This window comes from Peromyscus eremicus, chromosome 2 (assembly GCF_949786415.1).
Source record: "Peromyscus eremicus chromosome 2, PerEre_H2_v1, whole genome shotgun sequence".
Classification (NCBI taxonomy): Eukaryota; Metazoa; Chordata; class Mammalia; order Rodentia; family Cricetidae; genus Peromyscus; species Peromyscus eremicus.
The window spans coordinates 32,798,674-32,870,762 of record NC_081417.1 but is presented as its reverse complement, the minus strand read 5'-3'; positions in this window follow the sequence as shown (position 1 = coordinate 32,870,762).

Genomic DNA, 72,089 nt, shown 5'->3' with positions numbered 1-72,089 from the left:
GAGTCTTTGCCATGGAGGATATGGGAATGGGGGGTGGGGTGGGGGGAAGGCGGGAAGGGGGGACCGGGAGGGGGGAAAACAAGGGAATTCTTGGCTGATATGTAAAATTAAATTAAATTATAAAATAAAATAAAAAGAATCCAGAAAAAAAAATTATTAGTCTGTTCCAAAATTTGTTTCCTGAGATCATTAACAAGTGAACTTCCTCTGCCATTTTTTCCTTTAAAAACATAGCCCATGTTTCCTTAGACCTGTCAAAAATAAATTTTAACAAACCAGTCTATTTTCAGAAAAAAAAAAGATTTCATATAAACAATTTGATTCTTCCAAATCAGAAAGGAAATGTTAGTCCCTGGCTGCAGAGCCCTTGAACCAGTGTGATGGATGTTTTGTAAAATCATTGCTTCTTTTTCTAGTTAACAGCGTTTCAATCTCTTGTAGATGCAGCTACACTTTTCAAGAAATAAACTATGTCTGGAAACTATTTTGACTTTTTTTAACCTTTCTGATATTTTCAGCAGGTCATTCCAAAAGGAAATTGGGACAGATGCAGTAGGGACCGGTTGAGTCTAGCACACTCACAACTTACAAATGGGGCACAGGGCCCAGACCAGGAACCTGCATGGTAGACAAAAGTAAGATAAAATTAACAAATAGATGGAGGAGAGAACGTGTTAATACTCTTTCAATACTGTTCTTACAGTCAGGATACATTTTTAAACATTTTAGTTTGACAATAGTCAACACTGTGTACTCCTTATAGCTACTCACAGAGCATGGCCAGTGTGATATATTTAATTGAAATGAACTGTTCAATGATGCTTGCACGCAGCTATCCAGACCTGGAAAGGCAGAGTGCAAGTTGACTCATGTGCTGCTTTTCTAAAATAAGTCTGGGCTTGGCAAAACTAACTGACTTCAGAGAACTTTTGTGTGGAGGTTAAAGTTGGTGGGAGCTTGACATAGCTCATAAATCCCCAATGTTGAAATCTCAAAGACGTTAAAGAATTAGGTGATGTCAATTGTTATATCCAACAAGTTCATAATTTGACCAAGGAATAAAGGAAATATAATAGAAACCTTATTATAGAGAAGTGGCACTGGAGTTGATTTTAATAAGGATCTTCTTGAGACCCTAAAAAAAGCTGCATCTCACCATATTCTATAAATGCAGCAATATGAAGAGATGTGTGTGTGTGTGTGTGTGTGTGTGTGTGTGTGTGTATTAAATGTTCCACAAACATCAGCAGCCTCTTAGACCATTTGAACATCTGAGCTCTCCTAAAGTCCTTGGTTTTCTAGATTCGAGGACGGTTAACTTTAGGAGGATATTTGAACTTTGCAGTTAACAAAAAATACAATTGAATGTACATTTATGCATGCATGTGTACATGTGTGCAAGATACATACATATGCAGTAGCATGTATTCTACTGAATATCATGCTACTAAATAATAGGGGTCTAAGCTGATATCACAAAAAAATTTCATGTACCTCATCAGTGAATCACTGATCATAATAAGCTAAGCATCATTTAACATATGTGAATTACATATGCATATACTTTATAAGCTACATCGATATAAGCGATATTAATATATTAACAGAAAATTCACATAAACTGTGAGGTGCATAAAAGTACAAGAAGAACAGTTTTTTCTGTTTATCAGTACTGCATGCTTGTGTAGGCTCAAATAAATCATAAATTTTCTTATCTTCATACCCTTATTTATGTAACTCTTGAATAATGTAATTTATTTCCGTTCTTTTAAAAAAATCTTTCAATGGCTTCTAAAATGTGGGATAATATCTACTAGGTTTTAATATACTCATCTGATTTATGAATACAGAGGATTTAACTGCACATCTTGTTTCTACAGTATAAAATATCTAACTGAAGAAAGTTTTATATTCTAATCCCAACTCTGAAATGAAAGAATAAATGCATGTTCTGTGCCCCGTGTTGCTCAAAGCAGCACAGGCTATGATGATGCCCTTACAGAGACATGCCTGCTTGTCTTTCATGCTAAACTTGGTAAAAGCATCAGATGAGCCAAAGACTAAAATAGAGCGACTTGATGTGCAGAGGTGTCGAATTGTCTGGTGAGTGACCTCAAAGACAGTGATTAGCTGGAAAGATATTAATAACTGGTGACCATGATGGAGTTAGCTCAGGACATGGCAACAGTACGCAAAGCTACGGAATGCATGATTTAGTGCATGATTTAGGAGTAGATTTAGAAACATGGTTTATTTTATTATCATAGCAGACAGTATTTGAGAGTGAAATGCTAGGTCACCAATCCAAGGCGAGGGTTCTGGACAGAGGAGCAGTAGGATATTTGATAACAGGGTAGGGCGTTTAAGTAGAAGGCAACATTGGTGGCTTTATAATTTGCTGTTTCCTTTCTGCACTTGGCTTTTACAGCAACCGGCTGGCACAGAGGGGTCCCGCCTGATGTTCTGCACCAAGAGGAGAATAAAACTCACACAAGCTTCACGACAGAGAATATGGACGTTTTGAACTTGGTTCATGGCAAAAGAAATGTGTGCTTTGGATTTCTTTTTGTAAGAGTGGTGATATGTTGGCTGAATTTGTCCCTTCAATGACTTGGGAATTTATTTCTGAAAGGGTTGCCTAGGTTTAAGAAAGGCAACTATGTATTTCTCTGCAAAAAAAAAAAAAATGGTTCCTCGTCTTGCCTAAAATCACTAGACTTATGAAATAATGTCTCCGATGAAAATACCCATTTTCTTGTCAAATAAATCGAAGAGACATCACTGGATTTTGATAGTGGGATTAAGTAGTGCCTTCCCTCCCAGCTTCATTGTGATCTCCTAAAATACTGGTTATTAACCTTAAAGTCCCTCCATGTAGTCACAAAGAAGAGAAATGGTAGACACCCTTTATTAGAGGTGAACCTCACCTTCAATTGTTCTATTGATGTGTAACATCTAATAAATCAACACACATGTAGAATTTTAATACCTATTAGTTATATATATTGTGTTCTTCTCATTATGTTCCTCTTCTTCCTTCTATTATTTTATCCCAGAAATCTGATACTCTATACATGTTAGTCTATCTTGAGATATCTAAGTGTATATCACTTTAGTATATAGTTTCTTTCACTCACTACCATGTCTGTGAGATTTAGTCATGTTGTTTCCTTTAGAAACACATTACTTGTTTTCATTACTAAGTAATAATCTATCATATTAATATCATAAAAACTTGGGAATTTATTTATGTTGCAACATTATGTTGCCATGAATAGGAACTACTTGAGTTGTTTCCAGTTTCCATTACTTCAAATACTGATGTTGTCAACTGTTTGGTGGATGTCTTCAGCGTTTCTATGCACAGCTTTTCAATATCCTGCATAATTACTGCGTTGTGGTATTGGTATACTTTGCCCCTTGGCTGTCTAGCTGAGGAGCACTTTGACAGGTAGTTCTTGCTCTCAGATTTTCTGAAGCATGTATTATGGTGTTCTAGTGTGATTTTGGCTTAATGCCAAATAATGTTGAACACTTTTACTTATGGTTGTTATCTGTTTAAATGTGCCTCCTCCCTCTGGGTCTCTCACTATGCCTTCCCCCTCCTTCTCTCTCTTCTTGTCTCCTTCTTTCCCACTCTTCTTATCGCTCTCACTATTTTTTCTATTATTTATATATTTTACTTCTTTACTACATATAAAAGCTCCCAGCCAATGTTTACTCTCACTATGGTTTTAAACTATTTTAAACTATCTTTGCAGAGCTAGACACTTTAGTGCATGACTATAATATGAAGTCTTCATTGTTCCGATAAAAAAAAAAAAAGTAAGTCTTGCTTCCTGGCAATTTATGTACTCTTATTTTGCCTTGCTTTATGTTGGCTCTTTAAATTTCTATATGAATTTGTATATGAACTTACTAATTTGTATAAAAGTACTGTAATGATTTTAACTGGGATTATATTCAATCTATAATTTTTATAATAATCAGCAAATTTATAGTATGGATCAATTCTGCTATTTTTGACTCATCTCTTAGTATTATTTTTTAAGTTTTAAGTGTACAATTTCTACTGGATTCAAATCTAGGAATTTGAGTGTTTGGGTGTTAAATTTCATGTTTTCTTTTAAAATTTTTTCCAGCCACTGTGTCTAACACCCACATTGAATTTAATTATGCATTCTGAAGTTTCATCCAGAGAAGTATTGATGTTTTGTTTTCTCAATCGTATGTTACAAAAAAGATATATTACTTATCTCTTCCCAAATCCTATCCTTTTGATTTCTTGAAAGACAATTCATCAGCCAGGGTATTCAGAAGACAGCTGGATAGAAACAGTAATGGGAACACCTTGTCCTCATTTCCAAATAGGTGAGATGTTTCTGATATTATTAAATAAGATAACTGATAGATACTTTTTATAGATATATTTTCATCGTGTTTAGTTACACTGATTGCTTTTGAATGGTACACTCCTGTTAGCACTCTAAATGAAACACAACTTAGTGTAATTTATTATGTATCTTACAATTTTATTTGTTAATATTTGTTGAAGAATTTTCAATCCAATAGCAGATAAATGAATAAGGAAAATATTGTGCATATGAAAAATGGAATATGATTCTTCTCTTAAAAAATAAAATCATGAAACTCGCAGAAAACTGCTAGACTTAGAATGTATATTACATGAGTGATCGTAATTCAGAACACAAAGGCATCATGTTCTCCCTCAGACACTGATCTTAGCCTGTAATGTATACATATAAATGGGCATGTGGGGGAGGGGATATTAAACTTCAGAAGTAGACCAGGAGAGGTTACTCTTTGGTGATTAGGAAGAACGGAATTTTGGCAAAATGACACATGAGTCATGAAAGAGAATGCAAAGCTAATTTTCTTCTAAGTTCCAACTCCATCATAGTGTTTGTTTTTTTTTTTTTCACTTTGTGGATAAGTATATTCAATTTTCCGGGTATTAAACTATCAAGAACCATAAAAATAAATAAAACACGTCAGGGATGGTAAAAAGTAAAAAAGAATTTCAAGGATGTTTCTGGGGAAAAACACAATTTTTTATTTCTTTTTATATTATTTTAAATTTTCAGAATGAGAAATACATCCGATCCATGAAGAATATGGAGAATCATTTCTTTTCCTGTTTGCTAGAAGTGGCTTCATGGGATCACATTTCCTCCTCAATGCTTGAATGAGTTAAATAGTAAAGTCAAACGGAACAAAGGATTTTATCGTGAGGTTTTTATTTATTTATACTTAAATATATATTCAATTGCTTGTAGACAGCAAGTTAATCTGAATTTATATTTATTTTTCTGCAAGCTTTGGTATATTTTATTATTATTCTTTACCCTGGGGGATGCTTTTTCATTTCATCTAAATTAAAGAAAATCTGACTTGGACTAAATTTGATTATATGAAGCAAAAAACATTCTATAGCTTTTATCAGCTCCCATAAGTTCATTACATAATACATAATGTAGACAGGTTATTTCAGAAATAGGTCAACTTTCATATGCTACTTTAATTAAGAGCCTTTGTTTCCCAGAGTGATACTAGGTTCATTAAAGTAAAAACAAATTCTAATAACTGTTGCTGCTAACTTATGTCTTCAGCATTTGAGAAACAGTGAAAGCTACATAACGAAGCCCAGTTTTATCATTTGCTCTCACATTTTCACAAGCATTCTCTTCATCACTCCCTGTACTATTTTCATTCTCTCGATCTCACTTCATTTTAAGATTTAAATGCTGTCTACAGTGAAATCCTTGTAGATGACAACAGTCCAGAAACCCCATGATGCCGCCATTGTCTATTGATGTGTCAAGAAAGACACTATATTCAATCTGATTCCCATGACTCAGCTGACACCTGGGATTTCAGCTCAACTGTGACACATACGTTCACTTCTACTCAGACACTTAGACGAGAAAAATCCAAAGATTATGAACTGGGTCTAGTTTTTTTTTTTTTTTTCAAGAGAATGAACACAGATTTCAGCCCCTCCAGAAATATAACCTCAGGTTGTAAAGTCCTCTCTGTACTATTTACCTTTCTTTCCTCAGAAATGGGCTCAGAGTAGAGCAAACCACAGGTAAACTCTCAGGGTTTCTTTAGTGATGGTGACCTGAGGTGAGGAACAGTAAGGGCAACGTCCAGGATCGCAGTCAAGAATATTAGTGAGGCTCCACCAATTCAAATTTAGGGTAACTTGTGTGCAGTGCAGAGCCAGGACTACACAGGCTGCCTTTATGAGAACTTCAGTTATACAAGCTCTGGGCCAGCTCCCACTCTTTGTGGGTATCTAGGCAGGCCATCTCACCTATTTAACGTGGCCGTGTGGACCAAGGAAAGCATGGACAACTGGGTGCTTTTCATTGCTAATCCTGGCCCTGACTCACTCTGTGACCTCTCTTGGTGTGTTTCCTCAGCTGGAAAGAGAAGATAATAATAATGACCTATTTAACAAGGGGTGTTGTACGGATTAGTAGTTAATAACATGTTTCGTGAGACAAGGCAGCACTGAGCTGGTAAACACTAAAGTCCTCTACGCTGCAAAGAATTCCTACTTCTCTTGAAGAAAACCCAGCACACCAGAAAATGAACATACAAAGCAGTTAAAATAAGGCTAGTTTTTGGTGGACCCACGAAACTTCAGTTTCTAAAAGGAGACTGAGTAACTCCTGTAGATCTCACCTTGAGCAGTTTAGGTTTTGGTTTTTGTAAAAGCCCCTCCACACCTGTAGTATTATTTTAGCATTTAATGTTTACAGTGAGGTGACATTTTTGTATATACTTGGCTCTAGTCTTCCATATAAAAATCAACTAAGAATAAAGATCATACTTATTACCAGCTTGAGATCATAAGACTCCTGTCAAGCCAACGTGACAGACAAGCCTTCTCATTACTGTGGTTGCTTCATCATGAGGGATGTTTGTTCTCTTCGAGGAGAGTATGTTAAGTTAATAGATTTGAACTCATGCACAGCTTTCCATGATCGTATAACATGTAACATTATGTAAAATGCATCCAATGACTTGGCCCTGCGTAGGTGCTTGAAGCTGCCAGATAAATTCCATTAGCTAATGCTTTCCCTTTCCTTTTGTATGGACTTGTATTTCTCCACAAAGGTAAAGAAAAGACACAGATATTAATAAACAGAGAACTGTGAGTTACTTTACAAGAGAAAGTCAAAAGGGGATCATCTCTAGACACCAGAATTTGTTCTTACATCAAGGAGCTACTGTTGTTTTTATTAAAGCAGGTTCAAACTCAGGGCAATAAAAGCATGCTGCTAAAGAAATCTGGGCATAGAAAATCAATACTATGTTTAGTAAGGTCTAGTAAGATACTTTATAAAAACATGAAACTATAATCTTATTAGAAATTTGACTCAGACTATTATTTGAGGTATTTTTAGCGACATTTACAATTATTTTCTTTTTAAAAATTATGTACATTTTAATGAGAGGTTAAGAAGACTTATATAATACACATTTTTTGACGTTTACAAATAAGTCAACTCAAAGCTCATCATCATACGTATTTCTACTGAATGTCTTGAGTTATAACAACGCTATTTATAAACAATTCTTTTATTTCTATTGGAAAAACATGGAGCTGAGAAGAATGTTTGTAAGTTTAAAAATATATATACTTGTAAACCTTTGCCCACATTAACATAGCTAGGTAATATTTATACTGAAATTGTCTTTAAAGTTTCAATAGTATCTACTATTGCTCTTCTTATCTTTTAATTTCTTTTTTCACTTCTCAAATGCTTGTTATATCCTCATACTCTCTCTGCCACCTGTCAGAAAAGAGAGGAGGGATAGAGAGAAGAAAAAGTTTTATATTGGTGATATAAAGGGGCTGCTTACCTTTCCTTGTTAGTTCACTAACACATTCCACCTAGAGTCACATATGAATTCCCCAACACCAATGTAAGTTAACATAGAACTGGGCGACTTCTACATTACCACAGACGGAAGTGTCTCACAGGAAAGGTTCTGGTAAACATAAATGATGGAAGCTTGAAATTGGTTCCTCTCGTGAAGTAATTTTCAAACTGAAAGTATATTTCACTCTCAGTAGAATTTGTATACAAGAGCAAAAGGATTTAGTTTTATTCATAAATTTTCAGTCCTAATGTCTTCAACAGATTTGTTGTGATGAGTTTTAAGACATTGACAGAGGCATTTGTGAGGACCAGAATGCTTCTCCTGCTATCCTCTCCCTGGTTCTATGATTTGTTATCTTTCTAAGTACAGCTTCTCATAAAAAGCATTATATGACCCCCAGTGGAGAAACTAGTAAAGAGCATAAGAGACAGCAATTCATTTTTAATTACTAGATAGAGTATTTCAAAATAAAAGGCTTTTCATAAGCATAACACACTTCTTTTTTTGAGAAAAAATATTTTATTAGTGGAAAACCTGTAACTAGTACAAGCAATTTTTGATTTTGAATACAGACAGAAATATGCCAAAGTTACTTTTAACTCTTATATGTGAATTTTATACATATCAGCATAAGACTATTCTTCATACATTTCCACTTAATTTGCCATATTGAATTCAAGGTATCACCCATTTCCATATATAACTGCTACTCTGCATTTTGATAACTATGATAAATATGTCATATTTCACATGGAAAGGAATGAAGTCATATTTCCCAGACTGACACTCAGGTATAGTCAGGTGACTACCTTTATGACAGTAGAAAACAGAGAACATGGTGTGTGATGTGTCCCAATATTTTAAGAAAAAAATCAGGGCTCTTTCTTCTTCTCCATAAGTAAGCATTAAAGTGAAAAATAAAAGACCTTGACAGTCTTCTGTGGACGTGGCAGAGCTGACTTGCTGGAGAGATGGCTCAGCTGTTAAAGGCTAGGCTCACAACCAAAAATATAAGATATTTAGGGCCAGCAAGCACAGCCTATTTCTAAATAATGTTAAAGCTGTATTTGTGGAAATTTCAGTTACATGTTTAATCACGTCTTGAAAACTTCAACTTGAAGTCTTCATTGCAAGACCATTGGCAGAGACTTATGACATTTATTATCTCTAACTGGTGGGCATTTTACACTTTAGTTTGACAGTTGACATTGATGATGTAGGATAAAATTGTGTCACATGTAATATGCTCACTCTTATCTACTATAATGCCTTCCAGATTCACCAGCAAAGTTATAAACATCATTTTTTAATTTTAAATTACATCTGTAAATAGCGATTACAGTTTTTATGTAATTCTCTGAATAATGAGATTAAAGTTACTTGGTTTTGGATACTGAAGCCTTGGTCCCCAGTTAGTGATACTGTTTGGGGATATTCTAGAAACTTTCAGAGGGGGATGGGCCTTGAGGAAGTAGGCTCTTTGTCCATTCCCCAGAAGGTCTGTGCTTCCCCCGAACACTCCTTTCTCTCTATCACAAAAGGATCAGCTCTCCTAGTCCTCGTGGGTCCACTGACATGGTGGGGTTTTTTTTCCAAACACATAGGGCCAGAAGAGTAAGAAGTAAACCCTCTACAACTGTGAGCCAAAATAAATCTATTCCCCTTCAGTTGTTTATGCCAAGCATTATGTCTCTGTAATGAGAAAAATAAACAGGTATTGGTAGTTTTTATTGTGATTCAGAATTCAATGTATCAGGAAAAACCTACAGAAACATCAGGATGAGATAATGTAGCTGAAATAAAAGAATCCCCAGTTATGTTATATAAATAATCCTCTGGGTATATGCTTCTAAAAAGTCATGTAAAATTATACAATAGTCATACTTTTATTGATTTTAATACTTCATCAGTGCACGATCACCATAAAATGTGATGACTGTTGCAACTCCTAGTATTTTGTGTACTATTATCACTGTGCCCCATCATTCCATTCATCCCTCACTGGACACTCTATTCATTCCTCACTAGACTGCAAGAGCTAGCTACTTTCATGTCACTGAATTTGAGCACTAGATGGCATCAGTACACACACACACACACACACACACACACACACACACACACTTCATTGAATAGAATTGTGATTTTCCTTGATTTCAAGCAATTTATGGTGGATTGTCCAGCTAGGCATCACAGGAATAACAGAAAATCTCTATCAGGTTCCATGACAGAACAAACTCAGAGATGGAGTGTTCATGTCAACTACTCAACGCACACACAGACTTTGTAACTAATCTGAAATTTACCAATAAAATCTCCTTTTCTTTCATTTGGAAAGATTAGCACTTATCACTTTTAATTTGACTGTACATCTAAGTCTTGATGTTGTACCCTAAGACAACACACACACACAAGTGCACACAGGCATGCACACTGAAAAGAATGACAAGGAATAAAGTCAATGCACTTATTACTGTCTCCAAAGAGCAAATAAACTGTATAGTCATTAGACGATCAAAACAACTCACCTTTTGCTGATGGAGAAGTAATTAAAGAGAGGCTGATAGGTTTGCTCACTATCACACAGCATGTGTGTCTGAGCCCCATCTGCCTGAAGAGCTGGGACAGTGAACCTCAATATCAAATGGCCTCACACTGTGTTTATCTTGGACTGCATTACATGGTGTGGCACCACATTTCTATTTAGCCAGAAACAGCTACCATTTAAATAGTGATTTAGGCATGCACTGTGGTTATTTGAATAGACACGATTATGCCAATCATGAAGTGGAGACTTGGGACAGCTGGAGATATTAAAGAACTAATGTTAATTTTCAGAGGTGCCGTGTTATTGTTTTGGGTGCTTGTAAAGTGGGAGGAATTGATCAGAAGTAAGATGCTGAGCTGTCAGCGATATGTGATAGGATAAAGTTATAGATGAAGCTAATTTAACAACAAATTAATACTAGTACCTAATATATATATATATATATATATATATATATATATATATATATATATATATATAATGACTGCATTTGGGCCCTTATCTTACATACTTGGTGTTCAAATTTTTATGATGAATTTTGAAATAATCACATAAATTTAAAGTAAAGAGAAAATACAATGAGACTTTAAAGAGTTATGTCATGCAATCATACTTTCTGCAATAAACTCATCCCATAGGAACATGACACTCAATTTGCTAGACTAAAGTGTCACCTTAGGCATTAGTGATTGCAGTTGAGGGAAATTTTGGTGGGGGACCTGTAAAGAGGAAATATTCAGCTGCACAATGGAAAGATGTGTGGTTATGGGCCTAGGGTGTGTGTGGCGAAGGAACAAGTGGCAAAAAAGGAAATGTTGATGCTACTAAATGACGTTCATGTCCCCTGTTTGGTGATATCTGCAAACATTGAAACAAAGTATCTTTTACACTATTCATTAGCGAAATGTGTCTATAAAAATTGGTCCAACTTCAACTAATCTGATTGTAAGAAAGACAGACAGTGTCACTCAAGGGCAATTTGTACAGATTCAAACTTGTGGGAGTTCAATAAATGTGCTGAGTAAATGAACAGGCATATGAATTACATTAGAAATGGCATACACATATACTGCTGTGAATGCTAGGTCATCCTTCTAGAGTATGAAGGAAACTGGGTGTTATGTTTAGTAAGCTATTATTAATATCCAGTGAGTCATGGGAGAAGTGAGTTTGCTTCGGGGATTTTAATGTCAGCTCTGCAAAGACAAGTAGAAACTGTCACTTTCCTTAGAAATGTGGTTCCTTGGGGTAAACCCAGTTTACTCCCTCTTCAGTATATGTCAAGTCAAACCTTAGATATCCTCTTCTAGTTTAAAGAAAAAACCCGAGAGGCCAGAAGTTGGGTTTTTCTTCATTTCAAGATCTTAGATCTTACAAGCAGAACAAACAAGGAACATGTTTGTATTCTGGATCTGACACTAATACTTAGTCATGACATCTTTGGAATCATTCAATTTTGGACCATCTATTACTCATAAAAGCACATATATATATATATATATATATATGGTATATATATATATATATATACCATATATATATATGGTAAAAAGGGGGAATTACAAAAGTATTATTGTGTCATTTAACTTTGTAATTTAAATTTTTTTATTCTTTAAGAATTTCGTACATGTATACAATTGATTTTTATACCTACACCCCCTGTTCCCCAACTCTCCCTGGGTCTCCCTTCAATATATTCCCCTCTGGATTACATTCTCTCTCTCTCTCTCTCTCTCTCTCTCTCTCTCTCTCTCTCTCTCTCTCTCTCTCTCTCTCTCTCCCTCTCTCTCTCTCTCTCATAAGCTATGGAGTTCAGTTGGTGGGACCTGTATGTCCATGAGTGTGAAGTCATCCATCAGGGCATGGGTAACTTACAGTGGCCAGGAGCCCAAGGACAAATGACTCTCCTTCTTGCAGCAGCCATCGACTTACAGCAGAGTCTCAGTAAAGGCCCAAGGCCCCCATGGTCTCCTCTAACCATGATAACACTATGATTAGCTTGATCTTGAATGAGACCATAGCTGCTGCTAGTTCCTGAGTGCAAAGTCATATCACATTCAGACAGCACTCCTCCTATCCTTTGTCTCTTATAGTCTTCCTTCACCTTCTTTCAAAAGGTTCCCTAAGCCTCAGAGGAAGGGAGTGAAATAAATGTTCTGTTTAGGGGTGATCACTCACTGTCACTTAAGCTCAGCATTCTGACCAATTAGGAGCCTCTACTAACTGCCACCCACTGTAAAAAGAAGCTTCTCTGACCAAGTTGAGAGCTGCACAAATTTATGGAGTGGACTCTTGGCATATCTGTACTTTGTTGAAAGGTGAGGTACTCTGGTTCTTTTGGATCTGGAGGTCCCTGTGGTGCTGTACTGGGCAGAAAGTGGGAAAATTGTTGTGAGTCCTTTCCAGGTAGACCCTTGAATTCTACAGTGGCTTCTTCAGGTCCTGTAACTTAGTTTCCTAGTCAACAAATATTATTTTCCAAAATTTTTTGGGTGCACTATAATGATTTGGTACATGTATACCATGTGCAATGACAAATTGAGTAATTGGCATTTGTCTCTTGTTGTGCTAGTGATATATCTAGGACTTTGCACATTCCAGGCAAGTAACACAGAACCATATGCCCAGCCAAGTGTTTTTAGAAAGAAAGAGAAAGCACCACTTTGTGGAACCTATTTAGGTCCTAAATAAGTATTTTTCCCCATAGTGATTATGAAAATGATCACAACAGATAAAACATTCATCACATTAAAATTTTTAAATATAGGATATTATTTTAATCATGTGAGAAAGGTATTTGGGAGTTTTCAGTGTGATGTGTGTCCATTTTGTATCACAACTTTGTTAATTAATTTTACAACTCTTCTTCCTTTTATGCTAGGTGGTAATTCATGAAGCTGCTTCTTGTTCTTGTTCTTGTTCTTGTTCTTGTTCTCGTTCTCGTTCTCGTTCTCGTTCTCGTTCTCCCTCTCCCTCTCCCTCTCCCTCTCCCTCTCCCGCTTCTGCTTCTGCTTCTGCTTCTTCTGCTTCTGCTTCTTCTTGAAAAAGGGTTTATAGTTTAGAGTTACATAAAGACTCATAGTTCAAGGATGCATTCCATCATGGTGTGAGGTTGAGGTGGCAGGAGTTAAAGCAGCTGATCATGTTTCATCCACAGTGATAAAGATGAACACATGCGGCTGCTTAGGCATAGACTCTGCTTTAATTTCTATTGGATATAAAAATAGAGTAGGATTTGATGACACCATTTATGTGATTTCTTTTTTTTCTTTCTTTTTTTTAGTTTTGAGATTCTATTTCAATTACAACATTTCTCCCTTCTGTTTCCTCCTTTCAAAACCTCTCATGTACCTCTTTCAGCTCTCCTTCAAATTCATGGCCTCTTTTTTATATCAGTTGTTATTTCATGTATATATGTATTTGTATATACATATATTCCCAAATATAACCTGTTGAGTCTATATAATGTTATTTGTATGTATATTTTCAGGGCTTTCACTTTTCTTTCCCATGCAGATTGGCATGTACAGTGGTGTCATCCATGTTCAGCTCCTATTTGGTCAGGATCCTAGCTTTTTTATTGCTGTGAAGAGATACCATGGCCATGGCAACTATTATAAAGGAAAACATTTCATTGAGGCTGCCTTACAGTTCCAAGCTTTTACCATTATCATCATGATGGGAAGCATGATGGAGTACAGGGAGACATGGTGCTGGAGAAGTAGCTGAGAGTTCTACATCCAGATCCTCAAGCAGCAACAGCAGAGAGAGAGAGAAAGACAGAGAGACACACAGAGAGAGACAGAGACAGACACACACAAAGAGAGAGAGAGAGAGAAAGAGAGAGAGAGAGAGAGAGAGAGAGAGAGAGAGAGAGAGAGAGAGAGAGACTGGGCTTGGCTTGAACATTTGAAACCTCAAAGCCCACCCACCTGACACTTTTCCTCCAACAAGGACACACCTCCTAATGTCTTCCCCTAAGCATTCAAATATATGAGTCTACAGGGCCATTCTTATTCAAACCACAGTCAGTCATGTTGGTGAAATTTTACTGGTATAGCTGCATGAAGTCCTTCTTAAAAGTTACTCCATATTTTATATGATTTTTTTTTTTTGGTTTTTTGAGACAGGGTTTCTCTGTGTAGCTTTGCGCCTTTTTCCTGGAACTCACTTGGTAGCCCAGGCTGGCCTCGAACTCACAGAGATCCGCCTGGCTCTGCCTCCCGAGTGCTGGGATTAAAGGCGTGCGCCACCACTGCCCGGCTTGACTTTCTTAAGTATGAGAAATCAACATGAAGTAATAAATGTCCTTAAACACTCAAGGAACAAAATCATGAAATTCCAAGATTCATAATTTAACAAATTTTACAGAAGACAATAGAAAGCAAATTAACTATTCACATCCAACTTATTCTAAATACTTTTATTAATCATTGTTCTTTTATTTGTAACTGAGTACAGAATGTAGAAGGTTAAAAAATTAATCTCTACTTTGTGGTCCATCATAGAGTCCCCTAGGTGCACAAAAAATATGGATTTACAATCCACACACAAATATGTTAAAAATATTCTATAAGGGAAGGAAAACAGACCCAGTGAGTATTTACTGTCAATGGTTAGTACTCTGCTCTGGAGGAAAAAGCTCTGCTGATTTGCCCTTCCTCCTGAGAGCCAATGCTCCCTCTCCAGATGGAAAGGTAAGTACATGACCCAGTTTCCAGAGATGTAAGATAAATACAAAATAAATAAAATAAATAAGTAAATATAAAGGCACCCATTAAAAATGATGTATGCTCAGATTTTCCTTCTAGAAAGCATAGCTAGGCTCAAATTTTCCTCTGAACTGTTTAGATAATTGATGTGAATCTCAGTTTGCCAACTGCTTATAGATGACATGGAGCCTTAGTGTTCTCCTACAGATGAGGGTCTGTTTCCCTCCACCTCTTCTGCTTTCACCATGGACACTTGATTTAATATTGTGGATTTTTTTCTAGAATTTTGAAATAATACTTCGTCCCAGAAATAGTTCCCTGCTTCTTATTTCTTGTTTATGATTCAAACTGGGGGACAGGAAAGCTTCTCCTTAAAAAGAAATATTTGTAATGTGTTGCGTCCCCCAAATGTTTAATACTACTGTTTAGATAATGACCCATTTCACTGTTTAAGTGAAGCGTCTCACTTAAATGTGTGTACTTTTTGTGCATGAACATATGCCCATTCATTTATGTGGTTCTTTTTTTTTTTCACCTCTAAATAGTTTAAATCATCAAATTCAGTCTCTGGCAGTTTTTCTTACAGGTGTTTTGAAAGCTAATGGAGGGCTGAGTGCAGCAGTGCACACCGGTAATCCAAGAATGGGAAGGCAGAGACAGGGGATTATGAATTCGAGACCAGTCTGGGCTATGCAGTGAGAACTTCTCAAAGTAAACAAACAGGCAAGCAAGCCAACAAACAAAAATCAGAAGGAAGAAAGGAAGTTATTTTAGACTGGTTATTGTGGTGTCAGGTTGCAACTGCAAATTGGGAGATATTCCTTTGTGGTTGCCAGATGAAACTGAAGTTATGGTATTGTCTTGGTGTTTTTAGTCCCATTAATGAAAGAACTTAGGAATGACTGCAACAGAAATCAAGGACAATTTATTAAAGGTTAAAAGAAATTTCTCAGAGCAGGCAAGCTGTAACTCACCACACCTATCCAGGAGAACAGAGAAAAGAAGGAAAATAAGACATGTTGTTTGTGTTAAACTGGCATGGAGGTCAACCATGCTGCTGGGAGAGACAAGACAGAGTAAGGAAGACCAAAGAACCATTTACAAAACATTATGTGGATTCTGGCCACTGACCAGCATCTGAAACAAAGAGGAAACAAAAAAGATGAGAAAGAGGAGGGGAAAGGAAGGGAGGGAGGGAGGGAAGGAGGGAGGAAGGGAGGGAGGGAGGCGGGAAGAAAGGAAGGGAGGGAGGAAGGGAGCAGGAAGGGAGGAAAGAAGGGAGGGAGGGAGGGAGGGAGGAAGGAAGGGAGGGAGGGAGGGAGGGAGGGAAGGAGAAAGGGAGGAAGGAAGGGAGGGAGGGAGAAAGGAAGGGAGGGAGGGAGGGAGGAAGGAAAGGAGGGAGGGAGGGAGGAAGGGAGAGAGGAAGGGAGGAAGGAAGGGAAGGAGGGAGAAAGGAAGGGAGGGAGGGAGGAAGGAAGGGAAGGAGGGAGAAAGGAAGGGAGGGAGGGAGGGAGGAAGGAAAGAGAGAGTTATACCTGAATAAGGATTCAGAAAGGGAGTCAGACCAAGCTGAAGCTCACAGCAGCTAGTAAGGACTGTATGGAGGGAATATGGGAAGGAAAAGTGCTGTATCTCATTAAGGGGATAATTATTCCACCTATCTCTTTAGTGTGTCTTAAGGTGAACCTGCCTTCCCAGGAGTGGTCCTGCCTTCCTTCTTTGGCCGGATGATGACCTCACCAATTGGACTAGCTCCCGTATTTTGGATGGACTAGAATGTTATGTTTCTACCTAGGCCAGAGAAATAGCTTTATATAATGGCCCCCGATGAGCCCTGGTAAGGGCTACTGTGTTACTCTTCAGCCATTTCAAGTTACTTCGAATCAGGACAAATGTTATAAAGGAAAGAATAAAAATGTTTTTCCATTCTGTTCTGTAAGTGTAAGTATTCCTGGATCAGCTAAAGAATAGGCCACAAAAGATGTAGGCAGAACTTTCTGTCTTGTCAGCAGCTCCCAAATAAACACACTGAGGCTTATTATTAATTAAAATGTCCAGCTGATAGCTCAGGCTTGTTACTAGCTAACTCTTACATTTAAATTAACCCATATTTCTTACCTATGTTTTGCCACTGGCTCAGTACATTTTCTCAGTACAGCATGTCCATCTTACCTCTCCCTGAATCTGCTGGCAACTCCAGACTCCACCCCTCTCTCCTCCCAGTCCTTAGTTTGATTGTCCTGCCTATACTTACTGCCTGGCTACCAGCCAATCAGATTTTGATTAACAGTGAGAGCAACACATTTTCACAGCATACAGGATTGTTCCATAGCAATTGACACCTTGGAGCAAATGGCTGAAAACCATATACATTCATTTAAATGAGAAATTTCAATATTTGTGAGCATTTGGCAGTTCACATAAATATTTTCCAGACTATCATAAATGTCAGAAGTGAGGCCTTATAAATGTGAAGAAAATAGTAATATTCACATGCGAACTGAAATGAAAATTTAGGAGTCTATAGTGAAATTAATCCATGGACTCTCAAAAGGCCCATGAAATTATGGTTCTGGTTTTTTATGCCTTAGGTCTCTGTTTCACACATTCTAACAGTGTTTAATTTACATAAATAAATATAAATTGTTCAAGTTAATATTATATTCTCCAAACTATTTTGTTTTCTTGTCACAGTTGTTGCAGGACTAAATAAGACTTGAATTCAGAAAGAGCAGGTATAGTTTCAGAAGCTGTTCGGTTCCATTTAGGGCAGTTGTAATGAAACAGAGTGTCCGACTGTCCATTCAAAGAGATGTCTGTGAGTAAAACAAAAGGGGGAATTTACTATATCTAATATTCAAATTTGTCTAAATACAGGAAACATGCTGTTCTCCCAAAAGATCCCTTCTTTATTCAGTGGGATAGTGCTGGCAGTAGGGGCCTTTGGGGACTTAGGTCACTGTGGCTCCAACTTTCTAAAAGATCTTGATGGACAAAGTTGGAATCTTCCAGCCTTTCCTCCTTCTGCCATGCAGAGACAGGCCTTCTTTTCTTCCAGAGGGACAGGGTTTAAGGTACTCGCTGAAATGTAGAGAATGACTGTGTTCTTCTGTTTCTGCTCCTTTAGCAGATAAAAAAATCAGCTTATAAGGAGGAGAGGTTTATTTTGCCTCACGATTTCATCCCATACATCTCTGAAGAACCTTTAAGACATCGGATGCTTTAGGCCCCATGTAGCACATTATGGTGGGGTGAGGGTGGTAGAAAAAGCTGCCTACCTATGGTGGTGTACTGAGTGGTTTTGTGTGTCAACTTGACACAAGCTAGAGTCATCAGAAAGGAAGGAGCCTCAGCTGAGGAAATGCCTCCTTGAGATGCTGCTGTAAGGCATTTTCTCATTTAGTGATCAATGGGGGAGGGTCCAGTACATGGTGGGTGGTGCCATCCCTTGGCTGTTGGTCCTGTTGGTTCTGTAAGAAGGTGGACTGAGGGAGCCATAGGGAGCAAGCAAATAAGCAGCTCCCTTCCATGGCCTCTGTATCAGCTCCTGCCTCCAGGATCCTGCACTGTTTGAATTCCTGTCCTAATTTCCTTCAGTGATGAACAACAATGCTGATACATAAACCTAATAGACCCTTTCCTCCCCAACTTGCTTTTTTGGTTCATTGAAGTGAAAGAAACCCTAATTAAATAAATTGGTACCAGCATAGTCGGGTATTGCTGCATGACAGACCTGATCATGTTTTGGGGAGGATTGTGGAAGGATGTCAGAACTTTGGGCTAGAAAAGCCAACGAGCGTTGAGACTTCAGTGGGATGTTCTGTGGGAACTTAGAAGAAAATAATGAGAGAAGTTCAGAGGATGGAGGCCTGGCTTGCAAAGTTTCAAAGGGAAAGTTTAAAGACTTTATCAGAACCATTTGTTATTTTGAATAAGATCCTGTGGTTTTGGTTAACTGGGGCTGAAGACTCAGCTGTGATTAACAAGATACCAGAACTACTAAAGCAAAGTTTTGCTTTGCTGGGATATTTGATGCTGGTCGTCTGGAGCTAAGAAACTAGCTGTGATGAAGAAGAGACTAACATCACTGACATGAAATCTTCTGGGAAGTGTTTCCTTAGAAACTGTTCCAGAGGTGGCCAAGGTTGTATCTCGTGCTGGCAACTGGACTTGGTAATGAGTAAGCCTTACTCAGGTGGTACTTGTTTTGAAGGCATGAAGGGCTCATAGAGAGCAGTTGACACTCAGCATTATGAGTGACCAGGAAAGGCCATTGGTGAAGTTGCAGCTTCAATGGCAGTTGAAGGTCCAGGACTGAAGGGGTTATGCAAAGAAGTTGAGGTTTAACACCATGAAGAGAGACTATGAGATGCTATTGGTGGAAGTGCAGTCCATTTGCAGCAAGGGACCCAAGATTTTGGAGATGTTAGTATCATGGGGAAGACCACTAAGAACAGTAGCACAAGTGGAGTGGAGCCTGATGGCCTAGAAGGTAAGCTGTGTGTGCTTCAGAGGAGTCCAGAACATCATGAGTGGATCCCAGATATTGGATGGTTGGAATTTTGTTTTGCTTTCATTTGATTGTGATTGTGCCCTGATATTTTTCTTACCTCTCTTGAAGTAAGAAAGTATTCTACTTGAGCCCACAGTTGAGAGACTTGAAGTTTAAAAGACTTTGGATTTTTAAAGTGATTGGCTATTTTAAAGGAACTGAAATTTCAAATTGTTTGAATTTGTAAAGACTTTGGGACGTTTAAAGTTATTTCAGATCGTGATGATGAATAAGAAAGGAAGAGTTGTGGCTTAATAGTGATGTGTTTGTGTGTAAAGTTGCCAAAGTTCAGTTGTACTGGCTGGTTTTGTGTGTCAATTTGACACAACCTGGAGTCATCACAGGCAGATCATGGACTTCTCCCTCTATGACTGTGAAAAATAATTGGTGTTCATTATGAATACCTAATAAAATGTCTTTTGACACAGCTGCTAAAATCATATTTGAAACCATCAATTACATGGTGTACATTTTTAATCATGTTAAAGAAGTTTTTAAAAGTCATGTTGCTATGCCCAAATGTGTCAAAGATGAGGAGGAACTTGAATTGTCTAGGTACTAATTTTTACCTCAGTCTATACACCACAGAGTTTTGAAAATTTTTTCCAGTGTGAAATGTTAATTTGGCTGGTATACAACATAAATAACAATACTATGTCCTGATAGTCTTGGCTTGAACTGTATTTTAAAGTTAGTTTTGCTATTCTTTTCCTCATAGAGTACTTAGAACTTTAGACTTGCAGACTGTTTTTGAAAATTCAGAAGCACCTTATTATCTGTGCTTCTTTGAACAAGCTGGAGTGTTTTTCTCTGAGAATCTAGCTTGTCAATCACATAGCAGCCCTTCTCTTCCTTTCCGTACCTAAATCCAGGTTGTTTGGCCCAATCTTAGCCCTCACAAGCTGAAACACTGCTCTGCATAAATCATCAATTATTTTATAAAGTCGCCTATTCTTCTGTCAAAAGGTGGCACATTCAGTGGAGGAGTGAGATTTCAATAGCCCACTAATTAAATATCCAGAGACCAAACTTACAGGAGACCCATTTTTCTAAATAATAATCATTAATTTGCCTGAAAGTTTCCAGATTCAATAGTTCTGAATTATTTTGTTCACTGAAATACCCAAGAAATGCTGCTCTAGGCCAGATCCATCACCAACACTTTGATTACCATATGCCCTCTGAATGAGCCACACAAGAAAAAACCCTGCATCTCTCACAGCCCAGAGTTCAAGCTGTCTTTGTTCTGTAGCTCTCTGGAGCATGGTGTCCATATAAAACCAAAATATGCAGACAGGCACACTTAAAGAGCTTCAGTCACTTATTTGGAATGAGTTTTCCTTACTTCATCATTTCTAAAAGGTACACATTGAAACACCATGAAGTTGAACAAATGGCTTGCTCGATTTTGGTTAAAAAAGAGATGTAGTTTGCTTTACACCAATGTGCCTCAGCAAGATCATAGATAGAAAGTTGTAAAATAGATTAATAACAGATTTACCTGAGATGTGAAACCTTAGGGCTCGCTCTCTCTCTCTCTCTCTCTCTCTCTCTCTCTCTCTCTCTCTCTCTCTCTCTCTCTCTCTCTCTCTCTCTGTGTGTGTGTGTGTGTGTGTGTGTGTGTGTGTATTCATGCACATGTGTTCAAATCTGTTTTCCCCCACACTGAAGTTTTTTGTTATTGTTGAACACTTGCTGTCGTTTCAATCATATTTTGGTCAGGAGACCTATGTTTACCACCCAGGGATATTGTCACTTCACATAATTTGGAGAGATCGCTAGAATCTTCAGGGTAATGATAGTTTCACCAGAACTATATATCCTGAAATGCAAGTAATGACTTTGAGTGGGCCTTCATCAGCTCACTAGACAGCAAAAGGTGGAGGAAATATCCTTGGGTACTTATTTACTGTTTAATACTGCTACCTATTTTAAGAGAAAGCTTTCACACTCACTTTTATTCTCTCTATACAATATTCTATTTTTCATAAATAAAAATGTGTATTTATATTCTAATGGGATACATAAGTTTCTTAAAATTTTATAAATCAAGTCAGCATATCTGTCAGGGTATTTAAAAAGGCACGTTTAAAGAGTAGATGTCTACTCTTGGAGTAGATCCTAATCTAATCTGAAGTGTGTCTTTCTTTTTTTTTTTTTTTTTTTGGTTTGAGACAGGGTTTCTCTGTGTAGCTTTGTGTCTCTCCTGGAACTCACTTGGTAGACCAGGCTGGCCTCGAACTCACAGAGATGCGCCTGGCTCTGCCTCCTGAGTGCTGGGATAAAAGGTGTGCGGACATGAGGCGCTTCAGTCTGGTCGTGCTAGCCTGCATATGGGTGCGACTACCCTGCAAGCTGCACAGGCTGGTGTTTTGTTATGTCTTCTTCAGTAACTAATACACACGCATGACCAGAGTGTGATGACTAACACAATCTTAAGACAAATGGAATTCAAACTATCGCTTATGTTTTCTATAGAATAGGGAGCTTGAGGCTGACAAATAGACAAACATATTAGGAAAGCAATTAAGTATGATAAAGTATAGCTTTATTGACTCTGTAATTACATGTGAGTACCACAATTGTCTGCTTTTGATGTTTTTGGTATTTTTTGATAGTGGACATTTGGATAGATAAATATCTATTCAAGGAACTAAGTGCATTAAATTTCTTTTAGTATAACAGAATCTTTTCTTCTACGATGTAAACTGAATCATCAATTATTATTGTTCATTCATTGATAATGTCTTCCCTTATTCATATTTCTGTTATTGTTGCTACAAGAAACTTATTCATGGGAAGCAATAAAACAAATATATACATGTTAGCTGGAAAAAGCAAGCAATAACAGCGGCTAATTGTTTCATTGAAGAGATAGCATGAATAAGCGTTGTTCCCTACTTCTCAGCCAATTTTGTAGGGCCAAAAAAAAATGAGAGAAAATATTGGCCATAAAATAAGTGTCAAACTATTCCCAGGAAAGAAGAAATTTTTCTAAGTGGGACTCATCAGAAAATTCTTAGTTATATCCCCATGATATCCTTACATTAACTTGGAGTTACTTAATTTTCAATTAAACTAAGAGATGATATGTGATATTTTGACCTGCTCAGTGGTGTCTGTATTTATAGAAATCTATCAATAGAGTAATTTTCTCTTTCTATTGCATAAACTTATAAAAATATAACTTGAAAAACAGTCACTAAGGGAAAAGCAAAGAAATATTTTTTTAAGAAAGAAAACTTTTTTAAGTAAAACTAACAGCAATATAATTATTTTATGTTGATGTGGACCAAAAGGAGGCAGTAGAGAAGACATATGGGAGACAGCCTGAATCGTGTCTGTACAAAGGGTATTTGAAGGTGTATGGAAGTGACTTGAAAAGCAGCCACCTTGAAATGTTGAAACATGTTGAAATGTTGAAATTCAACAATGCTGAAAGCAACAATGACTTTGAAAGACTTGAGGAAGAGTTGAAGTGGTTGGTGCATTCGTGAAATGATTTTGGCAGCTGTACCTGATATTATACTATAGGAATACAAAAATGTAGAGGAGTAGGTAAGGCTACATTTGTTGGAGATGGAGAATCAAAATAAAATTGACCAGATGTGCTATATACCACTAAAGAAACAGAAAAAAAATGATGTTATGAAGGAAAAAATTATTGGCAGAACATGTTATTCTGCATCCAAAACAGCACTAAGTTATTGATTTTAAGATATATGAGGGGACGCCGGGCGGTGGTGGCGCACGCCTTTAATCCCAGCACTCGGGAGGCAGAGCCAGGCAGATCTCTGTGAGTTCGAGGCCAGCCTGGGCTACCAAGTGAGTTCCAGGAAAAGCGCAAAGCTACACGGAGAAACCCTGTCTCAAAAAACCAAAAAAAAAAAAAAAAAAAAAGATATATGAGGGGACAAAGAGTGATGATAAAATAGAGAAATAGAGGGAGAAAAACTAAAAATACTCAAAGTGTTACTATTAAGAAAATATTTATAGTGAAGTGCTTACTTATGTGGTAGAAACATTTAAAGTTAAATGTGAGGAAAGGTGCTCACTAATAAACCAAAGACTAAGTTTTTGGCATGTATACTTACAGGCATGTACATGCCTGTTATTTGCATATGTACAATGCAATACTCTAAGGGCCATGCGACACACACACACACACACACACACACACACACACACACACAGTTTTATATCTAATCTCTGTACACTTTACCATGTATGTTTAGTTATTAAGTAACTCAAATATTGTCAGAGTATGCTTTTACAATAACACATATCATTATTCAGTTTACTGTTGTCCTATAAGAATTAAAGATTCATGGCTCCTAGTTCAAACTATATTAGAATCATTCCATTCCATACAAGATCTCTTACTTTATTTTATGTGAATACATGCAACAAATCAGTAAATATTACCATATTTGATAAGTAGTAAAGATAATACTTCATACACACACATATATATGTATATATATATGTATATATATAATCTTAATGCTTATTTTTAACCATAGACTTGGCAGTTCTTCATACAACTTTAAGAAATATAGATCTACTTTAATGTCTAGGGTTAATGGTTATTTATAGAAGTTTAAGAACCATTGATCAACTTTAATGTCTATATTCTATTCCATCTTAGCACTCGGGAGGCAGAGCCAGGTGAATCTCTGTGAGTTCGAGGCCAGCCTGGGCTACCAAGTGAGTTCCAGGAAAGGCGCAAAGCTACACAGAGAAACCCTGTCTCGAGAAACCAAAAAAAAAAAAAAAAAAAAAAAGACAACAAAACAGCCTCACAGTAAGTCACAACTGAGATGGTTTTGCTGTGTACCTTCTTTGCTCCTGAGCATCTCCTAACCCCTGACCACACTGTTTATTCAGAGTGAACCTTCTCACCATGGCACCCTACCACACGGTGGGTGTTCTGGACCTTGTCCAGTTCTAACTGCCATGCCACTCAACAGTGAAGACATTCATTTGGACCTCTGCCATTCTCCAAGAACATGAACACTGTCTACCAAGAATACAGTTTAATTTTCCATAAAACAGAGGGACTTCCTTATAGTTCAAATGTGTGTGTGTGTGTGTGTGTGTGTGTGTGTGTGTGTGTCTGTGTGTGTGTCTATGTGTGTGTCTGTGTGTCTGTGTGTGTCTGTGTGTCTGTGTGTTTCAAGACAGGGTTTCTCTGTGTAGCTCTGGCTGTCCTGGAACTCACTCTGTAGTACAGGCTGGTCTTGAACTCACAGAGATCTGCCTGCTTCTGCCTCCTGAGTGCTGGATTAAAGACATGAACAACCACCGCCCAGCTGAGGAAATACTTTTGAACTACTTAAATTAAAAATGTTGCAAATTTCTGATTTATAGAAAAAGTATAAGAGTGTTACATAGACTTTCTCAAGATCTTTTACCTCTATTCTATAAATGAGAAAATATTTATTTACCAGTTTTTTTTCATTATTTTATTTTTACTAATAGTAGGCATGGAACCCTAATCCTAATCCTAATCCTAACCCTCACCCTAACCCATGTCTTATTGGTAATAGGCAAGTGTTCTCTCTCTGACCTATACCTCCAGGTCTTTTATTTATTCACTTACGTATTTTGATATAGGTAGTGTGGTAGTTTGAATGCAATTTCCACATAAGTTCATAGGGAGTGGCACTATTAGGAGTTGTGGCTTTGTTGGAGTAGGTATTGCTTGGTGGAGAATGTGTGTCACTGTGGAGGCAGGATTTTAAGTCTCATATATGCTCAAGCCATATCCAGTGTCTCAGTTTACTTCCTGTTACCTTCAGATCAAAATGTAGAATTCTCAGCTCCTTTTCTAGCACCATGTGCCTGTATGCTGCTATGTCCCACCATGATGATAATGGACTAAATTTCTATACTATAAGCCACCCTAATTAAATACTTTCCTTTATAAGAATTTCCCTAGTCATGGTGTCTTTTCACAACAATCGAAGCCCTAACTAAAGCAGAAGTTGGTACCAGGGACTGGGTTATTTTTGTGATAGTCCTGACCATGCTTTTGTTTGAAGGAATATGGAAGTTGTGACTGAGAATTAGAAAAGCAGTTTAATGTTTTAGGTGCTGTTTAATGGGCCATACTAGTAGGAACATGAAAGACAGTGGTGTTGAGTGTGATTTGATGAACTGTAGAGGCCTGCCTCAAGATGTTTCAGAGGGGAATTTTAGTATGTTGCTTAGAGATCATTCATATGGTATTTTGGTGAAGAATGTGGCTGCTTTTTGCCCTTGTCCAAAGAGTCTGCCTGAGTCTAAAGTGAAGAGTTTTTGATTAATTGCATTGGCAGAGAAAATCTTGAAACAGCCTAGTATTAGTGGCAATTCTAATGAAGATTTATAATGAAAAGGAACAAGCTGAGGAAGTAAAAACATAAAGTGTACAATTTGAGGAGAAAAAGAGCACCAGGAAGTAGAATGGAGCCAAGTCCTGTGTTCAAGGAGATGAACAGATTAAAAAATGGAATAAAGGGAGTGGTGACCTCAGGGCAAGATCCCATCAGCTAAGTTTCCAACTTGTGAAAAACAATTAAAGAAAAGCTTAGAGTGAGGTGTGGTGGTGCACACCTTTAATCCCAGCACGCAGAAGGCAGAAACTGGTGGATCTCTGAGTTTGAAGCCAGCCTGGTTTACAGAGCAAGTTCCAGAATAGCAGGCCAGGCAGTGAAGGAACCCATCACAAACAGAAAACTCGTGAAGCTGTGAAGGTGAAGCCTGGATTGCCTTGGAGACATCAAGATGTTGGAGATGCCAGAGCCATGGGATACTTGCTGAGGAAAGCTGGCAGGGAAAGAAGTGTGTTACAATCAACAGAGCTGAAAGGAGTTGTAGTTCTAAAGAGCATTTTGACATTAAACATGGAAATGCAGAGTTTGTAGTTTGCTCAGCTGGTTTTTGGTCTTGCTTTGGTCCAGTATTTCCTCACTATGCTTCCTTCCTTATGTTTTGTAACAGTAATGTATGTCCTGTGTCATTACATATTGGAAGTGTATGGTCAGTTTTTTTTTTTAATTTTCATTTTATAGGGGATTAAAATTAAGAGATTACATGAATCTCAGAAGAGACTTTGTACTTTGGACTTTTAAACTTTTTTGAGACTGTGATAGACTGTGGGGTCTTTTGAAATTGCACTAAATACATTTAACATTATGATATTGTTACAAGTTTATGGGGCCTGGAAGTAGAATATGGTAGTTTGATTATAATTGCCCCCCATAAACTCATAGAGAGTGACACTATTAGGAGGTGTGGCTTTGTTGGAGTAGGTGTGGCCTTGCTGGAGGAAGGGTGTCACTGTGGGGGTGGGGTGTGAGGTCTCCTGTATGCTCCAGCCACGCCCAGTATCTCGGTTCATGTTCTGTTGCCTTTGGATCAAGATCTAGAACTCTCTGCTTCTTCCCCATCATCATGTATGCCTACATGCCACCATGTCCCACCATTATTATAGTGCACGAAACCTATGTAAGGAAAGCCACCCCAATTACATGTTTTCCTTTATAAGAGTTGCCACAGTCATGATATTTTTTCGCAGTGATGGAAACCCTAACTAAGATAGGGACTTACTCAGTCTCTCACATTGACCTTGAGCTTGCAACTTCTTTCTTAACTATCTGAGCAGCTAAGGTATATTCATGTAATACCTTGAACAACTTTTATCAGTTCTCTGGAAAGGTAGGTGAAATTTGATCTAAATCATTCAAAAGTAAGTTGCAGAGATAATGTTTTTTTCATCATTAATTTTTTAAAAAAGCATATATAGGGTGGTAGTCTCATTTTTGGTACTGTTAATTTGATCAGATTGATTAATGTGTTTCAAAATTTTCCCTGTAGAGTTACTGTGTGCCTCAAAATTACACTTGTTCTATTATCTTGTTAGGAGATGTGCTGAGATGTTGTAGATATCCTGATATCTCTGATTGACTGGTTTTCACCATCCATTCTTCTCTGAATCAATTACTATAATAGCAGTTGGAAAATGGCAGATTCAAAGGCCAGCCTTCTAAGGTGTTTTCCTTGGATTTCTGTCACACAATAAACCTTTTAAAACTGGCTTTACTGTCTCCTTGGAAGGAGAATTTAGTAAGCAGTTTGTTAGATTCCCAGGAGAACTTTATTGGCTAAAGTTAGCATTTTAAACATCTTTAACAGAAAAGGATGGGTTTTCTTCTGGAAATTGTGGGAATGGAGTAAAATCAGTTTCTAAGACTGACATTATGGGAGAGGAAAATGTATGGGTTCTGAAAGAAAGGTTCTTTATTAATAATTTCTTAATAATATTCTACATGCAGATGGCTCTGAATGATTCAATTCATTTCCTCAGAAAGTCTGAGGATGTTGGACTTAGAAAGAACGATTCAAACACTTGTGGGTGGGTGTAGCTTGAGGCCAGATTTTTCTGGTGAGCGATTCTGGTGAGCAGGGCAATTTTAGACCCAAATTCTCCTTTACTAATGATTTTTTTTTAACAAGGTCAATGAGCCACAAGATTTTCATTAAAAGAAACCATTTTGGAAACATTTCCCCTAGACTCCATACAAAGTAACAGTTGATGAGAAAGGAAGCAAAGATGTCTAAGCTCTGGGAGCCATTGATGTGTGTGAAGGATCCTGTGATGAAACACTTCTAATCCATGTACCACACAGCCTTGTTTAAGTACCGTATTTCCTGAACCCTTGTGAACTTTGCAAACATAATGCCATGATGAATTTGAAAGAGTTAAGGACGGAAGTCAGGAGCAATAAAAGATCACAAGACATGGAGGGTGGGGGAGCCAAAATAAATGGCGAGAAATTGTGACCAGGTGTCTTCATTTCCTGACTCCTCAGATACTGCACAGTCAGCTTTCTCCAACAAAAGGGGGCAGTCTGTGAAGTTCCACGGAGCACTCGTCAGCTTCAGTATGTCGTGCAAGAGAGCTTAGTTCTTTGCTCTATCTTAAGTACCTCTACGGAAGATGAAATAAATTATTTGAAAATTACAAATGAAATAAAAAGAAAAAATATGGTTCTGAGTGTAAGAAATTCATGGGGATACCTTTTTAGTGCTCTGCCATTTATCTTCTCTGTCCATTCAAGATAATGTAGGTTTCACTATATCGTTGCATATGAGCACAACGACCAGGTCATGGAACATTCTGATTCACAGACTTTGCAACACACATGTATTCAAATTCTTACGAATGCATTTTACATAATACTTATGCCATCTGTGAGGGCATTTTTTAATTTAATTTTATAGTTCACAGTGTATACTTTTCTATGTATTTTCACAGTCATTTGGAATAATATTAATTTAGTACACTCTATAGATAAAAAATACAAATAACATCTAATCTAGGGAGGAGAATACAGCAAAGACTGAGGTATGGATCTGAGAGCCTGAAAAGAAGTCCAAGTCAGACTTTCTATACATTAAACCTAGAAATGCATTGACTAGAACAGGCAGGAAGACAGCTACAGCAGAATTTAAGTCAGGGTTTCTAACTTCCCTCCTTATGTTGGGAAAAAGGAAAGACACATAATAGAAGAATCCATGACATCCATCTGAACAGAGAAAGGAAAATTTTTTTTTTTTTTGAAAAGACACTTTTCCTTGTGAGCATGCTTATGGAGCTATTCACCATATCATGCTTAAATTTGCTTTGCTCCAGAAGTTTCACCCTTAAGACATAGAACACCAGGAAGTTTTCTGACCATTCTAAATAATAGTTTTATAAATGCTGAAACTTTGAAAGTAGCAGATCTTTCAAAAAGAAGCATGTAGCCTTATTGTGTTTGATAACAGTAGAAGACAGGATCCAGTAGCAGACATAGGACTCATTTTAAATATGCTTAAATATTATTTCCTTGAATAAAATCAAATATAAATTCCCTTTTATTCCTTCCCAGTAATAGTGTATGTGTGAGGGGAAAGGTAGAATAGGCTAGTTTTCAAAATCAGGTCCCTCTATTGTAAAGGGTTTCTTTTGTTTAAAACAATAGGTTTGGTTGTGGCCTTGCAGTGTAGAGAGAAGGTTGCTCACCCATAAAGTGGTATCTTTTTATAAAGAAAGGCAGAGATGAAATGGAGAACATTTCAATTCCTCATTTCAAAAACTTGTAAAAATTTCAGTCTTCTGCCAAATGCCCAGCTTGGAATGTCTAAGGCATTAGTTTATGAGAAAAGATGCCCCTAGATGAGAATAGGTAAATAAATCAGTTTTATGGTTTTGAATAACGTTGGTGATAGTCAATTCAAAAAGCAACCTACTCTCTTCAGTTGATATTGACACAACCAGAAGGTCATGTTTTACTAAGATCAACACTAAGATATTCAAGTTCTTACTCCTTAAGTTCTAAAGAAACAAACTCATGCCCAAATAGAATCAAGTATCATTCCTCTCAGCAGATTCAGGTATTCTCATAAGCTATGGGAAATCCAAAGGATGGAATGTTACTTTATCCTAAAAAGAACAAAGTGTGAGAAAGCATGGAGACTGCAATTTTCAAGTGAAAAAAAGCCCATCTGAGAACGGACTATACAATTCTAACTATGCACAACTCTGGAAAAGTCAAGCAGGAAATAAAAAGGTCAGGGGTTAAGAGAGAGAGAAGTGTGACCAAAAAGAGTAGATGGCTTTCTAGGACAGTGTAGCTATCTTGTAAAACACCAGTAGAGGCCATATGGCATAAACTGTGAGTACAACACCAAAAAGGAGTCCTAATGCGACCTAGGACTCTGGGTGGTGATGACTTCTAAGATAATCAATTGTAATCAATGCACCATCATAGAGTGGGATATTGGCAGAGGTTGGGGAAGGCTGTGCCTGTGAGAATAGGTGAACTTATAAGGGACTTACTACTTTCCTTTCTATTTCACTATCAATTTAAAACTATTTTAACATCCCATGAAAGGAAATAAATAAATTGAAACATTAACTAAAATAATGATATCTAGATGAAAACTTACACATCTGAATGAATGAGATTTTTTCCCCCTAAAAGCCTGGTCAGTTTTAGCTGGGATATATGATATATTCTTTAAGTATTTCAAAAGTGAATTTCTAAAGGCAAAAATAGAAGGCCTTTTGACTCGTTGACCAATCCCATCTTATAAAATAAATTAACATCCAGACAAAATTAAGTATGAGTTTTTACTTTCAATTTCATAATTAGTCTTATTCCAGAAATGAGTAAGAAGCAAATGTGTAGACTTTTAACTTGTTTGCATTTAATTTTGTGATGTTGAAATTTTTTTTAGAGAGAGAGGTAAAGAGTAAAGCACACTGGATAGTATACTTCTTGTGACAATAAAACAGAAGTAAGAACCAGCAGAATTCTTATTTCACTTCAGGTTTCAGACAAAGAAATCTATCTGTCACTAAAGTAGAAATAAAGGAAGGGGAGAAATGAAGGAAGCGAGGGTGACAGTAGTGTGGAGTTAAAATGGACCTTAACAGCACATGAATACAGGATCAGAGCAAAGACAATGGAGTACCTTCTCAGAATCTCACGTTAGCATATTACATGGTGGTGGAAAAGAACGGTGATGTGTGTTCCTCATGCTGCCTGGACTCAGGAAGACGGGTGCACCTGAGAACAGATTTTAAAATAGCAGTGTTGTTTATTATTTAGATAAAATTATTTTCAACACTGACAGTAATTTGTCACTGGTAAGGTGAAATGTAGAGTCCAGCTGCCTGCCCACTAGTTGCATAACCAAATAGAATACACGGGTATTGAACTACATCTCATTAACTGCTTTGCCTCAGCTATTGACATGACAAGTTGTTTTTATCTTGAAACTGTGCTAAAATACACTTAGCCTTGCCAAGATTCTAAAATGGCTTACTGTTTTCTTGCCAGAAAACAAGAAACTAGCAATTTTTAAAATGGGGTAATAATTTATGCTCTAATGACCTACACCTACCTCATTTTGGAAAGTATAATGCTGCTTCATTTAAATGCTTTAATACATTAATTTATCACTGGTGAAAACTACTTGGTCAGCATTCTTAAGACTGAACCATTAGTCTGGAATTGTATAACAGATACAGTAGGGCACAACCTGGTAGTATCCAGTGTTCTCCCCAGTTGCGTATCCCCCTACTGCATGCTTAATGGGATGGAAGACACTGGCTTCAGGACCAGCAATATTGATTCTTTTCCAAGCCTTAGCTTACTGATGATAGTCTATTGATGCTAATGAAAATCTTATTTAAGTGATCAAAATGTATTTGATTATTGAAGAGGAATACCAAGAAATTATATCATAGCCTAATTTTTCACTGTATGGAACTCAAATAAGAAATATTTAGATTGCTAAAAAAAATGGTAATTGTCATTCTCCATCCTTTGATGTGCTCTCCCCATATAGGGGGAAAAGGGCAGGAAGAACAGTAATGTAGGAAATCAATAGCAAAACAATTCTATAAGTTAAAAACAATCATTTAAGTATGACTTGAAGACAGAGTCAGGACATAATAACAACAACCAACAAAAGAAAAATAACCCAATAAGTTTAAAACTGATAAATATCAAATTGCAGAGGACAGTCTGTGACATGACTGCACCTCTGCAAAACTTTCCAGCAAGCAATGATAGTCCAACAAAAGCTGAAGGGAGAGAGAAGACATGAACTGTTTTGAGCAACTGGATAGCAAGAGGAAACACAGCAAAGAACATGGAGGGTCTCACCAGATGAAGAAGAATCATGCTTCAGAAACACCGAGTCTCCTCCAAACAACAGAAGTGAAAATAAGGAAATAGACAAAGAATAAGTAACCCACTGAAGGGTTTTGTTTACTTAGAGGGATTTGATCTACAGACAAAAGAAATACCACTGAACTATAAGTTCCATAAAAAGAATAAACCAAACATACATTTTAGAAGATAGATTTCTAACATTTTAAAAAATATGTTGATATTTTGAGAATTTCATACAATATATTTTGATTATATTAAACCCCCTTCTCTGCTTACCCAACTTTGTGTCCCCATTTTTTTTTTAAATAAAGAGCAATTTTTGTTGTCCATGTGCTCTTGACTGCTGGAGCATGGCCAACCTCTCAGCAGGCATATCCCTAAATAAAAACTGACTCTCTCTTTCCCAGCAGCTATCTTTGCCAAGAGCTCCTCAGCTAAGGGTGAGACTTGGTACTCCACCTTCCCTCTCCATGCTGTGGTTTTGTCTTCCTTGAGTTTGCGCAAGTCTTGTGTATGCTCTCACAATTGCTGGGAGTTTATATTTGCAACTGCTGTGTTACGTCAGGAAAACAATTTTCCAGTAGTTATCTACCACTTCTGGCCTTTGCAATCTTTCTATCACCATTAAAGCTAGCCAGTAATAATGAAGCTTCCAGGTCAATACCAGCTTCGTTTTTCCATATTCTACAGCTTAAGTATAGGATGTCTTCAGCAACAGGGTCTTATTATCAAGATCTGGAAGATAACCAAGAGCACTGACAATAGCCCATACTGTTTGTGTGGGGGTGGGTGGGTGGAACTGTCTCTAAGGAACCTTACTGGCCAATAATTCCAAAAGATACTACCCATTTCTGGCACTGGGCTTTTATTTGTTAGCCCTGAGTATGTAGTAGAGGCATTGTTGGCCCATTATATGACAAATGAATGTGAGAGAGAGACAGAGAGACACAGAGAAAGACAGAGACAAACAGAGACAGAGAGACAGAGATGTGAAGTATATAATATATTATATATAGGGAGCTTCTAAAATATTAGGTGTCCATACAACTTTTTGAAAAGGCCTTAGGTACTTTCTCAATTTTTCCTCCTCTATTCTTCCCTCCCATCCTTGACCTCACATAATCCATTCTGTCCCATAATTCCATTCCCCTACATCCCTTCATACCACTGCATTCTGTCTCTTCTTCCTTGAAAGCCTCTCTCCATGACCCTTTACTAATTTTCTGACATCTATGGATATTCCAAATGAATCACACACAACTGAAGATTCAAAGTTAACATTCACAAATGAGAAAAAACATGCCATTCTGGGGTTGTGTTACCTAGCACAGAATGATTATTTCCAACTCTGCCCATTTACCTGCAAATTTAATTTCTTATAATTTATTTATGGATGTTTTTACTACATGTGTCTGTGCATCATGTACATGCAGTGCCCAGGTATGCCAGAAGAGAGCATCAGATCCCCATGTAACTGAATTACATGTTGTTATGAGCCACCATGTGGATGCTGGATTGGGAACCTGGGACTTATGGAAGAGCAACTGGTGCTATTAACCTCTGAGTCAACTTTCCAGCCCAGTTTCATTTTCTTAATGGGTGAATAATATTCCATTGTATGATGTACCACATTTCATTGTCCATTCATCAGTTGATGGGCATCTGCAGTGGAACAATTTTCTTGTACACTGAAAGATTTGTCACTCGAACTGGTTTAATAAAACACTGATTTGCTGGAAGCTGGGCAGGAAGTTAGGTGGGAAAGCCAAACTGAGAATGATAGGAAGAAGGAGGGCAAAATCAGAGGGTCACCAGTCAGACTCAAAAAGCAAGATGAGAATGTTGTTCTAAGAAAAGGTACCAAGCCACGTGGCTAAACATAGATAAGAATTATGGGTTAATTCTTGTTATTAGAGATAGTTAGTAATAAGCCTGAGCTACTGGCTGAGTATTTATAAACAATATCAAGCCTCCGAGTGGTTATTTGGAGACTGACAGATGGGAAAAAACCATTCAATTAGAGGCATCTACAGTAATTATTTATACAGTTGAAAATAATTTTTGAAGAACTAAATTCTCAGCTAATGTATGGTATTTCTTCACAAGGATTTATAGTAATCAATTTAAAATATTTTATCTAATGAATGAAAGTAAAATACTATTAATAAAGTAGCATTATATATAAGTAAATAAAATCTTAAGAATTACCTGTTACATTTTTGAAACTCAGCAGATATAACATTGCATTCTATGAGAGGAATTATTCTTTGGTTCAGTGCTTATTTTTCAAAAGAAATTTGCAAATTCATTTGTAAATAGGGGCAGTTCAAAACTTAATGAAATAAGAATTTTCAGGACAACTTTTATAAAAGGATTTTGGTTATAGTTCCATTGTAACTGTCAGAATTGCTTATTTTTTAACTACATTTTATTTATATTTGTAAGGATGAGGTGGCTTATGTATGTGGAGGTCAGAGAAGAACTTTGGTTCTATTCTTCTACAGTGTGGGTCCCAAAAATCTAACGGAAGTCATCAAGCATGATGTCAAGCACATTTACCCAGGCAATGATGTCACCCACTCACTATATATTTTTTCTTCATCATGTTATTTAGCTGTCTTAGCACAGTAGACTGATCAACAATTTAGACTTTAAAGACCTAATAAACTACTTTAATTATTTGGAATTGAGTTCCTATTTTAATGAAAAGGATCAACTAAGTTGGATACTTAGTTCTAAAGGACTGAGACTCATGAAGAATAAAACCATTGTGAACTGTGATTTCCACCCTGCTTTACCCTTCTTGATCCGTCCTCATTTTTGAAACCAGTACTCACGTCTGTTCCCAGCAAATATTCTCCTGTATAGAGGTAATTGCCAACACTGATGAGACAAAATCTTCATCTGATTCTTTGGGTTACAGGTAGTTTCTGATCAATAGAAGTCTAACTCAAACTCTGAGTTCTGCCCATCTGCCCTCTAATGAATAGTTTTGAGAGGCAGAGATAGACAAGACTTGCTGAATGCAACCCGTATTCACAAACTTTAGCTTCTTCTCCCTGGAATGACAGCTTCTTAGTCTGAGCTACTGCTGTTTTTCATCCCCTCTCTTACAGACAGATGACACTTTTCCAGTTAGTCAGGGAAATTTTTTCCCTTTTTTGAGATTATAATTACAGGAGCTTTTTTAAAAAAAATCTGACTGTCATCAAAACTGCCTATAATTTCATTTGTTTTACAAACTATTGTGCCTTCATCTCACATGTAATGCCCAAAATGGGGATATGTTTCTTTAGTACACTTTAAGATAAATTCCTCCAGGGGATGGCATAAGGCTTTTATATTATAGGGAGCCCAGCTATTGGCTATTCAGATTGCTTGGACCACCCTAATGCAAAAGATGAGCAATCCTCTTCATTCTACAGTGATTTAAATAACAGTAAATTCTAAAGTGTCTGTGAATTCTTAAAAACCCCTCAGCAATCCTAAAAGCACCAGAGATAGTACAGACAAACACAAATAATCATACACATACATATATGCGCACACGCACACACACACACACACACACACACACACACACACACACACACCCCACACACACATTGGGTACAGATTATGAAATGCCTCCAGAGTGGTGAGTTAATAAATACGTATTTACAAACATCTGTAAGCACAGCTTTTCTTCTTAAGAAGGCTATGATAGGGTGGAAGGTCAGAAATGGTGAGTGGTGATGTCAAAGCAATACAGAAGACTGAATACTAAGTTCTTCATGGGAGGTAGAGATGGTGTGATTTCTGCAATCGAAGGAGAGAGAACAGTTCTGACGAAGGAGACGAAGCAGGAGTTTTCATCAAACAAATGACAATGCACCCTCCGTAGGTATCATTCTACAGCAAGTAAGATCTCTTCTTGGAGATGAATCCCCCTCTATGCAATTACACAATTGCATTCAAAAAAATATTTCTGAAACAGTGTTTGTCTTGATTATGTACATTTTAGATCAGTGTACTCTAGTCTGCTGTTTTTTTATATGTTACTGTGTTAAGAATGGTCTTTATAGATTATATTAGTTTACTGAATCTGCTATAACAAAATACCATGAAGATTTTATAGCATAATGGATGGCATAAGAAACAAACATTTTTACCACTATTTTGGGGGCTAGAAGTTCAAGTACAATGTGTTGTCGGGGTTGATTTCTGGTGTGGCTGCTCACCTGCCTTCTACATCACCACTTCTTGGTATGTATTCACTTGAATGTAGGCAGTAGAGGACATTTGCCCCCTCTTCTATCCTAATAAAGAAACCATTCCTGAAAACATTGGGTCCACCTTTAGAACTTGGCCTAACATGTGTTATCTAGGCCTTTTCTGCATATACTGTAAGTTCGGGTCAAAATCCTCAACATGTGGGTTTAGACCAGCAACCTATATCCCATAGCACACAGAAACATTTACAATGAGCCGGACAATTGGGGCGCTGACCTTGAAGTCCCAAATTCAATTTTTGAATTTTTCCCTTTTTGATAGTTATTTGTGTTATATTCTTTGTATCTCCATTTGGCTTATGAAGCCTCAAATACTTACCTTCTGACTCTTGACAGAAAATTTGTCCAGCTCTGATATAACTACAAAATTTGGTTGATCTTGGGTGGTATTCAAGTACATGTCTAAATGACTTATTTCTATGTAGAAAGACATTTGCTGCCTCACATCTGTTTGTTTTTACTAGAATTTTCTATTTTTCTTTAGCTGTCTTTCCACAGAAACCCTTTTCTTCATATAAAGGTATTTTGAAGACTTGTGGGATCTGTATTGATAAATATAACATCAGCTTGTGGAAAGCCCCATTTTAAGGTATTTTTTTGTATTATATATGTATGGAGTTGAATAATCTCCACAGATTCATATTAAATTGGGTTGGGTTTTTTGTCTCATAGTTAGCTCCGGGGCCTCCAGATTCCTAAGGGCCATCAGTAATAAGAATGCTTAATCCAGATCTGGGTACCAGGCACATGAGAAAGGACTAAGGAATTCTGTTTCTTATTCATAACACTCTCTTGAATTTTTCTAGACCACTGTAGCTCTCTATAGTAGGAGGGATGACAGTGACTTTTGTATGCAGGTTACATATGCTGATTAACATTTTACTTGTAAAAATATGTATAGAAAATCCTGCAGAGGAAGGATTCCTGTTTCTATGTAGCATTGGCTTTGCTTAAACAATGTGTTTGAACAATAAAAAGAGCAAAAGAACCTGAGCATCTAAAAGGCATCTCTCCATGCAGAAATTGCCTTAGCATGTTTATAGTATAAGTTCTAATATTATTTCTACTGTATTAATAAAAAGTAAGTCCTTAGCATATATACAAAACTTCTTTAAAATCACATGCAGTTTGTGTATTAGCAGTAGTTCCCAACCTTCCTAATGCTATGATCTTTAACACAATTCCTCATGTTGTGGTGACCCCCAACCATTAAATTATTTCATTACTACTTCATCACCATAATATTGCTACTGTTATGAATCATAATATAAATATTTGATATTTAGGATATCTGATATGTGACCCCTGTGTGAATCATGAACCACAGTTTGAGAACCACAGAATTAGAAGAATTGTATCACAGACTTGAAGCATTTTGTCCCCAAATATGTTTTTCCACTTTTTTTTCTATCATCTATGCATACTTTTTCTTAGAAGGTTTTTTACAGTGTATTACAAAGGATTCTTAAGCATGCAAGTGAGCAACAGACAAAAGGACCATTAGAATGATCTACATTGTAACCAGGTTTCCTACTTTTGTAGAGTCTCTGGAGCAGATAGATTTTTCTTGGGGTCATTTTATGTCTAGTTTATTGGCAGGCCTACTAAGATTGATTCTTACAGGGAAAGGTGATGGTATATGATTGTTGTTTATTAGAAACTGTCCTGATATACTCACATATAGTTTGCATATGTATGTGTGTACACACACACACACACACACACACACACACACACACACAGAGGGAGGGTAGACAGGTGCTAGGTAAATAGATAGATGATGGATAGATAGATGATAGATAGATAGATAGATAGATAGATAGATAGATAGATAGATAGATAGATAGACAGATAGATAGATATAGACACTCATACACTCAAATGCAGCTTAAAGCAAATGAAACCAGGTTTAGATGGTTATCAGTGGCCTTAAGAGAGTTAAGATGTCATATCGCCTCCTCAGACTGAAGACGATGAAAATCCCATTTCTTTGACTAGTAATTAGTCTTTCAGTTCCAGACTTCAACTGTACAAGTCACTGATTAGGAGGGAGGAGTAAAGCCCCAATTCCTCTAATCTTGTTAATATGTGACTAACTAACTAACACCGAGAAGCAGCAAACATAGTTGTTTTGTTGCATTGCATATTGTGAATATTCAAAGCAAATTTCAACATAGTGGAGGAGGCCATGTTGCTGTCTTTGTACCAGACACTTAAAGAAATGTTCAACATCCTTAGCCATTGGGGAAATGAAATCAAAATGACTCTGAGATTCCGTCTTACACTTGTCAGAATGGCTAAGATCAATAACAAATGTGACAGCTCATGCGGGTGAGGATGGGAATAAGAGAATACTCATCTGTTGTTGGTGGGAGGGCAAATTTGCACAGCCACTATGGAAGTCACTGTGGCCATTCCTCAGGAAGCTGAGAATCAATCTCCCTCAGGACCCAATGATACCACTCTTGGGCATATACCCAAGGAATGTTCAGTCATATACAAGGACACTTACTCAACTATGTTCATAACAGCACTATTTGTAGTAGCCAGAACCTGGAAACAACCTAGATGCCCCTCAACCAAAGAATGGATAAAGAAAATGTGGTAGTTTTACACAATGGAGAATTACTCAGTGGTTAAAAAAAAAAAAAAGAAAAGAAAAAAGAAATAAAAAGAAATGACATCATGAAATTTGCAGGCAAATGGACAGAACTAGAAAAAAATTATCCTGACTGAGGCAACCTAGACCCATAAAGAAAACATGTTATGTACTGACTCATAGGTAGATATTAGACATAAAGCAAAGGATAAACAGACTACAGTCCACAGCCCCATTAATAGGGACATGCATGGATCACCCTAGGAAGGGGAAATAGATAAGGTCTTCTATTGTAAGTAATAGGTAAATTTTCAGTGGGGGGGGGGGTGAAGGAAGAGGATGGGGGATGAGAACATGAGGGAACAGGATGGTCAAATTGGGAAGGGGCGGAGGAGGACAGCAATTAAAGAGACATCTTGATAGAGGGAGCCATTACAGACTTGGGGAGAAACCTGGAGCTAGGGAAATATCCAGGAATCCACAAGGATGACCCCAGCTAAGACCCATAGAAATAGTGGAGAGGATGTCTGAACTGGCCTTCTCTTATAATCAGATTGGTGATTGCCCTAATTATCATAGAATCTTCATCCAGTAACTGATGGAAGCAGATGCAGAGATCCATAGCTAAGCACTAGTCAGAGCTCCTGGAGTCCAGCTGAAGAGAGGGAGGAAGGATTATATGAACAAGGGGAGAGGTCAAGATCATGATGGTGAAATCCACAGAGACAACTGATCCAAGCTAGTGGGAGGTCACTGACTCTGGAATGACAACTGGGGAGCCTGCATGGGACTGAACTAGGCCCTCTGAATGTGGGTGACAGTTGTGTGGCTTGGTCTGTTTGTGGGGCCCCTGGCAGTAGGACCAGGATTTATCACCTGTGCATGAACTGGCTTTTTGGAGCCCATTCCCTATGGAAGGATAACTTTCTCAGCCTTGAGGCAGTAGGGAGGGCCTTGGTCCTGCCTCAACTTGATATGCCAGGCTTTGTTGACTCCCCATGGGAGGCCTTACCCTCTTTGAAGAGTTGATGGAGTGGTAGGGGTGGGGAATTGGAGGAGGGGAGGGAGAGGAAACTGTGGTTGGTATATAAAATGAAAGAAAAAATTAAAAAAAAAGAAAAGAAAAGGAAGTAGAGAATACATAAAATAGACCAAATTGAAAGGGAGTAAGATTAGAAACCTGAAGGTACTGAAGAGTAATCCAAAAAAATGGATACTTGGGTCAAGGAAAATGTTAAATCTATAAATCCTGGCACAAACCATCCAGAAAATCTGAGACATTCTGAAAAGACCAAATCTAAGGACAATAGGTATAGAGGAAGGATAAGAGCCCCAGGCCAAAGGCACAAAAATATATTTACCAAAATCATAGAAGAAAATTTCACTAACTCAAAGAAGGAGATGCCTATAAAGGTACAAGAAGTATATAGACCACCAAATAGACTGGACCAGAAAAGAAAATCCCCTTAGCACATAATAATCAAAGCAATAAACATACAAAACAAAGAAAGGAAATTAAAAGCCAGAAGGGTAAAAGACCAAGATTAATATATAAAATTAGACCTAATAGAATAACACCTGACTTCTATCTGCAAATCCATTCCTACAGAAGGTGCTAGAAGGAAAAAACACCACCACCACCACCACCACCACCACAACAACAACAACAACAACAACAATAACAAAATAACAGCAATCCACAAACACTGTTCATTGCTATCTCTCAACAACAAATTTCTCAATTCCATATTTAAAAGACACAGACTAATAAAATGAATGGGAAAACAGGATCCATCCTTTTGCTGGATCCAAGAAACATCAACATCAAATATAGATATCACCTCCAGGTAAAGGAATGGAAAAATATTCCAAGCAAACGAACATAAGCAAGCTAGTTTATCCATTTTAATATTCGACAATGCAGACTTTAGAAGATACAAGGAAGGACTAGACACTCATCAAAGAAAAATCCACCAATATGACATCTTAATTTTCTTTTAGTTCTTTTTAAATTTATTTTTATTGATCCTTTGTGGGTTTTATATCATGCATCCCGATCCCATCCATCTCCCTGTCCCTTCATATCTGCCCTCTGCCCTTGCCACCTCCCCCTAACACAAAACAAAATTCAAAAGAAAAATAAAACAAAACAAAAACAAACATACAGAAAAAAAGTCTTATCCTGCAGGCTGCAAAGGATGGGGAAACTGGGAGATTACCTCTCCTTCACCCACTCCCCCACAAGGCAGATGAGGGTGAAGCCAGATTTCTCATGCATGTTCCTGGGGCCAGAGCATTTGCATCCTGTCAACAAGGTCAGCTCTATTGTGCTGCCCAGGTGAGGTGCAGGGCCACTCTCCTGAGTGCGGCAGCTGGTGAGAGGCAAGGTCAGCTCTCCCTCCCACTCTCATGACCCCTGAACCCCAACTTTCCCATGTGTGATAGGTGTGGAAGGGGGAGGGGGTCATTTCTCCCTTGCCCACACTACTGTGTGACGGACAGTGGGGCCAGCTCTCTCATTTCACGACTTCAGCGCCAGCTCATTCACACCCCTGACAATGGGATCAGCTCCACTGTGCTGCCCAGGTGAGGTGCAGTTCACCTTTCCCCAGTACTGCAGTTGGTGGCTGATGGGGAGGGAGAGGGCAGTTCTCCCAAGTGTAGCATTCAGTGAGGGGTGGGGCCAACTCTGGGTTGCCCTATCCTCAGTCTTCCTTGGTAACAGGAGCCAAGGACATCAACACAAACCCAAGGCTGCAGCAGGGCCACTGACCCAGACATGGCTTTTGTTATCAGCCCAGGCCCAAACAACACCATGGTCCTGGGTGGCAGCACAGGCCACTCAGATCAGTATGGCTCCAGCAGTGGCATGGCCCTTGAACACTAATATGGGCCCAGGTGTCAGCTCAGATACCTGTCATCCGTATGGCTTTTGATGGCAACATGGGCCATGGATATCAGCACAGACCCTGACTGCAGTTGGACCACGGACTCAGACATGATGCTTGTCAGCAGCTCAGACAAGGATGTCACCGTGGCCCTGGTTGGCAGTACAGATCACTCAGATCTGGATGGACACAGCAGCTGTGTCGCCCTCAAACACCAACATGGCCTCAGATGGTGACCCAGATACCAGGCATCTGCATGGCCCTGGATAGCAATAGGAGCCTCTGACATTAGCACATAGGTCCCAGCCACAACTTGGCCTATAAAACACCCTGGACCCCATTGGCAGCACTTGTCACTCAGGTTTGTATGGCCCCATCAGTGGCACTGGCCGCCTGATACCAACCCTGCCACCAAACCTATCTGCCTCTGCATGGCCCTCCATGGCAACAGAGCTACTGACATCAACACCCGAGCTTGACTGCCGCAGGGTCATGGACCCAGAAACAGCCCTTAGCAGCATCCTGATGAATATACCAAACATCAGAGGGCTCCAAAGTTCATAAAGGAATCACTACTACAGCTTAGATGAAATATTGACCCTCACATACTGATTGTGGGAAACTTTAATACCCCACTCTTGCCAATAGATTGGTCATCCTGACAAAATCTAAACAAGGAAATGCTGGAGATGACTGACATTATAAACCAAATGAACCTAGTAGATCTTTACAGAACATTCCACCTAAACACAGAAGAATGTACCTTCTTCTCAGGACCTCATAGAACTTTCTCCAAAACTGACCATATTCCTGGATACAAAGCAAGTCTCAACAGATACAAGAAAATTGAAACAACTCCCTGTATCTTATCAGACCACTGTGGATTAAAGCTGGATATCAACAACACAGAGCTTACAAACTCATAAAACTGAACAACTCTCCACTGAATGAAAAAAATAGGTCAAGACAGAAATTAAGAGAGTAATGAAAGACTTTCCAGAATTGAATGAAAGATGATAAATAAAAATATCCCCCATTTGTGGGTAACTCCACCAATGCAGTAAACCAATCAGCCAAATTAGTAAGTCCAGGTTTAATAAAAAGAACAAAGCAACTCTGAGGTCAGAAGGGCAGGAGAGAAAATCATATGGCAGGTCTAGCAGCCAGGTCTTAACTACTCTGTAGGCATGGTCTTGAGCATCCCTGGAGGAGAAACTAACCCTTGGCAGGCTTTCTGAAGGGTGGGATCTGGCATGGGTGGTGTGGGACAAGAGCTGAGATTCCCAACAAAAATGAATACAGAACATACCCAAACTTATGGGACACACTGAAGGCAGTTCTAAGAGGCAAGTTAACAGCACAAAGTGCCTATATTTAAAAAAAAAAAGTGGAGTAGTTGCATACTGAAACTTAACAACACATCTGAAAGCTCTAGAACAAAAAGATGAAATAATATCAAAGAGATGTACATAGCAAGAAATAATCAAACTCAGGGCTAAAATCAATAATATAGGAACAAACAAATACCACCAACAATAAAACGAATCAATGAAAAGAGTTGGTTCCTTGAGAAAAATCAGTAAAATTGACAAACCCTTATCCAAATTAACTGAAAGGCAGAGGATCTCCCAATTAACAAAATTAGAAGTGAACAGGGTACCATAATATAAAAGAAGGAAATTTAGGGAATCATGAGGATTTACTTTAAAAGCTGTACTTTACCTAACTGTAAAATCTAAAAGGAATGGATAATTTTCTCAATATATAACACCTACCAAAGTTAAATCAAGATCAGATAAGCAATTTAATCAGACCTATAACCCCCAGTGAAATAGAATCAGTCATTAAAAATATACCAACCAAAAAAAAAAAAAAAAAAAAACCCTGGACCATGTGGTTTTAGCATAGAATTTTATCAGACTCTGAAAGAAGAGTTAAGACCAACTCTTCTCAAATTATTCTACAAAATAGAAACAAAAGAAACCTTGTCCAATTCATTCTATGATGTCACAGATTCCTAGATACCCAAACCACATAAAGACCCAAAAGAGAGAAAGAATTATGGAACAATTTCTCTTATGAACACAGATGCAAAAATTCTTAATAAAATATCTGCAAGCTGAATACAGGAACAAATTAAAAAGATCATCTACCATGAATAAATTGACTTTTATCCCAGAGATGCAAGTATGATTCAACATACATAAATTGATAAATGTAAACAATTGTGTAAACAAACTGAAAGAAAAAAATTACAAGATCTTTTCATCAGATGCAAAAAAGGCCTTTGATAAAAATCCAACACCCTTTCATAATAAAAGTACCACAGATACTAGGGATTCAAGAGATGCACTTAAACATGATAAAGGCAATTAATCCAAAAAAGGCCCATAGTCACCATCATCCTAAATGGAAAGAAACTCAAAGCATTTCCACTAAAATCAAGAACAAGACAATGATGCCCACTCTTTCCATATCTGTTTAATACAATGCTTGAAGTCTTAGATAGAGCAAGACAACTGAAGGAGATGAAGGGGATATATATTGAAAAGGAAAAAGTCAAAATGTCTTTATTTGCAGATGACATGATAATATATACAAGTGACCCTAAAAATTACACTGGGAAATTCCTACAGCTGATAAACACTTTCAGCAAACTAGCAGGATACAAAATTAACTCACAAAAATCAGTAGCTCTCCTATATACAAATGATAAATTACTGTGGAACCATCCTTTTCTATATTATGAATATGTATAACCCTCATTGGTTAATAAAAAGCTGACAGGCTGGAAGATGGGCAGGAAGTTAGGCAGGAAGTAAAACTGAGAAAGATGGGAAGAAGAAAAGTGGAGTCAGAGAGATGCCAGGCAGCAGCCCAGGAAGCAAGACAAGCTAGAGGACAGGTAAAGCCATTAACCATATGGCAATACATAGATTAATAGAAATTGGTTAATTAAATATAAGAGTTAGCTAGTAATAAGCCTGAGCCATCAATCAGGCATTTATAATTAATATAAGCCACTGCATGATTATTTAGGACCAGGAGGTCAGGACAGGAAACATCCATTTACAACAAATGGACTGAGAAAGAAATCAGGGAAGCAATATGTTTCATAATAGCCTCAAATAATATAAAATACCTTGAGGTAACTCTAAAAAAGGAAGTGAAAGACTTGTAAGATAAAACTTTAAGATAGTGAAGAAAGAAATTGAAGATGATATCAGAATATAGAAAGATTTCCATTTATGTATTAGTTAGTATTCTATTGCTATGAAGAAACACCATAACTACAGTAACTCTTATAAAGGAAAGTATTTAATTGGGACTTGCTTAAAGTTGCAGAGGTTTTAGTCAGTTATCATCATGGTGGGGAGCATGTCAGCATGCAGGGAGACTTGGTGCTGGAGAGGTAGCTGAGAGTTCTATATCCAGATCTCTAGACAGAAGGAAAAGAGAGAGCCACTGAACCTGACTTTGGCCCTTGAAATCTCAAAGCCTACCCCAGTGAAACACTTCCTCTAACAAGGCCACACCTACTCCAACAGTGCCACACCTCCCAATTCTCCCTCCCAAGTAGTTCCACTCCCTGATAACCAAGAATTCAAACATGAGCTTATGGGGGGGGGGGGTCATTATCATTCAAACCATCAAATCTTCTCATGGATTGATAGGTTTAACACATTCACAATGGCCATTCTACTGAAAGCAATCTACAGATTCAATGCAATTCCCATTAAAATCCAAAACAATTCCTCATAGATCTTGAAAGGACAATTCTCAGCTTAATGTATGGAAACAAACAATAACAACAAAACCATCCAGAATAGCTAAACACTACTGATGTATAAAAGAATTCCTGGAGGTAACTTCATCCCTAAATGCAATTTATACTATAGTAATAAAAACAGCACGGTACCAGAACATATCACTTATATATCAGCAAATGGAATCAAATTGAAGACCCAGAAGTAAATCTACACACTTTTGGACACCTGATTTTTTTTTTAATAAAGAAGCAGGAAATATACACCAGAAAAGAATGGTGCTGGTCAAGCTGGAGGACTGCAGATAGAAGAACACATATGTATGTGTGGATATGTATATATGTATACCTTATCGCCCTTCACAAGACTCAACTCCAAATGAATCAAAGATCTCAACATAAACTCAGGTACACCAAACCTGACAGAATAGAAAGTGGGGAATAGCCTTTAACTCGTTGGCACAGGAGACAACTTCCTGAACAAAACACCTTTAGCACAGGCACTAAGATCAACAATTAATACATGGGATCTCATGAAACTGAAAAGCTTCTCTTGGCAAAAGACACTGTCATTTGGACAAAGCAACAACCTACAGAATGAGGAAAGAGTTTTAGAAACTACATATCTGATCCAAAATATATAAAGCACCAAAATCTATATAACAAGGAACAAATAACCCAATTTTAAAATAGGGTACAGATCTAGACAGAGAATTCTCAGCAGAGGAAACTCAAATGGATGACAAACACTTAAATTAATGGTCAACATCCTTAGCCATCAGGGAAATGCAAATCAAAACTCTATGATTTCATCTTACACCTGTCAGAATGACAACCATCAATAAAACACATGATAACTCATGCAAACTTGTACAGTTCTTAAGGAAGATGGAAATTTATCTACCTCAATATTCTGCTATACTGCTCTTAGGCATATACCCAAAGGATGCTTAATCCTAACAAAAAGATACTTGCTCAACCATGTTCATTTCTGCTGTATTCATAATAGTCAAGAATTGGAAACAACCTAGATGTCCCTAAATAGAAAAATGGATAAAAATATTGTATATTTACACAATGGTGTATTATCCAGCTGTTTTAAGAAAAATGACATCATGAAATTTGCAGGCAATGGGTAAACACAGAAAAAAATCATTCAGTGAGGTATCTCTGACCCAAAAGATGAATACATTATGTATTAGCTTATATGTGAATATTAGCTGTTAAGTCAATGATACCACAGCTACAATTCTTAGAACCACCAAGGTTCAGTACAGAGTGATAGACTAGGGGGACAGCTAGATCTTCATAAATGGAAACAGAATAGATAGTTATGAGTGGGTGGAGGGGGTGGGATGGGAGGATCAATTGGGAAGGAAGAGGGGAGAATGGGACAAGGGAGTGAATTCAGGGAAAGACTGCTAAAAATTAAGGGCCATTTGAGTATGGAAACCTAATACAGTAGGAGATTCCTAAAATATACACATTTATGAAGGCAATATAAATAAAACTTCCAAATAATGGGGAAGACAGAGCCCCAACTGGCCATCTCTTGTCACCAAATGAAGCTTCCAGTCTTAGGGTACTGGGTTACATCTAATTGAGTTGTTGGCCAAAGGGATCCCATGGGAACACTCAAACAACCTAGGCTTTTGGTAGCTTGTTCTTCACAAACTGAAGGCAAGTCTCCATTGCAGAAGATGATATGTATATAGTTCATTGAACATGAAAAAGCTGAAATGATACCTATATAGAACCTTCAGTCCTATATGCTAGTGTTCTTGGTACAGAAATATACTTGGCATGCCACCAAAAGAAGAAATACAATCAACAACCTGACAAAAAAAAAAAAAAAAAAAAAAAACCTTTTGATCAACAACAGTGTCCTATATTCAAGATATACTAGGACAGTGATGGCACAATGCTTATGGGAGTAACCAACCAATAACTGATTTGACTTCTGGCCCATTCTAAGAGATGGATTCCATACTTGATACTGCTTGAGTGACCAAGAACTGAAACTATATAGCTCATAGACCTAGTGTAAAACCAAATACTACAGTTCAAAAAAATGTGGCAATTACCAATAAAATGACTCCTAATGACATTCTGCCATACTCATAGGTCAGTGCCTTGTTCAGTCATCATCAGAGAAGCTTCCTCCTGAAGCAGATGGAAACAAATACAGAGAGCCACAGCTAGACATTATGCAGAGAGTGAGAGACCTTGGAACATTCAGCTCTAAATAGATATCTCCATCAAATTCCTCTCCTCAGGGCATAGGGAACACTGTGGGAGAGGAGGCAGAAAGAATGTAAGAGCCAGAGGGGATAGAGGACACCAAGAAAACAAGGCTCTCTAAATCAACATGACCAAAGCTCATATGAACTCAGAGAGACTGAAGCAGCATGCACAGGCTATAAATGGATCTACACCAGGTACTTTGCATATATACTATGGCTTTAAGCTTAGTGCTCTTATAGCATTCTTGACTGCAAGTATGTTTCTGTTTCTTGTACCTTCTGTTGGGCTCTTTTCCTCCTGTTTGCTCTGTCCATTCTAACACACTAGTTTTTGTTTTATCTTTTTGTATCTTATTTTCTTTTTTATCCCTTAAAAGCCAATTTGTTTTATGTCTAGTATCCACTTATGTGTGAGTACCATGTTTGTCTTTCTGAGTTTGGGTTATCTTATTCAGGATGATATTTTCTAGTTCCATTCATTTGCCTGAAAATTTCATGATGTTATTGTGGGTTTTTTTTGTTGTTGTTGTTGTTTTCAGCTTAGTAATACTCCATTGTGTATATGTATCATGTTTTCTTCATCCATTCTTTGGTTGAGGGGCATCTAGGTTGTTTATAGGTTCTGGCTATTACAAATAATGCTGCTATGAACATACTTGAGCAAGTGTCCTTGTGGTATGATTGAGCATCCTTGGGTATATGCCCGAGAGTGGTATTATTGAGTCTTGAGGTAGATTGATGCCCAGTTTTTTGAGAAGGATAATCCAACTACAACTCACAGCTCCAGAGAAGCTGGGAAACAAGAAGAATCCTGAGAGGGATGTACAGACCTTGGGAAGGGAAAACAGAGATCTCCATGAGTAAACTGGGGATAAGGAGGGACAACAGAGGGAATGAGATGGTCAAGCTGGGGGGAGGACTGAGTGGGAGAGCAATGAGAGATATCTTGATAGAGGGAGACATTATGGGGTAAGGGAGAAACTTGGTGCCGGGGAAGTTCCCAGGAGTCCATGGGGACGACTCAAGATTGGACTCCTAGCAATAGTGGAGAGGGTGCCTAAACTGGCCTACCCTGGTAATCAGATTGGTGAATATCCTGTCACCATGGAGCCTTCATCCAGTAATTGATGGAAGCAGATGTGGAGATTCATGGCCAGGCACCAGGCTGAGCTCCAGGGGTTCAGTTGAAGAGAGGGAAGAGGCTTATATGAGCAGGGAAGTTGGAGGGGGTTTAAGGTTGTGTTGGAGAAATCCACAGAGACAACTGAACCAAGCTCATAGGAACTCATGAACTTTGGACCTACAGCTATGGAACCTGCATGGGACCTGACTTGGGCCCTCTGCATATGGGAATCAGTTGTGTAGCTTGGTCTGTTTGAGGGGCCCCTGATGGTCGGATCAGAATCTATCCCTGGAGCATGAGCTGGCTATCTGGAGCCCAATAGCTATGATAGGACACCTTGCTTACCCTTGGGGCAGTGGGGAGGTTCTTGGTCCTGCCTCAACTGAATATACCGGCTTTGCTGGCTCCCCACGTGCCTTACCCTTTTAGAGGAGGGGGATGGGGGGGGACGCTGCAGGGGGAGCTGGAGGAGGGTTGAGAAGGGGATTTGTGGTTCATAAGTAAAATGAATAAACAAAAATTTTTAAATAAAAAAACCTATTTGTTTGATAATGAGAGATAGAAATGGAGTGGATCTGAATGTGAGAAGAAATCGGGGAGGAACTGGGAGGAGCAGAGGGAAGGGTAATTGTAATCACAATATATTACATGAGAAAAAAATTTTATTTTCAATAAATGGAAAATATTCACAGCTAAAATCACCACTACCAAAGAAAGAATTTAGTATTGAAATGTGTTTCCACAGAACTGGGAGGTTTTAAGTACTAAGCATAAAAACCTATAAACCAAGGCGTCTCAGTGGGAAACCCAGAATTCCAGAAGCTGTCTATTTTGAAAAGTCCTCTAAGCTTCTGGAAAGATAAAGCACTGTGTTTGAGTGTGTGCCTGTATATGTGTCTGTCTGTCTGTCTGTCTGTCTGTGTGGGGTAATGTGTGTAATATATGTGTGTGATATATATGCTCACGTGTGTGCTGCCCAGATAAGGGTCTCTAGTTCCTTCCTCTCTTGCTCTCTACTTTATCCATTTGAGGAAAGGGTCTCTCCCTGAACCTGGAGTTCATGGTTTTGGGGCATGCTGGAAACCATCAAACCTCAGCTCCTCACAGCACTAGGGTTGCAAGAATGGGTAGAACCTTCCCAGCTTGATACATGGGTCCTAGGATCTATACTAGGATCTTCATCTCTGCACTCACTGAAGCAATGTTTTTATAGAAAGGACAAGTTATCAGAATAGTGTCAGGTTTGTGACCAGCAGCACACACACAAAAATAACTAGTAAACCATTTCATTTATAAATAGGATGATAACCTATATTCATCCCAGAATTCTATATTGAATCAGGCTCTTACTCTAGTACTAAGGTTGAATAAGTATGTTTTAAGATTTATTTTCAGTTTGGCATAACTTTTATCTTAGTACTTTGGTGACAGAACCAGAAATATTTCTGAATTAGAGCACAACTTGGTCTATGTAGCAAGTTCCAGTCGAACATGGATACATAGTGAGACCCTATCTTCAAAAATAGTTTTAATTTTTATTTAAACTGTGTATATGTAGGATCCTTTGTAGGGTTATATGCTCATGCATGTTCCCACAGAGGCCAGAAGAGGGTATTAGATCCCCCCTGAAACTGTAATTATGGTTGGTTATGAGACATTCAATGTAAGTTCTGGGTCCCAAACTTGGGACTTCTGGAAGAGCAATGTATGCTCTTAACAGCTGAGCCATCTTTCTAGCCTCTAGAATAAATTTATCTTAACAGTAAATAATGTTCATAACTTTCCTTCTGTGGACTTTTGCCTGAGAGAAAATCCCACTAAAATAAGGGGGTGGGCAAAGAAGGAAGAAAGCATAGCATCTTGAAACAGTAGCATGCGTGAGGCCATAGACCTAGAGCTAAGCAAGAAAAGTCAAGCAAATGAACAAGAAATAAGCAGTAATTTCTGTATTAAAAAATACAGTGGAACAGAGAACAGAAAAAACAACTGTAACGTTGGTCATGACCCAGCTTCCATGTAGCTTTCATGATCATAAGGATGATCAATCACTTTAATTTTATCAAAATATTTTTGCAACTCTATTGAGGGGATATTGTGAAAGAAACATAACACTGTCTAAATCATAGGAAAATATTTTATTACCTTCCTTAAGTGTGTTTGGAAGAAAAATTTTGAAAGAAAAGGCTGGCTACTGCTCCCATTCATGTATATACCAAATGACTCTACAATCTACCACTGAAATATTAATCCACCCATGTTTATTATTGCACTAGTCACAATAGCTAGGAAATGAAATGAGCTTTGATGTCCATGAATGGGATAAAGAAAGTGTGGTTGATATGTCCTATGCTTATAGTTAGTCGCTAAAAGGAATGAAAAATATCATTGGAAGGAAAATGCATCAAACTGAAAATCATCATATCATTTGGAATAGGAAAGAATTAGGACAAACAGTGTATTTCTTTCATATGTGAAATCTATATACAAAATGTGTAGATTAATAGTGTGAAAGTTGGAGACTTTAAGGAAGGAGAAAGGTGGCAGAGAAAAAGAGGGTAATGTGGAAGAAGACAAAATATCATAGGTTTTGTTTTATGTATATGTGTACATATATATATTATATATATATATATATATATATATATATATATGTATCAGGATTGACGAGGGAACTGATGAGAGAGGCGAAGAAGGAAAACAAAGGGCAGACAAAGGGCCTAAAATAGCAAAGTTCAATGATTCATATGTATGAAAATGTCATAATGCAAACCATTGTTGTGTAGGTAGACTGAAAAGAATAAATTCAGTTTTATTTATTTCTATTTTTTTAACTTAGAATAGAAGCTTTTGTTTTTATTAGCTCCAAAAGCTCAGTTGGGATGAGAATTAAAGAGCTTGTTTTCAACCAGAATGTCTGTTTTGTTCCAGGGAGAATTCACTGGCATGTTTGCCCATGTGATGCTGCCTGGGAGAGGCACTGAAATGTAACCCAGCTAGTTTATGCATCTGGCTGGTTTTGTGTGTCAAACCCGTGAGATCCAACTGGCAAACTGACTGGTTCAAAAGGTTGTGTCAAAGAAGGAGGGACTTTTTAAAAAGTATTTCTGAAAAGACAAAGACAACATTAAAACCTTTTTTTAGTAGAGAAAAATAAAGAAACACATCAGACATGCACAAAGGTAGAACAAAAATATAATAGGAAAAGCGGCCAAAGACGCTGCTGTAGATGATGAGCCAAACCTTGCCTTGTGAAACTCTGCCTCTGCAAAAGTAGATTCATGGCGGCAGGCTGCTCCAGGAAACTTTTAGTGCACACTTTACACAGGCCAGTATGTGCTCTTGAGATGTGAAAAGCTTCCCATCGCATTCAAAACCGAAGTTCTCTGAGATTCTGAACTTGCTGATCGGATTCCTGGCCCAGGGTGAAGAGGTGCTTCCTCAGAGTGACAGTTATTGTAATTTTGGATTAAATGATTGATGGTACTTAAATGTGTATCTTATTATCAGGAGAAAAAGAAATAAAGAGAAAATGAAAGAACCAAAGCAGGGAGAGAAAGGAGGGAGGACACAATGGAGAGATGGAGTGAGAAGAGGGTGATGAGGATGGTGAGGATGGTGAGGATGACCACCACCAAGCCTGAGAGCTGTGTAGGGAACCAGGGTTGCCTGCCTTCCCAGACCTTCACTTCGCTATGCTGTGTCTCATTTGCCTGGACTATGGAATGTCAGTACAATTGTACAGTGAACATGGAGCTAGATATTAGGAACTGTATTAAAACAATAAATACCTGTGCTTCTCAGATCATGTTATTTGTAGCTCAGAGAGGCAGAGGCCAAAAGGGGGAGAAGCTGGGGTGGCTAAAAGTCAAGAAGTCAAAGCCCAGAGGAATGTGTAGCCCTGTGGCTACAAGAATGTGAAAGGAAGGCCCAGACACAAATGAGATAACATTCCTCTTGTGGATTACTAACTGGTTCCACTGAAGAAAACTGAAACACAAGAGTAGTTTTAAAGTCTTTTAGTGTTCGGGATTTCAAAGGAGATGATAATGTGTTTGTTGCAGTTCCGAAGCAAATGCAAGTCACTCAAACACACAGGGAATACACTGCTTGTTTTCTCTAAGTTGTGTTTGAAGGGGTCTCTTGAGAAACTAGGATCCTCTGGTGCCCGAGCACCTGCAGTGGGCCAGATAGGGAGTCCCGTGACAAGGAATGAGTCCTTGTTTGCCTGTCCCATGTAATGTGCTGTATGCTATATGGTGTTGACCTTTGCACACTGAGTCTCATTTTTCTTTCTCCAAAAAGTTTTGTCTTTTATCTTTAATTTCTTATTCAGCAGTATTTCATTTCAGTTCCCTCCTCAGTATGTCAAAGTGGCCACAGTTGCCTTGTATTAAACAGTGCTGTAGAATCATAGCCATGTGTTGTGACTGAGACAAGTGGAAATCATTAAGAACCCCGAATTTGGAGCTAGAAGGAACAGTTAAAGGGCTAATTTCACTTGACAGACTTCCTTATTGGTAAAGTCTGGATTATTTTTTTTATAAGGCAGCAACTTGTCTAGCTAGAAAACTATTTTTTCAGGCTTTCCTTGTAGACTTTATGGTCCATAAAATATAAGCAGAAATTTGATAACTATTTCCATAAAAATGTTGCTTCTAAAATATCAATTTCAATCTTCTACATTTTGCTTATTTTTCTTCCTAGTGGCATTGTGGTTCTGAGGCTAGAATTGTAAAATCCAATTTACACATTCAAGAAAAATTTGATTTCCAGACACATGAGAATGAAATTCACATGGTAAAGATGGTGAAGGGAGAAGATAGATGGGGCCGGTGACATTGATTCCACCATGGAGAGTGTTGATCAGGGTTGTGTCATCTAACTTTGGATTCTTGTTTATGTAGGAAACTACCCCACAGCTATTTGGATAAACCAAAGAAAGACAACACTGTCTACACCTATATATCTCTAAGACTGACCCAGAATATCCTTTACCTAGAGCAAGGTTCACTAGGCTCTCGGCCTTCCTCTTTCTTTGAAAAGTTCCTCTAGCTTTGAAACATTACAGTTTAACATCACATAGGCCATTCCAAATGCTTAGAAAGAAGCCACCATTTCTTAACTAGTTTGTGTCTTTATTATGATTACTTGAAGCAGGAGTCATAAAGAAAAGTGCTACATTTAGAGTAACTCCAACATCTATTCTTTGTAATTGGCCCAGGAATGGAGCAAATAAATCAAGTTAAATAATCACTCCTTCCCAGGAACTTTCTGAGTGGACCTGGGAGGAGAGAGTGCCCTGTCCTGTCCTCAGAGGTTTTCAGATGTGGGCCTGGTTTGTGCACAAATCTGTGTGGAGAAGATGCTAAATCCAATGTAATGAGAAAACACAAGGATGAAACAGAGAACTCTGAGCACCCGTGTGTGTATGAACTCCTCCTCTCTGTCCTCACTGTAGCTTCATTGTATCCTTAGTTATGGATCATGTGCGCTCATAGTCACCACAGTATTTACAGTTCAGAATAAAAGCATTAATGTGGTTGCATGTCCTCTCATTGACTCATTCGATTTCTCTAGATAGAAATGTATAAATTATAATCATTGCTTCATTTTATCTGCCAGGTGATTGACACGATAGCCAGTTAGTTAAATTTAAATTAATTAGAGGTCCCAGACAGACTTGTGATTAACTGTATTTTCTGTAAAATTATAACTCATCATTAGTAGCCACAACAAGTAAAATGAATGGTTTCATTTGCTCCATCATTAGCGATTCTATCTAGTAACTCAGAGTTTTGAATTGCAGTCTACTTATTAAACAAAAATGGTTCATTAAGTTATCTGAAATAATTTCTGCAAGAATATTTTTAAATAAGTGTTATGAATATAGTTCTTAAAAAGAGGGATTATTTTCCCATCACTCTTGTTGTAAATTGGTGTTTTTGAACATCAGCAAGAACCAAAGTCAAATGTCCATAAAAGAAAATCCTCTCCAAACACAGTGTTGGCTAAAATAATTTTGTTTAGAATATCAAGCAGATAACATTATAATTAGTTCTGCATTAATTGACTCACATATGCTGTACTATTATTAAATTAAAATCAATAATATTAAACATTCTGTTTCTGCTTATTATATTCTTGTCTTATTTTTAATAAATAATATTTTAATCAGACTAAGTTATTATCAATACCAAATATGATATGGAAACTTTCATACAAAATAAGAATAAAAATATTATATTAAAGTCTTTGTTTTGTGATGAGCATACTATTCCTGTGCTAGTACGAAAAAAACTCCCCAACTCCATGATCTAACTGAACCATGAATTCTTTATTCACACTGGAAATAACATAATCATAACTTAATTTAGCATTATATTTGCTTATATGTTGCACACATCTCAGTTCTGTTAGTCCAGAAAATATGATCAATTATAAATCATATCTGAAAGATTATTTATTATAATTACAGAGGAAGTTCAAATGATGCCAATATCATTATGATACAACTGTTGTCATTTTGATTTTAGAACAAGTATTAGGTGATATAATACATGCCATTAAAGAATGATTATACCATACTTGTATTTCTAAGAGTGGATTAAAGGAGAGCATCAAAATTGTATGCATCATAAAAAAGAGACTATGTCACAAATGGGAAATAATTAATTTTAGATTATAATCAACATGAGAGCAAGTCATGGAGTATCATTGGGACTGAAATGACCTTCTTTTGTTAATAAGTACAAAATGGAAGGAAAAGAACCAGAACAAAATTTGGATCAAAAACCAATAAAAGTTGATGACAAATTGGAAGCAACCAAGGATTCCCCCAAATTTCTCGCAGGAGAAACTTGCTGTACATGCACCAAGACCACAGCAGTTAGGGCACCCTGTTAATCTTAGTGGGGAAAGAGAATGAAAAGAAAAATTATGGGAAACGTTTGTGATTTTATTCAAGGCTTAATGTAGATCATTGGAACTAAAGATAGAGTTCAGAAATGGATCAAAACACTTGTGTTCAATTAATTCTAAAGGAAAGGTACAACTTTGATAAGTACTTCCCTTGGACATAAAAGTTTGATCAACACCTATTTTCCTTCCAGTACTTGGATGTGGCGTGTCACTGTGTCCGGAGATGACTGATGAGGACTTGCTGATTGACAGTCCTCTCCACGTGCCTTTGTACCATTCTTTTCTTTGTTTGTGTAAGATCTTCAACAGGTGGAAGATCTGTCCTGAGATATGGCTCTCTTCAGTTTTACTATATTCAGACTTCTTCCATATGCAACTATGTCTTCATGTCATTTAGAAATTTTTACATATTTTCTTCAACTTTAAACTTTCTTTGCCCAAATCTTTGCTCTTCCTTGGAGACTTCTAGTACTCATAAATTTACTCTAGATATTCTCGCCCACATCTCTGAGGATCTGCTTTTTGACATAATCTTTTTTTTCTTTCTCATCTTCAGAGTGCATAATTTCACTTGTCCTTGTTTTTATCACTTTTCATCTCTGTCATTTCTATTTTACCACTGAGACCTCCTGCTGAAGTTTTTTAAAGAAATTAAATGCTTTAATTAAAGCTTGGCATTTGGCTACTTTTAAAAGATTTATTTTTACTGTTATTTTTAAATATATTTTAATTGGGCCGGGTGGTGGTGGCGCATGCCTTTAATCCCAGCACTCGGGGGGCAGAGGCAGGCGAATCTCTATGAGCTCGAGGCCAGCCTGGTCTCCAAAGCGAGTTCCAGGAAAGGCACAAAGCTACACAGAGAAACCCTGTCTCGAAAAACCAATATATAGAAAAGAAATACAATTACATCACTTTACAACCTCCCTTTCCTCCCTTTTTCCCATTGAAGGTACACTTCCTCCAATCCCTCCCATATATGCCATCCTCTTTTTCATTGATTTTTATTACTACATGTACAGATAGATGGATGTCTATTCACAAATACAACCTGCTGTGTTCATTTTTGTTGTTGTTGTTTGTGTATATATGATTTTAGAGATAACCAATGAAGAGGCTCATTCTTGGGAGACATTAATTCTCTTTCTCCCAGCAGTGATTGCTTCCCAGGTCTAGTGAGCTCATGGAACTTAGAAAAGAACCTACTACCACCACTTTGCTAGACCACCATAACTTTCTTAATAAATTCTAAATCTTCTACTTATGCACAGATAAGTATAGCTATCATCCCTCATCAAATAAGCCTCTCTTTACACCAAATAGAGACCATCACAGAAAAACACACTGGATAGAATACAGAAATCAATCGATTATGGGGAACTCAACCCCCATGGATACATCTACATCATAGCTTCTGCAGCTATGGCTCAGGGAACACTGTGAAGGAAGGAAGGAAGGAAGTTAGACTTACTAGCAGAATTTGAGTGCTTTGATATTATAACCAAAGTCATGTCTGCATTTATTGTCACTAGAGTGGAAAAGATGAAGACAGAGAGAAGTTCACTCTGATGGACATTTGTGCCTGATCTTGATTCCTCGGCCACAAATTGTCTGACTTTGTTCCATTTCTGGAACCTGTAGATGTTTTTCTTTATTCCACTTTGTAGATTTTATTTACAGGATAATCACTTGCCTAGGCATTCACTTCCCACACCCCCTCTTCTCTCTCTCCTTGCCTCTTCTCTCTTTTCTATCTTTTTAAAAGCTTCAATTTGTACCTTCAGGGTTGGTGTGGGTATTCCCACAGGTGTTACTACAAAGTGGCCCAAACTAATGTCAAACATGCAGCATTTGTCCTGCCTCGGTTTTAGAGCTAGAATGGTAGAATTATAGTTCAGCTACACTTCTCCATAATAATTGCTCTTGTTTTCCTTTCCAATACAGGAAAGCCCAGAAAACTCCCTATGTGCATATACAGGTGTGTGTGTGTGTGTGTGTGTGTGTGTGTGTATGTATGTATTAGACATCTAACATGCATATATACCTACATATACAACCTAACATACACACACACACACACACACACACACACACACACACACACACACATACACACACACACATATATATTAGACAGGGCCTCACTGTGGATCCCTGGCTCTGCCTGGAACTCATTACATAGAGCAAGCAGATCTTGAACTCACAGAGATCTGCTGCCCTCTGCCTTGGAAATGCTGAGATTAAAAATGTGTGCAGCCATGCCTGGTTGTTGGTGCTTGTTATGTACTAAAGAAGCATCTCTGCTGGAATCTTCCTCTGTCTTGTCTTTAGGAAGGAAGTAGCAAATGTGTCAAGCTTCAAAGCTTGAGAATAGATTCCTTAATTTAAATGAAGTGCAGAAGCTGATGAGTCCTGCCACCCAGGAAAAGAGGGGGGAATGCATGTTAATTCTCCATTGACCAAAACGTCACATTTCCATTGCTCCACAGCCTCTGGGTTCCATCTGGGTTTCAGTTTTACTTGGGTCTGTCTCCTCCTTTCTCAAATCTGCATTTTAATATTTCCTGATCGTGCCAACAGCTCTTCAGCCAGACGCAGCCTGCTCCCCGCCAGGCCCTTCTGCTATCACAGGCTCTCTTCCAGAAAACCACATTCTTTCTCTGGAACTGGGTACAGCTGACCAGCGTCTCCTCACATCTTCACTCCTTTCTTCAAAATCACACTCCGGAAGAGGAAACACAAACACAGTGAAGGGAAACCACAAGGCAGGTTGTTTCATTTCTTATGCAGGCGATCTGTCTGTCTATCAATCTCTACTTTCCTTTTTTTAAAACATACAGTTTATATTTTGGATCTCGGGAAATAAGCAGCAGGGGGTTTAGTGAAAATTGTCAAAATTCTTCCTCTACTTTATACGGAAAGACTCTTTTCAGGCAGAGTGCTTCATCAGAAAGTAGATGACTTTAGAATAGACTCATCCCCTGACATGCAGCTGGCTTTGGACATCTTGGCTCACTTTCAGCTCTAAGGGATCATGATAAACTGTGAACTGCTATGGCATCACACTATGGCATCACACTGGATATGGTCATCATTTCACTATGTGTTTTTGAGACACTAAGCTCTTTGGTTACATAGACACTATTTAGAAAGTGATACACACTTCCCTACTATCCTAAATTGTCACAAAATTAAAAGAGTTCATGATAATATTGTGGGGCTGATTTGTGACCTCACTGCATGAAATGTTTGCCACTATTCTAACAAAGGTTCGGCTCAGCTAAACTGTTCTGTGGGAGAAGAAGCCCAAATAAAACTTAGCTCTGTGCTGGAAAAGAACTCATTATGGGTAAACTGGTGGCATTAATGGCAGTTTTCTTCCTTCATAATATTGTGAGACTTAAATCCTAGGGCATATTGCCTTGCTCCGAGGGAAAGAGCACATTGCTCTGAGCCCTTTGCAAGTTTTAGAGAATAAACTTTGCTCAGTTGAGGCAACTTTGGTCCTTTGATCAGAGGCTGTGAAGTGAGAGCCATTCTGGGCTCCAGATCCTCCTGCCAATGACTGGCCTCAGGACAGTTGTTACTGCCAAGTGGACAGAGACTGATTATTTTCTGCTTCCCAATTTCTGAGTCGTGCTCTGTAGGTTAGAGCAGTCTGTCAAGATGGCTTTGTGTATACAGTGCTCTGAAATGGCATAATCAACACATTTTTCTTGCTGCACATGGCAGCAGAAGAGAAGAACAGACTATATTAATTGATCTGCTGAAACTTTGGTCCACAGGGAAATAAATCTTTCAACCCTTGAGTTATAAGGACTGTAGTTTTCCTAGGGCACTGGGGCTCTTTTAATTTGCTTTGCTATGTAAAGCCAAACCTTAGTTTCCAGTACACTCATACATTCAGTAACATTAGAGATCATTCTTAGCTACTTACAATTTCACTAATGATATCTTTTTTCTAATATTAGAGTTGTCCATTTTATATGCTCAGACTATCTCCAATAAAATACTGGTTTCAATGAATAGAAAAAGTAGAACAAATTGAGACTCTTTAATGGTTTTTCTCCTGTTTGCATGTAGCACAACACACTTATTGGTTTAGTCAATGGATAAGGGTGAAGGTGGAGTGAAGAGCATTGGTAAGGAAGAATTGTGGGAATCCTTTGGTCTCTTACACTTTTGCCATCACCAAGAGGACAAACCATTAGCTTTCTGTTCCAAAGACAAGAGATAAACATAGGGAAGAGATATTTGACGGGTGTGAGGAAAAACTCAGCCTATATAAACAGATCCTTAAAGGGAGAAGATTCATGAGCAAGAAGTAATCTGGTAAATATACACTCGGAGACAGAATAGTAGGGAAAAGGTATAGTTTATGATTTTTTTTATTATATGATATACGTAATACTTTTGAGCAATTAATCTTCACAAATTTATATTAACAAACTAAAGTCAGGATTGTCTCTTTAATGGCATCTTCAGAAACTCAGTGAACATAATACCTCCAACTTATAAAAGCTACAGGTATAAAGTACAAAGTTTTCAAGTCATAAAAAGATGTACCCCCATTGCGAAGGAAGTTAAAAACTCAGAATGACTCATTTTCCCAGAGTTCCACACTGTTGACCATATGTAGGAAAAAAATTAAATAATTTGATGAACTCTGACTTAAAAATCCTAGAACTTAGTTTAAGTTGTAAATAATGTACAATTTTTATATGTCAAGAATTAAATAGGGCATAAAAAATCTAATAGTGATATTCACCTATACAGAACACATCATTCATGAGAGTGAATCATGTGACATTTCAAATCAGTCTCGAGCACGGAAAGGCAAGGGCAAGTATGCTTATTTTAGGTGCTGGTAGTCGCAAGGGCATATTCTAATTAAGTTTGTTTTTTGTTGTTTGTTTGTTTGTTTTTTACTGTGGAAAGCTGGGAATAATGGCACAGAGATCAATTCAAGGTCATCCTCCTCAATATGACATATTTTGGGCCAGTATGGCTATATGATCAATCTTACAAAGCTACCAAAACCAACACACAAACAAAAAACAGTGGCAATGCTTTTGGTGTTGGAATATGGAATGAAAGCACTTCAACATTTAAAGAGAATGCCCATGTCTATGTTTACCAAAAAGAATTTGTAAATTATATTCATTTCACATTATCAAAGTAATCTTATTCCTCCAATGACTTCTACCCTAAGATCCACAACCATTTGTCAAGGACTTATTGCTCTGCGTGTTCTCATTTGGAAGACAATGACTGCAGCACAATACTCTTAGTGCCTGGGAAAGGCCATGCTTGCAAGTACTTGCTGTGATCAGTTTCCATTGAATCCAGGACCCGTGACCTCTTTACTATGAAGGAAATTTTCTAACAGTGACAGAATATCTCTTTTCAAATGTGCTGTTTGTAAACCTAGAGGTTCTTTTTTTCCCCCTGATCTATGTAAGTTTTGCCCGTTGGTGAGTGTTGTGGCTCACAGATTTCGGTGACTGTCTCTTCGTCCCCCTTCTGATAACCCTTCCTAACTAAGGACATTAATCACCAGGCTTTGATTTATGACATTCTCCCCTCTTCGTGGTTGCAGCCACCATCTGCAGGCCAACTCTTCAAGAATTGAAGAATACATCAACACCTTGTACAACTCTCTTCTTCACACCCTGCCACTTGCCTTCCCTCACCACTAAATGGAGAATGTTTCCCTCTGTTTATGTCTACAAAGAACAGCAATGAGATGTCTTCTAGTGAAGGAAAGCAGGAAGAAGAGGAGATGCTAAGTGTGTTTTAAGCAGGGACAGTGGTCCTCAGGGATGGTTGACAGTGCTGAGAGCAGATAAGTCCCCCCAAAGACAGTGATTGTTATAAGAACTGCATCTTTCATTCATCAGTTTTATTTGTTGATGAATAAAACATGCATTTGACATTCCGGGATCCCTTAAAATGAAAAGCATCTCAAAGTCTGTCTATTCAGAGTACAGGTTTTCAGTAAATTTAATACATCAGGATTCTGATTTCAGCTTTGTTCACATGTGAATTCTAATTAAATCATTCATCATATATTTATTTAAAATTTATCATAGACTAGATACCCTCTTAGTTGTAAATGGGATGGTAATGAAGGTGTATAGGCGTCCTCCAGTCTATCGCAGTGAATCTTATAGTGTTAATAATTACAACTATGAAAAAGTTCAAGTTCAAAGTCTTCTCTGAGAAAAGCTCTTATCCATGAGCAACTGTAACATAAAACTCAATTGCATATTTTATTTCTAAGATACAGTGGCATGGTGTAAACACTTCCATTACAAAAGGAAGACGTGGGAGAAAAGAAAGGAAGACTGATAACAAAATAAGAGTGAAATCCAGCAAGAAGAACATTAGCTTACATCACTCTGTTCAGCATGACAGGCTGTGTGCTCTCTATGGCCTGGATCCCTATAGCTTGGCCATTCACAGCCCACACGAACTTACTCTTGGCTTGACTCTTAGCACTGCTACAGCTTTTCTTGATTCAATTACAAGCAATGTAACAGTAATAATAATAATGACTTAAATCTAAGCCTTCTGTGTTATTATTTTCCACAATAAAATACATTATAAGTTTAAAATGCAGCAATTTTATTTTCTGGCCTTTCTTTCAAATTATTTTATATCAATATTTTCATTTTAAGTTCTTCCATTTCATTGTTGCACAATATATACTTTTTTTTAATCTGAAAAAACAATAATGCAGAAATGTTTGCGTAATTTTAACAATGATGCATGTCAAATTTCTCCCCCTCTTACTACTTTTCAATCACTTAAAGCATGGCTGCTGATCAATGTCAATGGATAAGCTCCATTTACTTTTTTTTATAAGAAATCCTAGAATGGAAAAAAAGAAGCCATGGTAGTAATATCATTTTATCTCTATTTGGTAGGGTAATTGCTAATTGTCATCTTATTGTCCTAAAAATGACCCATCTGGGAAATGTGTCCATGTTATGAAATCACTGGGTTTACTCTTAGTTTTTGTTCTGGATTCAAAACTATTATGCTACTTAAGTGGTTCACTGCTTTATAAATACTTTAGTGGGTCCAGAATATTTACAGAATATATGCCAAATTTAGTTTAACTAAAAGTCTAAATTTGTTTTTCAGTGTTGTGAAGACTGCATGAAATTTGATGATTGACAATCAGGGTGTGGTTCCTTTTTCTGGACTGAAAAGTGAAGGGTCTTCACTTATTTGTTTTTCAGCGTCTTAACTACTAAAAAGTATACAGAGAAGAAGCAAGCTTTTCTGTTCATTTAGTAAAATTTGCCAAGAAAGATACTTATGAAATATTAATATTATTGTGGCCTAATGCATTCCTTCTCTCCAAACATGTTAAAGTCTGTATTCTTACCAGTGTAGGACCAATATTTGTCTGTTATTACCACCTCAGTTAGCCTTCAAAGTAAACAATATACACTACAGAGTTATATGCATGTTTTACATTTTACTATTATTATCTTGGTGTGCAGTTTCATATGACTGTGTAATATTTATGGCATACTGGTTATTAACTGAATTTTAAGGTTCTTCAATTATTACAAATAACCTGTATCATAACAAATTGAGACATAAAACAAATTTTATTATAAAAATCCTCCCAAATAAAGAAAATATCATCTACCATTTAAAATGATTTAGGAAATTTCTTTATTCTTTTATTGGCAAACAGATGACAATTTTTAAAATATTTAAAATATATTTTTATTAACTGTATGAGAATTCTATACAAGTATACACATACCTTAATCGAACCCATCCCATCCCCTTCCTTGCTAACTCCTCCCATAAGCCACCTCTTCTCCCTTTCAAGCACATGCATTCTCTTTTATCTTACTGACTCCAGTTCATTCTGCCAGTAAGTGGGTTTAGGACCATCCGTTGGCACATGGGCAACTTAACAGAGGTTGTTTTCCTAAGGAAAACTGACTCTGTAATATTTTTCTAAAATCACACTGAACAGATACTGAAAGCCATACTCAAATTCAGGGAAGCATTAAGGATCACTAAAATTAATGAAGATTCCCATATGTAGTTAATCCCTGGAAGAATCACATGTATATGACAGTGATGCTGTATAATCAGCCACACAAACTCTGTGATACTTGTACAATTTCACCTCATAAAATGGCCGATTTTTGTTTGTGCCTGGATGTTAACTTTGTCTAATCATAGTGTGCTTCCTTAACTCAGAGTCTGGTCATTGGTCATTTTATCACTTTTTATCTTTTCTTACTTCTTATTCTTTTAAGTTTTAAAATGTTTTTATATGATAAAATATAACAAATTTTATCAAGGAATTCCAAATTTATTTTTAAAACAACTCACCACAATTTTAGTACAATTTTTCTTAGCTAATGTGATTATTATTATCATATTCTTTTGGAAGACCTATTCCAGTGAAGGGAAGACAAGAAAGTCAAAAGAGCTGTCCACCATTCATTCAATCATGTATTCTTGTTCCGTAGTTAGTTGAATTTGAAATGTCCCCTACAGGTTCATAGATTTAAACATTGATATATGTTATATATCAAATGTGTTCATATGTTTATATACTATATAGTATATGTTTTATATGTTTATATACATATATATATACACACACACAAACTACTTGGGTTCAACTTGCATGGATAAATGCATTGACTTTTATTATTATGGTAGCTGTGGTGATATATTATGCACCCTAATAAACTTGCCTGAAGATCAGAGGACAAGAGCCAGCTACTAGATTTGACATAGAGGTCAGATAAAGGTAGCACACACTCTTAATCCTATCACTAGGGAGGCAGAGATCCATCTGGATCTCTGTGAGTTCAAGGCCACACTGGAAACAGAGCCAGGCAGTGGTGGCACATACCTTTAATCCCAGTACTGGGAAGCACACCTGCCTTTAATCCTAGGAAGTGACAGCTGGGCAGAGAAAGGTATATAAGGCCTGAGGAGACAGAAACTAAAGCAGTTCAGCTGAGACTCTTTCAGGTGAAGACTAAGGATTTCAGTCAGGGGATTCGTGGAGTTGGTGAGGTAATAGGTGGTGGCTGTGGCCCACTCTGCTTCTCTGATATTTCAGCTTTCATCCTGATATCTGGCTCTGGTTTTTTTTATTAAAAGATCATTTTGTCCTCTGGTTTTGTTTATTAAAAGATCATTTTGTCTTACAAAATATTTTATAAATTTTCAGTAACTACATGATATCATTATTTATAACCACTTCACTGTTCTATTTTCCTCTAAGTGTTTTTGTTATTTTTAAATATTTATTTTAAATATTTGTTTTAAATGTCTATTAAATATTTTGATAATTGAAATATATTATATTTTGATCACATTCACACACACTGGTCTCCACCCAAATCCACTCTCAAGTAGCCAACTATGTGCCCTTATATTTTTTTAAAGCCCATTGAGTTCCATTAGTTCTTCCTATATACTCTAGCACGTGTGGCCATCTACTTGAACATAGTTGAGCTACTCGGTGATATACCCTTAAAGAAAATTACTTTTCCATATCCTGGTAGATATCAAATACCCATAACTTCTCAGCTCAGTGTGGGACTTGATGCTCACTGAATTCTTCCTCAATTGGATTTTGCCTGGCTTGAGAATGGACAGATCTTGTGCCTGCTGTCTATGTTTCCAGAATCGTTTCCTTGTTGTCACCTGTAACGTCAGGCTTTTACAGTCTTTCTGCCACCTATTCTGCAATGGTCTCTGAAATTAGTGAAGAGCAGGTATGTTATACATGTCCCATTTAGGGCAGGACACTCCAAACTCACTTATTCTATAAACTGTGATTAATTGGGAGTTTTTCTGTTAGTCTCCATCTACTGAAAATAGAAGCTTCTCTAATAAGGTTGAGAGACGCACTGCTTTATGGGTATAATGAGATGCTATGAAGGAGTCAGTTTAATAATATTTCCTATTAGCAGAGTGATATTAAAAGACTCTCCCTTAGGGACTATGACTTCTTACCTAGCCACTTCTTGGCCCTGTTAACAGTGCCGGTTATGGGTTTCATCTCTCTGGGCAAGTCTTTGGCCCAACCAGAAAGTGGTTGGTTACTCCTAGAACACTCATACAACTCTTATATCAGTACTCATATCTTGCCAGACAAGTCTTTATTTTAATCAGTAGATCCACAGCTGCATAAGACCGATGATGATTACTCTTCTCCTGTGGAGGTTTGTAGAGTACCTTCCAGCACTCTGAATGCTCCCCAGGAGAACAGAATCTTCTAGGTAAGTCCTTCTAAGTGGGAATTATTTATTTTCTTGTTTTATGACCCCAATATTTTGTGTGTTCAGATATATGGTTTTACCAACTAGTTCTAGAAGGTGACTCAGGGCAGTAGCAAAAGCCTAAAATGAATAGGGATATATGGGACCCTGCTGGGAATAGCCCAAACAGAAGTAAACCATTTACGACATTTGGGTTTTTATTTGCTAGCATATGATGTTTACTTGCAATGTTACCTTCCCTACCCCATTAGAGAGTAACACTTGAAATGCTTTTTTTATATTTATGTGTATATTACATGCATATATTTCAGTAAACTTCTACAGTAGTAGATTTCCATACAGCTTTTAATAAAGGCCAATAGTGTTAGTAATCTTGTTCCGTATGGGTCACTACTCTACCCAGCCATCTTTAAGCCTTAACCATTTAACTATTCCTTTTTCATTATTCCCTTTTCTCTATTTACATCACTGTTTTTATTTATTTATTTATTTATTTATTTATTTATTTATTTATTTATTTATGGTTTTTCGAGACAGGGTTTCTCTGTGTAGCTTTGCGCCTTTCCTGGAACTCACTTGGTAGCCCAGGCTGGCCTCGAACTCACAGAAATCCGCCTGGCTCTGCCTCCCGAGTGCTGGGATTAAAGGCATGCGCCACCACCGCCCGGCTCACTGTTTTTTTTTTAATCTCCCCTCTTTCTGAAGAAAACTGACCCTCGCTCTAGCAGTAGCTAATAAATGCTGGTAGATCCTCTGCTAGAAGGGATCTTTGTCTTCAACTCCCTATCCATGCTGGGATTTGTCCTGGCTTGGGCTTACCTGTGCACAATTCCTTTGTGTGTTGTCACAACCACTGTAAGTTTATATGTAAAGCTGCCATACTGTGCCTAAAGGACACTATTTCCTTGTATTCATCCATCACCTCCAGCTCTTATACTCTTTATCAATCATCTCCGAGCCTTTGGAGGAGAGGGTGTGATATATATGTTCCATTTAAGGCTGAGAGTTCTACAGTCTTCTATGCTTGGCTCTCTTTTAATCTCACTCTTTGTATTATTTCTTAGCAAATTAATGCTTTCCCATGAGTTTAACCATTAGGCAAATGGTTCATAAATCACCATATTTTAATTAAGAATTGTCTCTAAGTTTTTGACTTCTGATTTTGGTAGTATGTTACCATCTCCTTGGATTTGTCACCATCCAATTCAACCAAACTTAACTCATCTTAAGGTTTGGGCTACACTAAATGTGTTGGAGTTCACCTCCCTTCCTTTTCTTCATGAGTTCCTTTGATGATTTTAATGAATGAATTTTTATCTAGGAAGAAATCACCAGTAAATTCCATAAAGAAGAATATTACTTTTTGTGTTCATACTTTAAGTATTTGATCTAGTGTTTGTGGATTGGCACCTTGCGTCAGTATAATCACCCTTCTTTATCAGATAACATGGAAGAAAAATATCAGCTTTATCCCTTATGGCTACAAGGCCCAGAGACCATCAACAGAAGTCCCTCAAAAGTAGGTTATAAATATATCTAACTGCTGCCTCCATGCCACTAAAATTCATAAGAATCTAGATTTGTAAGAACCCAAGATATGTATTGAAATTGTTACAAGATTATCAACAGTTTGAACCACAAGTTCTTCATCAGTTCTAATATCAGATCATCAAATTTTAAAACTTGGGAGCAAGAAAAAGAAAGTTACAAGTAAATAAACTGTAAGGATTTATACTGGTTAGTAATATCTCCACTTACGTATTCTTATAAATAAGACAAACATTTATTTTGTGTTCAGTGAAGTTAGGTTTTAGTAAACTTAATGATAATGCTAGAAAGGCATAGGCCCTAGAGAGGAACCTATTGGTGTTTTCCTAAATGTTCATGTTGTCAAGCTGTCTTCTAAATTGTTTTGTTTATATCTATAGAATTCTATTGTTCCCAACCTTTGTCACAGAAGCTTATTGCAGTGGGTAGTAGTCAATGAAGAGAGGCATTAGTATTCAAAGTACCAAAAATAAGTGGCAATCAGTGTTGAGCCGTAGATGATACATCTATATCACTCTCCTCCCCTGACAGCTCAGTGAACATCTCAGAAGAGAGAACAGAAAGGATGTGAGAGCCAAAAGAAAAAGTAGAGTGCTGTGAAACTATGAAATACTGTCTTCTGCACAAACACTGCCATGACACACATGGACTCACTGCGTTTGTGCTTACCTTCACAAGACCTGTGCATGATCAAGCCAGTTAAAAAGTTCTGTGTGGAGACTGAAGAAGCTGCTGAAGCCCCACCCTTGGCTGAGGAGCTACTGGGAGTTGATGACTCCTGAGCAAAACAAGGAAGCGTCTGTTTTCTTTAAGAGTATGGCCCCTAGTAGGTTCACTATGCCCCAGTGAATAATCTAGTACCCATTCACATATGGGTGGCACTAGATGGACTCAGTGGATTAATTATGTAAATAACTAATGTAATGAATGAATGAATATACATAAATTAATAAATATAAAGCCAGGCATGAAGTTGGGAGGAGATTTGATGGGTGTCCTTGGAAAGCTGGAGGTGAGATGTGAGGCATGGATATATAATCAAAGTATATACCTGTATGAAATTTTAAAGAATAAATAAAATAATAATTTAATAAAACAAACAACATGAAAGTAAACCACAGCTTTTTTAGATGAAAATATGTCAAATTTCCTAAGAACTTACTCACTAAATATGATAAAAAGAAAGCAAATTTAGTTACTGAAAGAGCAGAAAAATTTAAAATGTCAAATTCAGTGGCTGCATGACTCCTTGTGTTATAATAAATGGCAAAGCAGCTACCATCCACCTGTCCTTCAAGGTCCACACTCTTCTTTACCTTGCCATAGTTCCTGATGGCAAGATGTGTGAGCAGAACTAGCAGACTCTCTAGCTGTCAGTTTGGTTTCCCATATGGGGATCCAAAATGGAGGGTGGAAAAAAGACAACTGATGCTAAGACATTGTTTCAGCCTCTTTCCCTGCAAGATCACTGCTGCCTGCTGATATAGACCCCTCAACCAGGCTTTCTCTTATTCTCTTTAGTCGGTGCTCATAAACGTTGTGCTTGTCCTTAAGTGGTATATTACTGGATATATTACTAGACTATTAGATCCTGAAGTAACATACCGTCTAGGGCAGTGGTTCTCAATCTTCTAATGCTGTAATGCTTTAATACTGTTCCTCGTATTGTGGTGACCCCCAATCATAAAATTATTTCATTGCTACTTCATAATTGTAATTTTGCTGTTGTTATGAATCATAATGTAAATATCTGGTATGCAGGATATCTGATATGTGATCACTGTGGGAGTTGTGACTCCACAGTTTGATAACCACTGATCTAAGGTGTTTTCCATAAAGCCTCAAAGTTTTTTTTTTTAAAATCTCCTCAAATGTAGGCATTATATTTCTTTAACTTATCATTTTCAATACCCAAGTAACAGGTACCTTGGGTGTCAAACACATATGTATTATCAGATATAAAAATACTATCAGTATTGTATACTAAAATTTTAATTTGCATGGGCTGTAACTTAAATTGAACAGTTCAACACTATATATTATTTTTAAAAGAAAAATATGAAGAATAATCATTTCTGGGATTTTGATGATCTAAATTTTTCTCTTTTCTCACAGCTGATTAAAGTATTACGTGTGTGTGTGTGTGTGTGTGTGTGTGTGTGTGTGTGTGCATGTGTGTGTCTGTGTTTACAAGACCTTCCCTCAGTGACCTAAGTGAAGTAAGAGGGGGCCCCATTATACAGACTTTTAAGTTTCCAGATGAACATTTATTTTGATTCTTGGCCAGTTGAACTCGCAGATGCATAAAATATTTGTCCACGATCAGATTTCACTAAAATTTGAACTTTGCCAAAATATATATTTAGTCTAAACCCGTATTATTTCCTCTTTCAAAGTTGAAGTTAAATGTAATTTTCACATCTATTTCAACTTTATATTATTCATCTCTTTAATTGAAAAGATAAATGTTTTTCAGAAGTTCCTTTTAGAAGTTGCTTTCCATTAATTGATGTCACTGTATCCTTGTGACTTATAAAGTAAGTCTTTATAATGAATCTTTGAAGTCAGCTGTGCTTGTTTCTCTTCATCTGTGAAAATTCAACAGAAAGAAATAATTAGGTTGTACTATGATTACCGTCATAAGTGTCACCTCTCTGTATATAGGAACCTCTGTAATGTTCCATGAATTTTCATCCAGTTTATGCTTCTGAACTAGCTCTCTTCTTTCCTATCCATTTATTTTCCTTCATTTTAATCTATTTTAATTTTGTGCTTTTTCCTTTAGAACTTGATGTTCTGAGATTGTCAGTCTCTGTTGAACTGAACCTTCTATTTGTCTAAAAACTGGAATCTAACCTCAAGTAAACTTTAATTGAATAACTACCATCACTACAGCAGGCATCAGAACAGCATAAGGGTGAGCCCATCATTATTCTCTTACAACTTCTCTTTTCATACTAATTGTAGTTCTTCATGAGATCACATGGACTTATAGCTCCTATTCACATACACTTACTTCTATGACATTAATCAGTGCACTTTTACCATGTTTAGTGCTTTGCACAGGATAAAAGCAATAAATTAGACATTGTCTTTCCTGTCAAAATTCATTACTAAATTGAGGATGTAATGATGTAGAAAACATGATATGAAATTAGTAAATCTAAAGCTACTAGAAAGAATAATGAAGATGCATGAAGACACTACAGAAGTACAAGACAAGTGCAGATTGCTGGGATATGGGGTTTATAGTAAAAAAGATAGATACATTTACTATTTTGCTGTGGTAGAATAGCCCAGATGAAAGCAACTGAAGGACAAAGGAGTTTATTTTGGCTCTTAGTTCCAGAGTATAATTCACCAGAGCAGGGAAATCAAGCCTGTAGGAGCTTGGGCAACTGATCAATCACATTGCATCTATAGTCAGAAAGAACAGTGCAATGAATGTTTATATTTTTGCCCACTTTCTTCTTTTTATAGAGTCCAAGATCTTAGCCCAAGGAATGGTGCCCCCAGGCATGCCCAGAGATCCATCTTTCAGGTGACTCTACATGTCACCATGTATGGATTACCCAGGGTCCCGGGGATTTCGCTATGTCAGGTGTGGGATATCTGAGGAAAAAAAAAAATCTATATACACTATGTTCTTATGTCTGTTAACTTTATTCCTCTAAGATGAAATTCTATCAGTACAGGTATAGCTCCCTCAGGCATTCAGGACAAGAATAAATCTAGATACACCAAGCTCTTTATCCATCTAATTTATTTCTCTGTTCTGAAATCCTGTCTAGGATTAGACATAGCTTCAGTTTCATCCAGTTCCCTCTCAGTCCTGCTAACTACTAAGCTCATATACTTCCAGCCTCATCTTCGTCCTGTTTCCTCATTCTCCATCTCTATTACTCTCTACTCCTGGCACTGATGGCCTCTACAAGAGTTCTGTCTTACTGTCCACTGAACCTCTGTCTTCCTCTCTTCTCTCTGGCCATGCCTTCTGTCTGTCCCTACAGA